Source organism: Eucyclogobius newberryi, unplaced genomic scaffold (genome assembly GCF_026437365.1).
Source record: "Eucyclogobius newberryi isolate DKJ021-1_F unplaced genomic scaffold, fEucNew1.0.hap1 SCAF_8, whole genome shotgun sequence".
Lineage (NCBI taxonomy): Eukaryota > Metazoa > Chordata > Actinopteri > Gobiiformes > Gobiidae > Eucyclogobius > Eucyclogobius newberryi.
The window spans coordinates 3,499,697-3,571,785 of NW_027316500.1; the positions used below are offsets into that span (position 1 = coordinate 3,499,697).

At 41.1% G+C, this 72,089-nt stretch overlaps 2 protein-coding genes across 5 annotated transcripts in view; both read right to left on the reverse strand.

The window, feature by feature from the left end:
* The window catches only part of LOC140351607 (LIM domain-binding protein 3-like), a 38,875-nt gene extending 20,861 nt beyond the window's left edge, over positions 1-18,014 (reverse strand). For 2 of the 3 annotated variants that reach the window (XM_072437504.1, XM_072437505.1), the window contains exons 1-3: positions 17,936-18,010; positions 15,595-15,745; positions 1,227-1,378 (exon numbers count right to left, since the gene is read on the reverse strand). In XM_072437504.1, the coding sequence (XP_072293605.1) occupies positions 1,227-1,378; positions 15,595-15,745; positions 17,936-18,009 (377 nt within the window). In that variant the 5' untranslated portion in view covers position 18,010. Of the gene's footprint in view, positions 1-1,226; positions 1,379-15,594; positions 15,746-17,935 lie in introns of all 3 variants that reach the window. The other variant, XM_072437503.1, reaches the window with a different exon arrangement.
* Positions 18,015-20,332: 2,318 nt separating this feature from the next.
* On the reverse strand, positions 20,333-54,637 carry LOC140351382 (melanopsin-A-like). Of its 2 annotated transcripts, none has more exons than XM_072437198.1 (11): positions 54,412-54,637; positions 29,987-30,123; positions 29,756-29,889; positions 29,180-29,383; positions 27,467-27,638; positions 27,180-27,356; positions 26,263-26,370; positions 23,893-24,088; positions 23,661-23,825; positions 21,195-21,254; positions 20,333-20,485 (listed from the first exon to the last, which is right to left on the reverse strand). In XM_072437198.1, the coding sequence occupies exons 1-11, from the start codon at positions 54,583-54,585 to the stop codon at positions 20,333-20,335; spliced, it is 1,680 nt and encodes a 559-aa protein (XP_072293299.1). In that variant the 5' UTR covers positions 54,586-54,637. The 2 variants fall into 2 exon arrangements, with proteins under 2 accessions (XP_072293299.1, XP_072293300.1); XM_072437199.1 differs by having other exon boundaries at positions 20,337-20,469.
* Positions 54,638-72,089: the final 17,452 nt, after the last annotated feature.

Genomic DNA, 72,089 nt, shown 5'->3' on the forward strand with positions numbered 1-72,089 from the left:
ACAAAGCTTTACACTCACATCTCTACACATCACAAAAAGCTTGTTTACTCTAGCTTCAGCCACGTCTCACAGCGACACAAACTTGGAATTACTAAGTTGTTTTGTGAATTGTTGACATCGGCCTCATGATTAAATAGTATAATTCAGGTATGATTTAGACGCACGCGCACACGCACACACACACAGGTACAGTTGGCAGTTGGCAAGAGAATTGAACCAGAATATGAAATCTTTTCTCGACAGGTCAAAATCTAAAAGAGTGTAAGTGGCTCAACTGGTAGAGATTTGTCCACTGATTATAAGACTGCTGTTTGGTGTCTTTGAGCAAGGCACTTAACCTGCCTTGCCTTGCCGTGGTAAATGTCCAACAGCGTTAGACAAGCACTATAAACATTTATTTAAGTAAGCAAGTATTTGAAATATCCACTTCAGTTTAGAATATCTATAAATGAAAGATAAAAGTAGCTGTTGAAGCAGTGGCTGTTTTTGTGTCGTTTTAGCTTCTAGCCTCAGATGTAAATATGAAGTGACAGGTCAGCGAGCTTTGCCTTTATGACATTGTGACTTTGTTTATCCCTTTGAGCGCTGTGCTGCGTTCTTCTTTTATAACACAGACTCTCTGCGCCCTGAAACTGACAGCTGACTAACAGTCTCTGTGGACGTGAGAAGGTGGTGGCTGATGGGTTTGTGAGCTCACCTCTGCAGCACGGATACCATGACGAGTCAAACAATTCATCCAACCAGAAAATTAATTTAATCTAAATCAACTACAGAACACAATAACATTTTACAGCACAGGGCAGTGCCAGTGGAGGGATTGGAATGAATAGATTTGATCAAGATCCATTACGGGTGTTTCTTATGTCACGATACGCATCTTACACGTGTCTCGAGCCGTTTCCATGCCAAATTGAAAGATGAAAAACATAATTACAACATCCTGGAGCCCACTGAGATGCAATGTAGATACACACATCAGTGTCACGCGGACGAACACGAGCATTAAATTACTCTCTCCTCTCATACATGCTTGTGCCCACGCAACGTACACGACTCTGCTATGACAACACTCTGTGTGAGAGGAGAGCACTGAGCCACACGGCAGGCATGTGTGCTCCACTTGGCCGCATAGTTTGCTTCTTTAAACATTTCTGCAGTGATAAGCCTGTGGTTCCTTATTCCTTATCAATGCCAATTGTATATTATGGGATATTGTATCTGCTCACTTGGACATGGTGAGGGCCAGGTTGTAGTTGGCCAGCTTGATCTTGTTCTGGGCCTCCAGATGTGTCATCCCGTCAGTGCCCACTCCATCGATGGCCACGATAACATCTCCCTGAATAAGATTGCCCAGCGCTGCTTTGCTCCCTGGAGTGATCTGCAAAGTCACACAAAATATAATTACTTCTTTTACAGTGTTTAAAATGCGTTTACCTAAGCATGACATACATTTAGGCTAATCCTTGACCTGTTCCAGTTAAATGAAATGGCCGGCTTTAAAATCACAGGTCAGCGCACAAGTGAATTACCATGAGTCAATACCTTTTGGGAGAAAAGCTGAAAGGATAAAAGTTTATTGTTTTCTATGAAATAATCAATCAAATGGAGACAATCAATAATGCTGTGTGATTAAAGAGCCTTTTAACCTAAAAAGCCACCTGAGAATAGACTGCCTTTAATGGAGGAAAAACCATGTATTGGCAGGTTGACAATCAGATAATTAAAGACCAAGGCCACACAAAGCGTGGTCTGTTCTGCCTGAAGGAAAGTGTGTCCAAAGTTTAGAAACAGAGATTTGATGTAATTACAAATAGTCAATGAAATAAAGTGCTTTGAAAAGTGCCTGAAGGAAAGTTCTGTTGATCTTTTGTTTTAATGATCATGTTACTATAGAAACAAACATCTCATTATATCTCTTTCAGAGCCGATGTATTGTTCAGCATCAGAAGCACAATGTAGCACCATCAGAAGCTTCACACAAAAGAACTATGTATACGAAAGTTAAACTGCATATTCGCATTAAAAAATACAAATATCATCATATAATATGTTAAAATAATCCCAATGAAATGAACACAATTCCAAATTTAGTTTGAATAAGACATAAATTAATTAAATTAACTTTAGGAAGAATGGAAACTGATAGTACAAGCCTGTTTGCTAACGACAGGGGGAGATAAAGGACACTCAACTCGGCCCATAACAATTAATTTCCTTAACTTACTTATAAACATTTTATTTACAGAGAAAACGGTAATCAGTTCAACTCTGTGTGATCCAAAAGTCTAACCTTGATCGAGGGGCCGAGTGCACAAACTCTTTAAATGCTCTCGCTGATTTGTTTGAAGTCCGCACCAGTGGTTTGACGGGCCAATCACATGGCAGCAGGGCTGGTTGAGCTCAGGAATGAAGACAGCAAGTGAAACAACCAAAAACAAAAAAAACAAAGATGGCGACCCGGAGGACGTATGTGTTGCAGCTTATTCTGTTTTACCTGAAAACAGACTTTTTTTAGTTGTTGCATTGTTGGACGAAAAAGATGTTTGTGCTTTTCTACCCACTGGATTTGGCAAGAGTTTGATTCATCAACTTTAAAGAACGCTGAAAAGCTGACGATTTCTGCTGTGAAGCTCGTGATGATAGCCACGTCCTCAATGGTAAATGCCAGATAGTCTGTATCCCAGAGTCTAAAAAGTATCTGGAAAACCTTGGAGTCATCATGGAAGAAGTACACTCGACATATAAGTGATAAGCAATCGATTTGGTTCAAGAAGAGTTACAAAAATGGGAACAGTCATTATCGGACTGTATGGTATGTACAGAGAAGGTGCGACATTAGTATTATGAGTGCTTGCTGTGATGGGTCGGTTAATTACAGTTGGCTGGCACTAAATTAAATGAATGATTTAATTTAACGTCTGGTTTATCTGGTTTTCTTTAGATGTCAGGTACAAACTCAGTATTCAGCAGAGTGGTAGACTTTTTTTTTTATAGGTATTCGTTATTAGACAGTAGTGGCTCTTTCACATTTTAGAAGGGTTTTGCGCCCTTACAAGATCTTATTACTTACTTACCATTGACACTCACTTGACACTTGACAATTTTGCCGCTCAAATAGAATGAATTGCAAACAGAACCAAGAGGACAATGCACACTTGCTGCAGAGCCTTCAGTTCACGGTGTAAACCCCAGCAGCTGTCCTCAGAACTAACACTCGCTGACTCACATCCACACACCCGCATGTCACTCTCATCACTTCTCCTGCTATTTCAGGCAGCGGGCTCAGTCCACAACCTCTGACCTTTGCACCTGGAGGACAGAGCTGCACAGGGATAAAGAGGGGGCCAACAGCAGTAATCTGTGGGGTTTGGACTGCACTGAGTGTCATACCAGGGAATTATGTCATAGAGCAAAAGTGGAGGAGTGAAAGAGGGACAACTACAACCGGGACTCGTCCACCCAGAAGGACCAGACAGGCCAAGCAGCTATTGACAATGAATAAAAGCTTCCTACTATCACTAACAACAGGAACAGGCCAAAATTGGACCTTTCCTGAATAGTTTTAGAATTCTTTTTGATCTATTGCAAAACTAGTATAAAACCGCGTAGTAATATTAAACGGTATGTACCTGATTTTTTTCATGATCAAATCTATTTTGACAGTAAACTGTGCTTTGGCCTTTAAAGCGCTTATAAACACATCACATTGTGGTGAATAATTAGGAAGAGTTTTAGGAAGAGATTTTCAAAAGACAGAATGTTCTTTAAAGGTGCAATACCTGATTTTTACTATTGTTTAGTGCCAAAAATTCTATTGCCTAACAAGAGTCTCTTTTATTGTCAATGTGATATTGAAATTGGTATAGGTAAACGAGTATTGTGTCTTGTAATTTTGCTGAATATTGTTATCGAGATACTCCAAAAATGTTGCGATATTCATTTTTGTCATCAGCATGCCCCCCTTTACTGAAAAATAATAGGAGGAAGATTCAATTCTGGGCCCCTAACACTCCTTTACCTCTCGACAACTGCCATGATATAAAGTACAAATCAGACATTAGAATTATTGTATCAAAACTTTTTTTTAAATTGGTTTTGATTTACAAATTGAATTGAATTTGATTTGATTTTGCAAGTACCACCACATATGAACAATTCTTCCTGATACAAAAATACTTTAGCAAAGATGAACAAAGCCCAAATCTTGGCTAAGCTGAAGGAATCACACTGTGGTGGCTTTTGTGTGATGAGGTAAACTGTATTGGAGTTGGAAATGAAAATGTAACGTGAGGATGGCTACATGAATAACAGAGAGTGAAACACACACATCCAAAGGTTAAACCGCCCTGTGCTCCCTCTGACTCACACCTGACATTTAGTCTGAATGGGAGTAAACGGGTGAGAATCAAACATTGCCCACTGGAGACAAGTCGCGAGATGCCACACACTGTCAAACTGTGGGGGTCTGTACATATTTGTATCTCTGGGACACCTCCAGCTGGATGCGGCTTTGGAACGGCTTTAGAGAGCGACTTCTCAGCGGGACAACGGTGCAACTGATCCAAGACGAGACACACTTAGATTACAGCTCACTCTATGGTTGGACAAGCTGATTGAGCATTGGGAGGGTTACAATCGTAAACCAAAATACATAACTATTGAACTGTGAGTAACTATTTGATAAATGTGGGGCTCTTCATTGTATTTACCGTATTTTCTGGACTATAAGTCGCATCGGAGTGTAAGTCGCACCAGCCAAAAAATGCACAATAGAGAAGAAAACATATATAAGTTGCACTGGAGTATGAAATGCGGTTGCAAGTGTGAAAATGACAAATAATATCACATATAAGTATATAAATATATGGTCCGGAAAATAGGGTATCATGTATTTTTGAATTTGATAACCCAATCTTAATTCACATTTTTAAACCAGTGAGTGATAAGAATTATGAAATCAGATAACGTTGTATTACTTCAAGCACTCATGAGTAAATTCATGTGATTTTCAAAATATAAGCAAAGGAGCAAAATAAACATAAGAAAAATATAGTCTTTGTAAATTCGTCTCCTGTGGCTCTGTTTGGACCTGGTTCAGTCCTGTGTGAGTCCTGGTTTGGGTTAGACCTGGTTCAGTCCCGTGTGAGTCCTGGTTTGGGTTAGACCTGGTTCAGTCCTGTGTGAGTCCTGGTTTGGATTAGACCTGGTTCAGTCCTGTGTAAGTCCTGGTTTGGGTTAGACCTGGTTCAGTCCCGTGTGAGTCCTGGTTTGGATTAGACCTGGTTCAGTCCTGTGTGAGTCCTGGTTTGGGTTAGACCTGGTTCAGTCCCGTGTGAGTCCTGGTTTGGATTAGACCTGGTTCAGTCCTGTGTGAGTCCTGGTTTGGGTTAGACCTGGTTCAGTCCCGTGTGAGTCCTGGTTTGGATTAGACCTGGTTCAGTCCTGTGTGAGTCCTGGTTTGGGTCAGACCTGGTTCAGTCCTGTGTGAGTCCTGGTTTGGATTAGACCTGGTTCAGTCCTGTGTGAGTCCTGGTTTGGGTTAGACCTGGTTCAGTCCCGTGTGAGTCCTGGTTTGGGTTAGACCTGGTTCAGTCCTGTGTGAGTCCTGGTTTGGGTTAGACCTGGTTCAGTCCCGTGTGAGTCCTGGTTTGGATTAGACCTGGTTCAGTCCCGTGTGAGTCCTGGTTTGGGTTAGACCTGGTTCAGTCCTGTGTGAGTCCTGGTTTGGGTCAGACCTGGTTCAGTCCTGTGTGAGTCCTGGTTTGGGTTAGACCTGGTTCAGTCCTGTGTGAGTCCTGGTTTGGGTTAGACCTGGTTCAGTCCTGTGTATTGTTTGTCTCCTTTTTGCTTCTCTTTAAATGAAATAATTGCTGACACGATCTTAACATGTCTCTTTCCCGCGCGCCGCTCCGCATATCCATGCACATGCAGGATGCGTCACTTTCGGATTCTCGTATTTAGTGGCTCTAACTACTACTGGTAGTATTTTGAAAAAATAGAAAGTGACATGGAGCTGGTTATCTTGTCTGTTGCCGTCTCCACATGTCCAGCTCTCATATAAACAGGCTGAGCAGCGTTATGGGTAAAACAAGAAAGCTTTGGATGAGCTGCTCAAAATTTAGAACAGGTCCAGTGGGTGACTGAGAGAGGCCCAAAGGGCGCCCAAGCGCCCATGGGCACCACGTTGTATGGAGTACACAAGGAAAAGTCAATTTTACAGTGCAGAGCAGATATCTGTTACTACATATTTGAAGTAAAAGTAGAAAGTACTTTTCAAGCCCTTGCTTTAAGCAAACAAAAATATATAGCTACATTTCCCAAAGATCAGCTCAAAATCCCTAGATTTTAGCTTAAACAGTTCTACAAATCTGTGAGAAACACTTAAAGCTTAAACTTTACGTCAAAACTTTTACTTGAAAAGTAGATTTTTTTAATTTACTTGAGTATTTATTTTGCTTCTGTATCTGTGCTTTTGCTCAAGCAACACAATGGAGTTCTTCTTCCACCATTGGGAGATATGAATGCACTTTTGGGTTTAATTTTATGGTCTGTTCACGTTTTGTGCAATGCTTGAACCTCAAGACATTTCCAGGCATATGTCAGCACAGTCCCGATTTATTGTGAAAATATTGTCTGTAATTGAGATATTACAAAAAAATATATTATTGAGTATTCCTTTTTGTCAATATCGCCAACCTCTAATCAACATTCATGTAAAGCTTTTTTACCTCCACAGTTGACAACAACTCCTACTAACAATTCAGCAGCACATCTTCCGACTTTGCAATCAATAAAAACGCTTAATAATTGGATGTACTACAAGAGTATCAAGTACAGGTAAGGTTGTTAAAAATGTATAGACCTTTCCAGTGTAACAAAATACATGAATTCTATTCACTGGTGCCATTTGAAAAGTTAGTGTGAGTCTTCCAAACATCACAAATTATGAAAATCCAGGGCTGTTTTTTGGTGACTGACAACCACTCATGAACCACACATGAAAAGGTGTTCTAAATCTAATGTTATTCTGGACAACAATGCACCAAAAACATAGCGGGCCACAGTTTGACAAGAACATTTTTATTTTGTTTCACCAAATCTACAGTAATAAGCACATTTTAGAAAGTGGGGATTGAAGTTAGATATTGATAGTTATTACATGTAGGAATTAGGAAAATGTAATGAATAGAACAACAAAATGTTCTAAACACATCAGTTCTGAAAGGGTAAACATAAGAAGTAAGGATAGATGACATTGTTACAATATCATCATTGTGTTTTGCAGGATTTGGCCTGGACTGAAGTCAATATTACGATTCAGAGTATTGCCAAAGGGTTCATCAGTTTGTCCAGATCATCAGAAGCTACAAAAGAGTGTGACACAAACGCCGGTGTCCTGTGTGTGAACTCAGCTGTGCCACTGTTCCCCTTTGCCCGGCGTTTGTGGCCCTCCGCCCCAGGACAGCTGACAGTGGCATTGTTGTGTTGACTGAGAGACACATCCTTTCCTTTGGGATTGTCTCACTCAAATAGATCTGACCTGGACTCTTTACAGCCAAACATCCACAGTATTCAAATGGTTTTCTCTCTCCAAAATGCATCTACCGTAGTTATTTTTACAATATATGCAGAGTATACAGGTACATACATGTATATATTTACGTATATGTACATGATATGTTCACAGAGGTCATGAGAGGTCAGCTTTGAATGTGCATTATTCAGGTTTGGGGAATTTTACGTACAATCCAGATTTCTCAGTTGGCAACAGGGCACACAAGGACAGAGCTCTTCTTGGAGGAAAGCAGTGAGAATGAGGCTTAATCAATAGCTGCAAGCCTCAGATAGCTTTAGATTAATGTGGTGTAGGTTTCACTTTATTTTCAACAAGATCACCTGTTATATCACTTTTGAGAATACCACCTGGTAATGATGTCATTAGCTGGAACCAAACATGTTAAGCTTAATCCTGTATACTTGGGTGTGTAAAAATAGTTGGCAAGTTTTTATGTCTGAGCACAACACTCCGTTTAACAGAAAGCACTTGAATCCCACATTCTCTGGAGTGCCAAAGGGTTGTCAAAATGATCAAAAATCTGATACTAGTCGATATTAAAGCTAGTATGAAAACTTGGGGGGGACAGGACAAAATATGACCTTACCTGAACAGTTTTACAATTATCTCTAGAGTGTTATCAGACACAGAACTGAGAAAGTAAAGTTTATGTGACATAAAGCGCTAGATATAAAAGCATTTTACGTTCAGGTTGACTTTTTCTCAGTATATTGTACATTGAGCTTGATTTTGCTTCTGAAATAGTCACAACTATTATTCAACTTGCCAGATCAGAGAGAGTGGACATTGTCAAGGTGAAATGGCCACCACGCCTGCATCTGCTCTGCTCGGTTAAACTCTGGACTGTGGCTCTGTAGTGAGGTCTGCACTTTGCCTGGGCTCACACTGCTGACAGGACCAGGGCTGTTTTTAGACTGAGGGTCACACACATCTGACACATGTTCTGCTGCCTCCGCTCACATACACTCACACTCTGACTACGCTGTCTACACATTAACTGCTGTCTTTGAAAAAGTTTGTCACTTCAAGCCTCATGATTTCAAACAAAAAAATACATTCATAAATAACCTGAAAATGTATTATTTGTGAACATCTTTGCGACTTTGTCAAACTAAAGCTTGATTTGACAGTGCACATGTTGAACTGCCTTGGAAGTGTACAATGTGTTGGGGCTCTGGTGTAGGATGTCACACTCAGTGGAAGTGGGTCAGTGCGCAGGGTAAAGTAGGCCACTCTGCAGCTCGGACAGGCCGCACATTGTTCAGCGCAGCACAACTTCCTGCAAGAAAAACTGCACCCGTTTGTTCAAAGTAATCCAGCCGACTCAATCAGCTGTTTTACACCAGCAGCCTCAGGCACAGAGAGAGGCAAGAGAACTCCAACAGTAGCAGGGTTTGAGCAGACAACAAGGAGTCATGCAGTGTGTGGTTTGGGGAGTCAAATCTGTACAATCAACGCCATCCTCACACCGAAACCAAAACAAGGAAACAAGTCTAATCAGAGTATGTTTAATAGAAGTTAGATGACCCATTAGGAGCTTGACCGATTATGTTAAATATGACTCAGGTCACACCTTAAAGTAGTTCAATAGACTTAACTAACAACAGATACTGTTAGTGTTAGTGCAGGGGGGCAAAGAGGTGCTAAGATGTATCAGAAGTATCTCTTTGGTTACATTTTGAGCTATTCCCCTAAAAACATGTTACTTAAAGATAATTGAATTATAATCTCTTTACAAATAATCGTTTTAAATGCAACATGCCTTTCTCAAAAATGTCAAAAACATTAGTGGGTGCTGCCCGGTGGTTGAGGGGTTAAACGGGCAGCACATATGTCAGGCTCCACGTGCAGTCGACCCAAGTGTTGTGAATCCCAGCTGGGACAATGTGCTGCATGTCCTCCCTTCTCTCATCCTACAAACTACCAAACTATCCTTCATTCAGACTAAAAAATCCTTCAAAAAAACAAAACATTGGTGGACAGAGCAAGCAACTTCAGAGCGTTTATTATCGTAACATTAGTTTTTAAGCAATTTTGCTATGAAACAAAGCGCCATCAACAGTACAGCCCAAAATAAAACTCTCCAAGGCAAAGTCATGAAATGAGAAATGAGAGAGGTTAAAGAAGCCAGTGGGGGTGTAAACAGGAGACATGGAATCCCCATCAGAAACAGGATCCAGCCGCCTCAGCAGCTCCCGAACTGCTCAGCTCAGTGTAACGGCGGCTCAGTTTCACTCAGCCAACTGTAAAAGCAACTGTACATCAGCAGTGGGTCACAGCCCAGGGAGAGCCCAGCGAACGCCTCACATGGCTCTGGAGGACAAGCTTTTACAAGAACTAAAAAGTCAACTGGAAGACTCTAAACACAATATAAGGCTTGGAGGGTGAAGGCAGTGGAGGCTAAGATACTATGCAGAACCCTCAAGTGTCCAGACTGTTCTCTGTGACATTCTGATGTGATTACAGCTCTCTCAGAGTCATACACACTGTCATTATTTTAGTACTAAATTAGATGATAATTATTTCAATGACTGATTTGTTGTTATGAATCCAATCAGTTGTTTCAGGCCAAATTTAACCTTTCCACTCTTTGATTTGTCATTAGTTTTCTCATCCAAGGTTGAGATGATCAGAGTTCATTCTGGCCTAGCATCAAAAGGTACACAGCTTCTATGATTGGTTTAGTTCAGTCTCGTTTTTCTGCACTGTGAGTAACACACTAAAAAACACTCACTGTTTTATGTCAACTTTGTTGAAGGTTTGAGCTTTAATCTAGCCAAACAATATACTTTTTTTTTTTTTACTTCTACTGTACATAGTGAATATGTGGCTATTGTGGAGGCACAGATTGAAAAAGCATAATTTTTTGTGTGTAGATATCCCACTGTTTATAGCAGAACAATGCTGGCCAGTGAGCATCAGTGCTCATAATGCTGTTTACTACAAACTGGATAAGAGTGCAGTTCACTCTTCGCTCTAAACTCTTCTGTTGAAGTTTTAAAAGGGGCTGGCTGCACAGTTTTTCAGGTAATAAAGTAAAATCTGTTTTGCCCCAGTACATAAACTGTATATTGTAAAAGCAGCTCTGAAAGTTATGAACATTAAATCAGCAATCAATTTAGTTAATCAAATTAATAGTTCTGTTTTTCACATTTTTATGACTGTTCTCATGTATGAAGAGGAGAGGAGTTCTGAAAGGACCTAAAACATTGTTGTGGAACTATGTATTCACCGGCTGTACACACGAGCACAGTATGAAGCTGGTGAAACCCCAAATCCATCCATGATTGACAGGACCGTGTGTTCCTGCTGCATCAGTCTGTCTCACTGTCGACTGAAGACCTCTAATCAAGCTGTGACCACTAGAAACAATGAACAGCAAATGAGGCCAATGGCTTTGCAGACTAAAGAGTATAATGGATGTGGCTTATTCTTCAAAATGATGGAAAAAAGCCAATGGTTGCATTTGGAACCTGGCGTTACTATGACAGACAGTGGCTTTGTACATGAGACAAAAGCAAAGTCTATACCAGACGAAGCTAAACAAGCGTGTCAATAATTGGAAATGAGAAATCATCGGCAGCAGCAATTTGTCCATAATAATGTCCACAAACACTGTCTCTATAGCAGCACCTCAATTGTTTTAGCAGCAAGTCAGGTGGACATTTGTTTTTTTGTAGTTTTAATGAATGAGTTCGATGGCTCAAAATAATGATTTGTATCAAAGATATAAAGCTTCTCAGCTCAACTCCACACATAACATACAGTATTTCCACATTGAGGTTTCTCGGAGCAGGTTTGAATCCACTTGTTCTGAAAAGATTATTCTTCAGTGAGCAAGGACAACATTTGTGTTCCACAAAATGAACTGCCAAGATCAGATTTCTGTGATTATGACTTCACACATTTGTGGTTTACATCCACATGAATCATGTTAGCTGGTCTATGAAAGCTAAAGGAACAATATTTCCATAGAAGGATGCATGTTTTTAATGCTTTTCAATCAAAACAAAATGGAAAGACATTTGGACAAAAAAAAAAGACACGCGGTGGGGCTTAATAGTAATTAATAGTACTTAAAAGCTTCAGTTGTATCATCTGGACACTCTTTTGGAAAAACAAGATGTTTCGACTCATCCAAGAGTCATTCTCAAACTGTGGAACGAGACTTAGAACTCGGATACTCGAGTACTCATCACTGATGAGTACCTGATGATATACCATATGAATGGACAGCGCAGATGCCGCCCCATGGCCTCAAAATGTTGTTGTACACTACCCGTAGATTGAACCTTAAACCTAAAAAGAGGGATTCTCTTTTTTAACAAAAAATACAATTCTAATAATAATTCTAAATATAGCCGCAAGCGGCAATGATCGGCCCTCGCTACGCCGCCGCCACGCCGCAAGAGGAGGGGGCACTAACGCGCCCCAATTGTCCTTTTATTACGCTTACTGCTGAATCTGTGACGCTGTCACATCTTCTCCCCTTTGTTTTACCATCAAAAAGCAATTTTATTTTGAATTCTTGGCAAAATGTGCGGCTTTGCCGCACAGACACCGTGACTCTTTGAATAAAAATGTGGATAACTTTTGATGGTCCACCCCTGAAGATGAGTCTCACCAAATTTCAGGTTAATAGGGCTGACGCCCTAAGAGGAGTTCGTGAAAGTATAAAGTGTAAACATGTTCTGGCGATTTCCCCATTGGAATAACATGGAAGGTTTCGGTCATCGTTACGGCAACGCCATAACAATTATGACATGGGTCTCATTGACTTTTTTGATGGGGATGCCAAAATTGAGTTGTGTGTCAAATTTCATATAATTTCGCAAAACTAAATATTTAACCTCCATATAAAATCTGTAGGGGGCGCTGTGGCTCCAAATTAATGTATTTCACTTCAAGTAGGTTTAGGGCAAAGAGTTTAACAACTGATTCTAATTTGACGCAATTCGGACTTTATCTGCGCAAACGGCAGAAATGTTAAATTTGGGAGATTTCTGAAATTCTTGCTACAGTTTGCGGCTTCGCCGCACAGAGACCGTGACAGGTATCAATGTAATTTGGATAACTTTTGATGTCCCACTCCTCAGTAGCATTTTCACCAAATTTCAGCTTTTTAGGGCCACCGCCCTGGGAGGAGTTCGTAAAAGTACGACGTTTGGAAAAACTCCGAAGTCATGTTTAGCCATTTTTGAAGCAATATGGCCGACATTTGGTTGGGCGGACGGCGTTGCCGTAATAATATTTTTTACTTCTCTTGTCACCATCTACCTCTGCGCCAAATTTCATGATTCTACGATCAGATTTTTTTTGGGTCATTTCCCATCTCTCAATGCATTTTCGGTACATTTGGGGGCACTGACGCGCCAATTTTTTTTATTTTAGAAAAAGGAAATAGCCAGAATGTAGAGAGGCACGATTTTTAGAGGTGTGCAAATTTTTGTGACTTTTCGTCAATGTTCACTGGGTGAAAAATAGGGGGGTTGGTCCCGAGAAGAAGAAGAAAGAAAGAAAGAAAGAAAGAATAATATTACGATGCGAAAACAATGTTTCCCATTTTTCAAATATCATGAACTATACATTTTCGGAAAGCGCTCGCGCTTTCCTACCTCATGGTGTGGGTCCCTGGTCACTGACGGGTACTTTCGTTAATTTTGAGTGGGCTCCGCCCACTTTGTGTTTTTGGCCCTCTATACAGTAATAATGTTCAATTTTTGCATTACATGCTTATATGCACGGAACATGCAAGAGATGGGGAACGTATTCGTGAGCTACTTACGGCAAATGAGTGCTTTATATGGGACCCAATGTAAAGTGCTCGTTTAGTGCGCACTTTTGCACGGGCTTCGCCCGTTTACGACGGTAAAGTTCCATTTTCCTACTAATAATTAGTATGGAGTGTAATTAGTGCCTGAGTGAAGGAGTGCGTTAGTGAGTGTTTGGAAGTGGGCGAGCGCTTCGCGCTCAATTTCGTGTGCACTACGTGCGCACTTTCGCAGCCGTGCTTCGCACGGCCTTACGAGATTAATAGGCCTCTCGCCAGCTTGTGGCGCTCGGGCCTAATTAAGATCATTTTATGTTTTTTGTTTTGTTTTTTGTATCAGAATCAAAATCAGATTCGATTGTAGTTTCAGTATTGTTAGTATCTGGGTATTGACTGACAACCTCACATTGAGTGTTTGGATGGTACTAACATTCAATATGGAGTATAAGGCTCGACACGCCACACCTATTTCAATATTAGGATACTAAAACAAAGAGCAAGAGTCCTATGAACTTTGTCTTTGCTTTTTTAAAAACTAGACATGTTTAATCTCCTGCTGTGTTTTTATAAACGTGTAAATGTCTTATGATGTGAGGCTGCTGTCTACTTTATCCCAGATCACCCATAAAAAAGAGATTTCGATCTCATTGTGTTTTTACTCTGGATAAATAAAGGTTATTAAATAAATAAAAATGTGCTGAACTTTCTTTGTTTCCATGTGGTCCTATACTATTTGTGAAAAACCTTGAGAAGACTTTAAAAGTGTTCCAGAACGGTCAAAGTCTGTCCAGTTTTCATTCCTTTATTTGTATTGATACTTGCTCAAATGCATCTACTTTCAGTACTAGTTAAGTATTGCTACGCATCTGATTTCTGATACTTTTGACAACACCAACTCCAACAATAAGACACAAAGGCCAAAGCAGAGACACGATTCAGGCTGGAAACAGACTGCTGAGGCTCTATTCACAGAGCGGACAGTGAAACCCACACCAGGCGCCTCTTTTAGGTGCTCTGGCTCCTGCCCCTGCTGCCGGCCATCACACCCAGCCAGAGGAGCACCTCCAGGGGCCAGAGCCAGGGGCCAGAACCAGGGGGCACAGCCAGGGGCCACAGCCAGGGGCCAGCTCAACATGCTCAATCACATGTGCCAACTCCTATAAGAAATATACAACTGTCCCACAAACGCACTGTAAAGAGACTTAAATCATAGCTTGTCAAATGTTTCAAGAATAAATGTTCACGTCTGATCCAAAATGTTATTTGATATCATGGTGAAAGAACACTGCATTTGTCTGGGGGAATCAGCACCACCTTTGAACTGAGAAGTACCTATTCATTTTGTTTGTTACTCCATATAGTTTCAAGCCCCTACAGTAAATGGTTGTAAGGCTCCATTATGCAACATCATCACCTTAAGAGCTATTACACATGGTTACTCCTCCTCATCAACTCATGCAAAGTTGTAATAATCTTAATTCTCCTGCAGTAAAAATGTCCCTGATACACGCCTGATACTCTGTACGGTAATACACCTAGGCTTCAGCAGTGTCCAGCAGCCATTTTGGTATAAATGCAAACAAATACAATCCACAGCTGGACACGTGATCCTTGCTCTCCATAATCACATCGTCAGCTTGGTCCAGCAAAGCGGCGCACTAAATCTCGTTTTAACGCTTAACACATTTTAGATGGTTTGCTATTCAACTACACACTTAACGGAAACAAACTATGCTTTTTTCAGGTACTTAGTAATGAACTACATTATTTATATATTTATTAACTCAGTAATAAAACAGATCTATTGACTTCCTGTTCAAAACTCATAAGCCCCGCCTCTTCATAGTGACATTTCACTGTAAGAAGCATTTTAGCGTGGTATTTTGGAACTCTGTCACTTGGAGTCTTCATTTTTCAAATAATCACAACTAAGTACAGGGATGTGGGCGGGGATAGGGGGTAGGTGAAAACAAGACATTTCTGAGCACTGGAGCATCATTTGCAGAACAATACAAAAATACTCAAACAAGCAGGAACCAATCAAAATACAACAATACAGGAAACTTATGATGAGGAAACGCTGTTGTAATGAGATTAAAAGTTAATTTTGCATAATGTGTCTCCTTTAATAAGAGTTTGTTGCACTGATCACCATCTCAAACAAAGCATTCTGTCAAATTATCAAAATATTGTAGATGACAGACACATTTGAACAACTTCAGACTGAGTTTTGAGTGGCTGGACTTACCCTGGAGATAGTCAGGGGCATGTTGAAGTCCTTTCCTCCCTGCAGCCTGAAGCCCCAGGGCCCGGGGCCTGGCAGTGACACTGTGTAGCAGCTCATTCTTCTACAGACCGGACCCAAGACCAACTGGTACCACAAAGCCCACACGCAGCAGCTAGAGACATGAAATACAAGATGTCAAATAAGACACAAAAACATGTCAAAGTACAGCAAGCACGGGGGTAAAAAAGTGGGGGACCTGCCTGCTTGGACGCGCCGAAGTGACAGCCTAAGAATAGAAGGAGATAGCAGTGTGGCATTGTGGGGGAAGCATTGGGGGTGGGGGTTGGGGGGGGGGGGGGGGGGGGGTGGACTTATATGGCATGAAAGCGGACACCTGGTATGTCCGGCTTGCTGTGATTCACCAGAGCTAATATAGACCCGTCAGGATTCTTCTAGAGCTCCACTAAAGGCTCGCTCCGTCCAATCAGGAAACGTCTCATTATCTTTGGTGATGATAAAAACAAAAGGTCACTGCTGAAGTGCTTTTCAGAGCTAAAGGGCAGCGCGCGACGGATTACTGGGCGCCCGATACTGTGTCGCGGTTTATTCAGCGGAGGAGATTTGTGCGTTCACGTCCCCATCAAGTTGTTCAGCAGTTATAACAGATTTATTCTATCATAGGGCTGCAACCATTAATCGAGTCATAGATGGACAACATAGAGAAATGTAGCTAATATCGTGACTGTTATGATGAAGATATGCAAAATGTGTATGTCGAGTAATTGGTTAAAGTAAGAAATGCTCCAAAAAGAGCTGACTAAAAATAAAAATGAAAAAAGTTTTAGTGCAAATGTTCAAATAAGGGGATAGATTTATTTTTAATTTCCAATTTGTCTGATGATTAAACCTCATTACATTTAAAGACATGTTTTAAAATGTTGGGATCACATAATATTGTCTGGACTATCGTTATTGGGATAGTTTTTTTAACCAAATTATTGTTATAGTTATAGATTCGACAGTGTAATTATTAAATCAAACTGTAGTATAAACAATTCCTTATTTTCAGCAATGATACATTTAATTTGTAACAATCCTGCATCTAGAAGCCCTCAGTCAAACATAATTCAACCTTTATTTAGTTAATATTGCATTTAAAAAGACACTAAAAATAATAATAAAAATACTATTTATACTCGAAAACAGAAACGCTGACTAGTTCACTATTAAAAGAATCATTAGTGTCAGCCCTATTGAGTTATAACCTTCATAGCACCAGGATAACTAGGCGTAGTTGGCCAGTCCATTTGCTCCGAACAAAAGCCGGAGAGAGTAAAGTTTAGTGTGTGCAGAAGCTGCTGACAGGCGTTAACAACAGTGGGAACATTCACAGAGCAGATGTCCAAACACTTCCACACTGTACGTACCTGGAGCGGCTCTGTGTAAACTAACAGCATTTAAACCAAGTCAAAGATGGGATTTATCACTTGGCCAGACAATAGGGCAGGGCGATATTGACAAAAATGTATATCTCAATATTTTTTGGGTTATCTCAATGACAATGTGTCTCACAGAGGCTCAGGTATTGCATAAAACATGAATGGATCAGAAAACTTACCACAAAAGTCAAGGGATATCAATATTAGGTCTTTTTATACTTTTAATTATAGGCAATATACTCATTCTAATTTAGTATATTTCCAAAACAGCTATGGATCTCCCTCTCCCACCTCCACGTCTTCTGGCCTACATGATAATGAATTATTTGGATACATTATTTTCTATTTGCCTCAGTCAAGCCAACTTGATGGAAATTCAAGTTGTGTTCAGTTGAATGGCACTTATTTACCATCAAGATAACGTTACTTTGTGGATAATGAGCTCATACAGACAAAGCTTGTTTTAGGCCTAATGTTTAGTCAAACATAGGTTTAACCAGAAATCTATTGTTTATAATTTTTCACAAAACACAAACGTTATACGACTTTAAAGGTTGTCACCTTTTCTCCAGGTGACACCCACACCGCACCTGCTGCTGCCCCGAATGAGCGCCTCCTCACGGTCACAGAACTGCCCGTGCTCCCTGAAAATGACAAACAGCCGGAGCTATGGCACCTGTCCGAGTGTCACCTGTCCGAGTGTCACCTGTCCGAGTGTCACCCATCAGTAGCTCTAAAGTGCACGAAGAGCGGTTAAAAGTAGCCTCTGCCGCACGCGGCGCCTCTCGCCCCGCACAGCGCCCTCCACCTGTCGCAGCTCGCGCTCATAAATAATGGGACATGACCCGGTAAGTACGAGGCAGAGGGCAAAAGGCGGGGACCCGGGCCTGACCTCTTTGTGCTGGTACCGTACCTGACCGTACATGGACCGGACAACACCAGCTCCGCGCTCCGGGGATGTAGCTCCTGTCCCCGGCTCGGCCTGAGCCCGCAGCATGGGTGGAGGAGGGCACCCGAGGGTGTTAGTGGGGATTTTCATTAGAAGGGATTTTATTTAAAGGGACAGCGCTCCAATAGAAGAATGTCCTCAGATGCCTCAGGGAATACTGCCGCTGTGTCCATGAGCAAGACACTGAACCTGACTCACCCCAGTGTCTGCGCACAAGTGCTGTGTGAATGGGTGACTGATTCCTTGATGTAATGCGATTTGAGTGCCTTAGCGGTAGAAAAGTGCTATATAAATGTGACATTTTTTATTTACCATTTTACTACTACTACTACAACTACTTCAACTACTACTACTACTACTACTACTACTACTACTACTACTACTACTACTACTACTGTACCTAATAAAATGTGTAAGACCCTATTCCAGGGAAAAGCTACAGTGGGTGGTGTACAAACTATGGGGCTTCCTATGAACCTTATGATCATAGATTGCATTTTTTACTGCCAATTTAAATAGGCCTAAATTAACGCGCAATAAGAACTGAATGACAGAGATACAGAACTAAGATGACTAAGATTGCTCCCGTAGGAATGATTTACTGTATTGACCCTCCGCTTCAAATGTGTTTCGATGTGTGGCCCTCTGGCATCTAAATTAGGCAAGACAGTTTATGACTGAAGACAGAAGCTAAAACAACTCAAATATCTTTATTTGTAAAAAATTAATAAATATAATAAACATTAAATACAGGAATATTAATCTTTATGTAATTCACCTGCCCCAGACCATCTTTACGTCCACAAGTCATGAAAACATACAGTGAGTACCCTGCATGTTATAACATTTCAGAATCAGTTACAATAAATTCTGACAATATATTAAAGATCTAATGACAATTAGTTCAGGTTACGAAACTAGAACTACCGGTAACTGTTTGGCTGCCAAAGTTCATGTCTCTTGTAAAATGTGTTCACGAGTGATGGGAATATTGCACCGTTGTCATATTAAGCAATTAAAAACCAAATTGAATGTTGAATGGTCCTCAATATTTATATATATCTGAAGAGGAAACCCACGGATAGGTCGGTACTAGAATACATTTGTAAATTACATTTAAAGAAGCTGTTAAACCTGACACCTGTCAGGCATTCCTAATGATTAAACTACAACATATTTCTATTAAATTTAGGCAACAAACAAAGTCAAGTCTGCAAATGTCCAAAACTGCTTTACAAACCATATCCCTTTACACTCAACACCAACAACAGCATCAAAGTCACATTCCACAAAACATCATAAGCACACACTAACATACCGGATAAAGAATGCACAGAACACACAAGGTTATTACAGAACTGGAGGTTAACAAAAGTGCTGTGGCAGGCTCTCCTTTATCAGGCTTTAAAAGCAAGTTTAAGGCAGGTTTGATTTTTTTAGTTATAAGAATTATAATAATATGACCACTAAAGAGTGCTTATTATCAATTGAAAAATGGTCCATCTGAAAGTTGCACATTTGTTCAACCCAAAAGACACTCAAAGGAGACATGTTATGCTTTTTCAGGTACTTGGTATTTACAGTTTGTTCATGGTAAACAGAAATACTGGTTTAACATGGCTTAGTAATAGAAACAGGTCAATTGACTTCCTGTAGAACTGATAAGCCCCGCCTCTTCACAGTGACATTTGACTTTAACGAGCAGCAGATTGTCATTTACATGTTTTTATTTTTGGAATGTGGCTACGAGACATTCTAGAACTCTACACTGTGTGTACACACTTGGGGTCTTACTTTTTTCAAATAATCCCAGCTATGTACAGGGTGTGGGCGGGGACAGGGGGTAGGTGAAAACAAGAATTTTGTAAGCATACAACTTTGAGTAAAGTAATGATGAGGAGGAAACACCAATGATGTTAAAAGCTTGTTTCAGTTGATTGTGCACAATATGTCTCCTTTAAACATCAAAGTAGCCTATTTGAGCCTGCAGCAGATCAAACAGTTGTCACAAAAACAAAAACTGGCCATTATAAAATCACAAAACAACACTGTGAATCAAGAAGGTTCAGAAAGTACAGAATTACCCATGAAAGTCCATTAATACACAATCAGCTATGTCCTCTTAACTTAGCTAAAATATATGTTCAGGAACCTGCCCCACACAAATAAAGACATGATAAATATTATCTTCAATACATCTAAATAAAGCTTGGTTTGGCTCCCTGGGGTCCACATGTACTTGATCTGGTCATTTTTTTTTAACACTGACTATCTTTTGTTCTGTCATTTCTGAAGAAGATTGAAATCATTCATCATGTAAAAGTCTGAGCACAGTGAAAACATAGTCCAGGATGTGTAGTTATCCCTATAGTTATGACCCTGGGCTGCTGGGGGTCCTGGAGTGAGCCGTTCTTGAGCTGGTTCCTCCAATGGGAAGAAAGGGACTGGATTCTGACGTGATGACAATACTCGGGATCCAATCAATGGTTCTCCTTGTCACGGGTACATCTGCAAAATCACCATTCTGTCAGACAAAATGTTATTCATCATATAAGACTTAAGAGCTTGAGTATGTGTCCCATCAATGATTTCATAAAGCTCAACTATTGCCAGTTTGCTCCACTGGTAAAACTGACAAACTACAGTATATGACTATGTATCTGGGACTTAAAACTACTGCCATGGACACAATAAATGGATACATTTGGGGGGGAAATTCTGGCAGCAGAGAAAAAAGCTGTAACGAAGAAATAGATGACAAAGACTGAACCAAATTAATAATAGAACTTTGTAAGATGGAATAAAATCACTGTCACAATCAATTTGACTTATTTGACAAACATTGGACTAAATGAGATAAGTATGCCAACGTATACATCCTGGACTATGTCTAGATTGTGCCGCTTGTGTTACTTTGTTTGTCTTTGTTCATCATCCATTTATTTACAATGAGAAATATGAGAATATGTGTGCATCAGGTGGGAATTAATGAATAATAATTTGTTGTGGCTGTTCTTACAAAGGTCGAACTTTATGAGAGTTTTTGTTTCGTGTTAATAAGTACTGTAATTACAAATATAAAACAGACACCAACATCTGCAGTAAACATCAGATTATAATGAAATGAAAAAACACAATCTCGTGGTTATGTTCTGACAGACGCCCCCTGGTGGCTACTATCAGAACATAAATTACACTCAGTGCTGTTTGATGATGACATTGACAACACTCACCGTGGGGATGCTGCCGCGCTCGCTGAGGCCTCCCATAGAGAAGTCAGTGTCGTATGACGTCTGTAAGAAGCACAAAGACAGTCTGATCAAGCAGCAGTGAAAGCCCTCCTGCTTCTTCACATTATCTGCCACATGAAATGCCACAGCGGAGATTCATGTGCCTGAATTAGATTCTACTCTGCTCATGAGCTGACAAGGATTGAACATCATCGTCATTAGCTTTTACCCAGAATATTAATGAACTTGGCATAAACTTGGCGTATGAGATTTAAATTTTAATGTGGTCAGATTCCCTGATTTATACATCTTGATTAAACTATATAACTATATATGCAATATTTCATCAGTTGAGATGAGGTTCACTGCTTCTTCATGATATTATTACTTTGCCCAGAGTTTTCTATAGTATGGCATTAAGTTATCTATCTCCATGGAAACAGCAGGTGGCGCAACCATGCCAGGTTACAGGTCAAATCTGTACAGTCATTCCTGCTCACATTGAGAAAGAGTGATCTTGAGCAACAAATATACCTCAAATTAAATAAAACCTAGATGAGGCATGTTTCCAGTGGTTCTGATTGGAGTGTAGTGGTACCGCCCAAAAGTGTCTCCACTGTCTTAAAGAACCTGTACACTATTTTTAGTTCAGTACAGATATGTTGGAAAAGCAGCTATTCGAGTCAAAACGAGACCACAAAGTGCGCTCTGCATCCAAATAATATAGATCATTTTATTCTCCGAAAACCAGTGAGCTCTTAGCATGCTTGTTGTTATTAGCTTTACCGTGACGGCAAAACAGGCTTCTGAAAGTTGTGAAAGTTGTGAGGATCTTCTATGACTCTGTGGTGACATCAGCCCTCCTGTCACTCATCCCTGGTGCAATATTTTCAGCTGTAAATAAGAATGTTATTATGATTATGATTATGATTATAAGAATGATTTCTAAGTTATCTGTTTGTATTAATATACGTCTGTGCCTAATCTGTGTTGCAACACTGGAATTTCCCCATTTGGGACAAATAAAGGTTATCTTATCTTACACATAAGCCCTTTACAAGTAGCACCCACGGGTAATCTCTGGGTGCTGTCACCGGCTTTTTTTTAATGCTCTTTTCATTACATACATGTCAATAAAGTCTGTAGTACTGCTGTATTTGTATTTGTACATAAGAGGGGGAGGAGCGCAGTAGCTAATGCAAAAATAAGTTGTGTTCTTCACACATGCTGATATTTTCACCACGTGTCCATGATCTAAGGCGCACCTTAAGTAAATAAGGAAATGTGAAGCAAACGCAGAACGCTTTTGAGTGAGATGATTGGATTGGAGGGGACGAACACTCATAGCAAAACAAGATGGCAAAAAGTAAATAAAAAGAAAAAAATATTTCTAACCAAACACTGACTTGATCTCGTGATAAATCTGCGTATTTCCAGTGATGGTAACTTTATATGATGAAATGACAGACTTAGTGAAACAAAACTAGCGGACATTAGCATCAGCTATCTTCCATCCAAGACAGCGAGGGGAAGATTCTAATCAGGGAGAAAAGATGGTTTCAAAGAGGAGTTAAAGTGGTGATCTTTGTTAAAAAGAAAATTCGTCCTTAAATAGTGGTGGTTTAAGATTCAACCATTTATAATGGAGTTTTGAATCCCTGGAGAGGTAGACACCCAGGGAATTCGGATGCTAATCAGTTACACAGGGAGGAGAGAGAGAGAGCCAGGTAGAATAGGAGGCTGATAGCCCATTAAAGGACTGAGTAAACAAAGAGGCTAGTTTGATAGTAAACGAGGGTTAGTTTCTGGTGAAACCAAAAACACCCTGTACCAGGAGGTCCCGCCTGGTAGGCAGGGCCTATTCAGAGTAGGATAAATATCTGAGTTCCCGGTCTTGATTTACAGATTGAGAATGATTCTCGGATGAGTGTCGAAACATTTCATTTTTCCTAAAAAAACAGGGTCCAGATGACTACAAATCAATCTTTTTTTACATCGGCTATTTACTGTTTATTGTTCAAAAATATTATATTTCTAGGGCATCTAACATCATCCAAACCCAATGCATTACTGCATTACATAAAGACATATTAAAACCCAATGTAGAGGCACAGAGAAGTGAAATAAATAGCAAAAAAGCTGACAATCAACCAGAAGTTTCGTGTCTAGTCTAACTTCAGCCACATCTCACAGCACCACAAAGCTTTGTTGTATTAAAAAAACATTTCTTATATTTGGGTGACATCAGCTGCTCACATAACAGAGCTTTGCTTTTGGACCAGGAGTCATGGAAATGCTCCTTGGCAAACTGGTCGGGGGGATCAAGGCCAGCCATTGCTATAGATGTGATTAATGCTTCATTCCAGACAAAGCTATAAAATCTCTGAGGAGACAAGCAGGTGGCATACCCTCAATCAGAACTGTGACCTGGGTCACCTTTAACAGACGTGGATTAGATTGAGATTAAACCTTTTCAAAGATGCCGGAGTCGTGGCTCTTGATGGTGGCCTTGAAGCTGGAGGTTGGTTTGAAGTCGGCGTTCTCGGCTGTGTCCCTGCTGATGTCACATGACACCTGTCGACTGGCCGGTCTGGAGCTCATGCTGGACAGGTCTGCCTCTGTGTCTGTCAAACACTGCACAACATGTGAGTCAATTACATTTCTGAAGCCCATCTGCAGCACACAAAGACATGTTTCTTACTGATTCACTGTCCGAGGCCGAGGACAGGCGGGACTTGGCCGTGCTCTGTCTCCTCAGGTGAGTGCTGTTGTCTGAGGTCTGACTGGTGACGGTGGAGCGACGAGTAGACATGAAGCTACTGCTGGCGGAGCGGAGGTCACCAGGATGGACACAGAGCAGGATGCGCATGAACGGGATGTACTTAGCGAGGGCTATCCTGGAGACACACAGGAAAACACCAGTGATAACTGCCAGACCTGAAATCCATAGTATTTTACTGGAAATTAATCAGTAGTTTTTCAGGCGTCCACTACGGCAGCCCCTCTAGAGCGTGGTCAAACCCTCTGGGGTCTGACATTTGTATAGCGGTCTACAAATATAGTCAACATTACAATATTGACATTGTCGTTTTGATGGAATGCTAAAATGAAATATTGAGGGTTTCTATAATCTATAGAACCACAACTAACCACAATTTCAGTAATTGACTAGTCATGATTCAGTTTTCAATGTGCTTTGAGATTTTTAAAATAAATGATCATCCAAATAAAGGTTGAAATATGGTGACTGGAGGCTTCTATATGGATAATATTTACAAATAACATGAATTATTAATAAAAAGCACATAGTTGATTCTCTTTAGACATTTTGATTTAATAATGCCACTGTCTTAAAAAGGCCTTCTCGTATAAATGTTTTAGAGTCTTTATAGTCCAAAGATCAAAATATGACTATGATTATCATTTATAGTCGACTAGTCACGATTAGTCAATTCATTGTTGCAGTCCTAATATAATATAACAACAAAAGTGTTAAAAGCTATTAAACCTCAACCAAAACATTTTCAGGCTGAATAATAAAAAGCTTTTATTATTCCACTTGTGTTTCTAATCTGTGATGCAACACTTCCCCATTGTGGGACAAATAAAGTTTATCTTATATTATTTTTCTCGTCATTGCTTACTAATAACAGATGCAAAGTACATTATTTTCACAAACTAAGAGTTAGAATTCATGTGTCTGCTGAGAGTTACACATCTACACAACTGATTTTTAAAGGCAAAGAGAGTTTTAAGTTCATCTGTGCCACTGTTCCAGAGATCTTCCCCTTTAACAGATGTACAACATTTCATAGTATTTGTTCTAAAGTTCTTTTCTATAAACATCTCTGTTCCTCTAAGTGTGGCCTCTAATGATTTTTAGCGTTTAGAGCTCGAAACATTTCAATGTTTGAAGGTTTATAAATTGTGAAATGGTTGGTTGATTATGAAATGCTCTTATTTCCTTTTTTTTTCCCCCCCAAAATTAATATTGTTTTAATTGTTTATTGTTACAAAAAGTTATGAAGGGAATTACTAATGAGTTATATATAATAAATAGTCTCTTTTTATTCAATATATATCCTCATTTATATATTATGGCTACTACTTTGGATGATTTGTTTCTTGTATTATTTATGTGTGATTACAAATCCAAGTTATGGCCTATAACTACTCTTAGAAACTTATTTTCAAATACTCTTTCTACTGGTGTGGTGTTAAGCATACTTTGTACTTGCTTTTGTATTTTTCGCAAATATAATTAATTTTTCAATATTTCACAACAAATTTGACGTCAAACCATAATTTAATTGTGTGCAACTCCCTCTCCGCCATTTGTAAAAGCTGATTTCGGTTTTCACCTGAACAATAAAGGATTTGATTTTATTGTCTGCAAAAAGGACATCATTAAACAAGTTTGAGGCGTCACATAAGACTAAACTCACACTTCTCATTATTCATCTGGACATACATCTGTTTTGTATGATGTTATGATATGACGATGTAGAGTAAAGCCTTCTTGAGATCAACAAAGATGCCCACACAGTATTTCTTTAATCTATTGCTGTGGATATATTTTCTATAAGTTCCATTACAGCCGTTGAAGAAGAACAGTTTTTTCTAAATCCATATGATCACTCAACAGCTCGTATTCGTCTATAAATGCAATTAATCTATGAACAAAAATATTACTTCTATTATTTTTGAGAATTGGGACAGCACTGAAATAGGTCTATAATTTAAAAATAAGTGCCTATCTGGCCTCTGGTTATATTAATTGTATTTTCATGTTAAAGGATTGGTAGTGGTTACATACACGTGCTAATGGTTGTGCGATGTGAAAGAAAAGAATGAATCAATCAGGTTTAAGTGTCCCGCATTAAGGCCCATGCAGTGAGTCTAATTCTCCCCAGCTCGCTTAACATTCAGGTTAATTGATTGCAGTTAGGTCAGAGTACTACTGCGAGTGGCTGTGCTTTACTAATTAAATTGATAAGTAGGCAGCTAGAGAGATAGAGAGGTAGAGATAGATTTACTGGTGAAAGCTAAAGGAAAAGCAGACGTCAGTTACCTGTACTTTGGGTGTGTGATGGCATAGATAATTGGGTTGTGGATGGCTGAGGCTTTGGCAATAATGGCGGGCACAGAATTCATGTACGGAGTCAACATATCTGCATACCTGCGAAAAGAGGCAAAAATATCTTATTATACACCATTATGAAACAATTTATTCTCTAACTTAAGTGTTTCCCCATTACTACTTTACTCAGAGTCGTATTTTGATTGGTTCCTGCATGTATGAGTTCATCCTGTATTGTCTTGCAACTGAGGCTCCAGTGCTCAGAAAAGTCCTGTTTTCACCTACCCCCTAGCCCCGCCCACATACCCTGTACTTAGTTGCGATTATTTGGAAAAAGTAAGACCCCGATTGACAGGTGTAGAGTTTTAAAACGTCACATAGCCACTTCTCATGAAATAAAAACACACAAATGACAATCTGCTGCTTGTTGCGGAGAAATGGCACAAGGAAGAGGCGGAGCTTATCAGTTCTGCAGTTTTGAACAGGACGTTTTCATTACTAGGTCGTTTTAGATAAATATTGCCATGTACAATGAACAAAATGTGAAATAATGATCTACTTAAGCTATAATTCAATACTGAAGAGTCTCCTTATCGATGTAGTATAAACAGAGGAAGTATAACTGTTAAACAACTGTCTTTCTTCTGATGTTTCTGGTTTTGAGGACGAGGTAATGCCACAGCTAACATAAATGTGAGTGACTGGACTCGATAGCACTTCATAAAGCCGTTACTTAAGCAGGACAAAGCCATTCTTTCAGTGAACATTTACATTTTCAAGAAACAGGATCCCAAAACCTCTACAAACTCAAAAGTCTAATAGAGCTCAGAGCCATGTCAAGGATCTCTGCATTTATTAACCTTATATTACCAGGTAAGAACAAGAAGAATATACATTGTAGATCTTACCCTGAAAACGCGGTGAGGGCGACTGCAGAATATGGCGACCAGGAGACGACGTAGAGAAGAATGACGATGAGTGCGATCTTTGCCATCTTCCACTCGTTCTGCAGCCGGCTGAAACTCTTCACCGTGTCACGTCCGCTGGTGTAACTGCGGGTGCTGCCGTTTATCTTCCCCACAGCACTGAGGAAACAAGATTATGAATGTGTCTGTGTACTCTTTTATTTCCAGATCTACAACAGTTTTCTTCAATTATGATGAGAGCGTTACTAGAAAGGATTTTGCAAACTTACTTGTTAGTGGTGCGAATCGCCCGGAAGATGAAATAATAGCAGTAAATGATTATGAAGAGAGGCAGAAAGAAGACGAAGATGAAAAGCAGCATCGTGTATGCTCGCACTGACGGGGTGAAGGTCATGTAGTCCCACGAACAGGAGGTGAGCAGGCCCTCGGGCACGTATGCACCTGGGAACACAGGGCCAAACAATAAGGAAACAGACATGCGGCAAAACGCTTCATACCTCAACAAGAAGTAGGTCTTTCCTTCCTGCTGCTGTCAGACTTTATAACAAACACTGTTAGTCCTGAACACTCGCAATACTGACCTAACCTAATACTGATGTGCAATTCCGTCATATGTGCAATTACTGTTCTGATTCATGTGCAATTACTGTGAAATTCATGTGCAATCCATGTGCCGTCGTGACACATATTCATGTGCAATTACTGTCGTGATCACATGCAATGGTATTTATTTATTTGTCTATGGGAGTTTTTGTTTATAGGAGATCTTCTACTGAAAGTGTTTTTCAGACTTCCTATAAGTGATCTGTTCTTCTGTATCTACCTCTGTATCTACCTGCGTTGCACCAATGAAATTTCCCCATGTGGGACAATAAAGGAATATCTTATCTTATCTTATCTTATCTTATCTTAAGAATGGATCAGCAATGTCACTCATTGATTTAGTTGTAAAAGCTAAAAGAACAGACGAGGATATGTAACCCCGAGTTCAGACTGCATACGGTGCAGCTCGGTGCAGTGGCCACAGGTATTCCACATAATCAGGAGAGTAATGAGAGGTGCTCAGACCGCACGCCATGCCGTACGGTGGAGGTGCTGTGCCGCACCAGATTATTTTCGTTTGTTTGAACTTTAGTCGGAGTTATCCTGTGAGTATGTGGTCTACTTCTACTGTTCTTCCTGCCTTTCCAGATTTCAGATTTGTGTAGAACTCTATTCAGAGCACTACAAATGTATTTTTATTTATTTATTTTCTTTTTTCAAGGATATTTCAAGGATATATTCTGGCCCGTAGGCTTTATTGGACAGGACAGTATAGTGTGAAATGTGGATGAGACTGGGGAAGGACATTACAGCAAACTGCTGCTCCCATGTGTGCACGTGTGCTATCCACTTGGCCACCGCGCAGCACTGAGCTCTACATTTTTCTGTTTGGCATCAGCCAGGTTAAGAATTATAGATGTTGCCGTTGTGGCACTTTTAATAGCGGTTGACAGTCAACTGAAAAGGTGCATTTACCGCCATCTACCGTAGTTGTACGTCTTCAAAGTATCTGTTTTACACGACACCGTATAAAAATAAAAAAAAGGAGAGAGAAAGAGAGAGAAAGAGAGAATTATAGATTTGCCGTGCAAAAAGAGACATTGTATTGGCCCGAGTAGAATACCAAATCCTTTGTAAAAAATGTTTTTTTCAGCATGAGAATGATTTAAGAGCTGTTTCCACAGCTTTTTGGAAGAAGACAGTCCGTTCATTGAACCTGCTGCAGATCCCTTAAGCACTCGAAATGTCTTAAAACCGCTGCCAAAAAGCAACTACTAAATCAGGAAAATCTAATAATATGAAATTACAATCACACTTTAGAAAATAAAACTGCTCAAGTAAAAGAGTTATTTACTATTTTGTTATTTATTTAGTCCTCCACCCTAAGCTTCCACATGTGGTGATTCCATGCATTCTTGTTCTGTTGCTTGAGGACTTACTCCAGCCGAAGAAGGGAGGCAGACTCCAGCCCAGAGAGTAGAGCCAGGCTGCGATTAGGATGAGCACGGCCCGTTTCCGGGACAGCACACCAATAGAGGTCAAAGGGCGCGTGATGACAAAGTACCGGTCAACTGCGATCACTGTCAGAGTGATCATGGAGCAGATTCCAAACAGAGCGCCGCAGAAAGCATACACCTCACAGGCTACAGGGGAAGACCAAGACAACTATTATAATATCATATGAATATGTATTTTCAGAGTAGTACATGTGCAGCTGAGAACGTGGATGATGTTATTATTTATGCTTTAATGATCTATCTGATGAGGACATTGCATAAATTAACATCATGTTTTCTATGGGCTGTCCCGCGGCAGGAGACACAGACGTTACATATAAACTTTCACAGGTCCTCATTATCACAGTCACTCTTGATTGAGAGTGAGATTAAAGTTGTAGAAGATTTAAGAATATATATGCAAACTAAAACTAAAAACAAATCTTCTCAAATCAAATCATTTAAAGTTGCTCCTGTATTTCCGGGTCTTTCTGAAGTGCATATCTGAGTGAGCGGTACCTTTCTCTCCAAAGATCCACCTCTTGTGCATGCTGGTGGTGAAAAAGATGGGCGTCTGGGTGACACACATGAGCAGGTCTGTTATTGCCAGGTTAATGATGAACGTATTAGCCGGTGTGCGTAGGCTGCGGCTCCTACAAACACAAACACACACACACACACACGTTACATAAGAGCAGCACATCATGCCTCTGCCTGTCCTCCCTTCTCTGTCTAGACGTAAAGACCGACCTGCTGAAGGCGTAAATGACCAGGAAATTTCCGATCATTCCCGTGATGCCGATGGCCAGGATGACGGAGCCGATGGTGTAGTGGGCGTGGTCAGGCACATCCACCGTGGGGAAAGGGCCATTGGGCACCATGGCCACCTGAGGAAAGGACAAAACACGCATGTCACAATTAGGCTGCATTAGAGCTGGGTCAGACGTAGAGACAGTTCAGAGGGACCACTTATGCCAAAGTCGCACACTAATAATGAACAAATGGCTGATGTGAATTTGAATGGTATTATTATTTCCCAATAAGCTATATTTTAGTATTTTAGCTTGACTTGGCCCAACAGTTAGAGGTCATAATCCATGTTTCCACTGGTTCACTTTGAGGCGGAACGGTACGATTAAAAAAGTATCTCCAAAGTTCATTTGAAGAGATCCAAAGTGGTCTCGCTTTGGCTCCTGGAGCACTTTGAGGTGAGATGATTGGACAAGAGAGAATGCAGACGCAGATGAGAACAAGATGGCAAAAAGCAAATAGAAACAGAAAATGATAATTTCTTGACAAACAAATATCACGATTATCATTTGTAAGTTTTGTCTTTTATTTTTAAGTTTCTTGTTTACGCTAGATTTAGCCACGACTCACGACACAAACTTGTAAATACTAAATGTGTTTTTCAGATCAATCTTCAATTTCATTGAATCTTGAGCCATTTAGTTTATGTTCTGCACTTGCACGCGCTGTGAAAGCTTGATTATGGATGCAGCAATTACACCACGTGCCAAATGTGTCTGATGCAAAAGACCGGACAATATTTCCACTAATTGAATGTTCCAATTTTGTGTGGATAAAAAAACAAGCCATCAAGCCAGAGCTGCATCCCACTTAACCACAAACATCACCAAAAAAACATTTTCAGCTGTTGATTTAGCCTCTGACCTGCGCATTAGCATCAAACACTAACAAAACACACTGAGGAGAAAGTCAATCATGCTGAACTGTAAATCCTTCATAAGATGCAGCTTAGACTAATCTTCCAGACTCAGTGCCTGTTGGACATGTCTAAATGTCCAATAGATTCATGTTTTTAATGGACCTGCTCAGAACGCTCATGTCAGGTGCCACATCTCTTCCTCGTCTCCCAGTTGCCACGTTAACAGCATAAATTACAGCCCCATCACAGGAATGTCAGACGAGATAATGAGAGGCAAACTGGGACTCTTGGAATGTGAACAAGTACTACTGCCCTTTGTTCTGGCTGTTTTCTGTTCTGCAGGCAAACTATTTTCTTTTCTGGCCAGTTTACTTGTTTTCACATGAATCAACAAAGCTGTCCAAAATATGCTTTATTGTATAATTTAATCAACTCTAAATCATGATCATCAGCTGCATTTGTCCTGAACCTGACTCCATTTTTAGACTTGTAACTCTCTGTAGATTCTGTATTTGAAGCTTTGTTTTTATAGTATTGTGCACTTTACTGCCTGTGAAGCACTTTGGTCAAGTCAGGTAAATCTGGCATGACCTGAATGTCTCCATCTTTAGTCATGTCTATGTAAAACAGCACATTAACATAACGTCCTAATTGTGGAAGCTCGTCAGACGCACATATACATCATCACAGTGACGCTATCAAAAGGTCACATTTCTTATTACAGCCTTTTACAGATCTGATTCATCTAATCAGATAAAACAATTTTAGACAAATACGTCCAACAAATAAATACATTGATTTCTATGAGACCACATAAGTTTGATCAAAATACACCTACACACACTAAATGTTACAATCGCATTGGAGGATTTGTTGAAATCTAATTCTATGCTTTGTATATCATGTATAAATCCGAAATCCTCAGGAAAATGACAAACAAAATGAAGCAAGATTTGTATGTTTTTCTGACTCAAAAGCATTATTAAACAGGACAGTTGCAATGTGAAATGAGGAAAGAGAAGGGAGAGATATTTAGCAAATGTTTCATGGCAGGAATTGATCCCACGCCGTCACAGAAATAGCAGACACACATGTGCAATGCCCTTGACCACTGCACCACCAGTGAGCAAGAAGCAAGACATTTCAACATGGCTAAATCCATTTTTCAGATCTAAGTCCCAAATATCAAACATGTTCTTTTGGCATTTCTCTTTGCACATAAAATGCCTTATTTATTAAAGTATTGCATGACAAAAACTGTGAATACATTTTGATCTTGGCCTTAAAGGGCTTTGACTTTCATTGGTTGTTAATCCACACAGACTCTCTGTGAAAACCTGAGACTGATGATGTTGCAGTTTTAGAATGGTGTGGGAGGAGCTAACATTCAGAAGAATGTTCTCTTATGGTTCAAAATGGATCAATTGTGTCTAATGAGTCAGATAATTGAATAGTTTAGATTGGAGGCTTGAATACAGCTGACACAGGCCTCACACTGACACCGACACTCACACTGACACTCACACTGACACTCACACTGACACTCACACTGACACCGACACTCACACTGACACTCACACTGACACTCACACTGACACTCACACTGACACCGACACTCACACTGACACTCACACTGACACTCACACTGACACTCACACTGACACCGACACTCACACTGACACTCACACTGACACTCACACTGACACTCACACCGACACTCACACTGACACTCACACTGACACTCCCACTGACACTCCCACTGACACTCACACTGACACTCACACCGACACTCACACTGATACCGACACTCACACTGACACTCACACTGACACTCACACTGACACTCACACCGACACTCACACCGACACTCACACTGACACTCACACTGACACTCACACTGACACTCACACCGACACTCACACTGACACTCACACTGACACTCACACCGACACCGACACTCACACTGACACTCACACTGACACTCACACTGACACTCACACTGACACTCACACTGAAACTCACACTGACACCGACACTCACACTGACACTCACACTGACACTCACACTGACACCGACACTCACACTGACACTCACACTGACACTCACACTGACACTCACACCGACACTCACACTGACACTCACACTGACACTCCCACTGACACTCACACTGACACTCACACTGACACTCACACTGACACTCACACTGACACTCACACTGACACTCACACTGACACTCACACCGACACTCACACTGACACTCACACTGACACTCCCACTGACACTCACACTGACACTCACACTGACACTCACACCGACACTCACACTGACACCGACACTCACACTGACACTCACACTGACACTCACACTGACACTCACACTGACACTCACACCGACACTCACACCGACACTCACACTGACACTCACACTGACACTCACACTGACACTCACACCGACACTCACACTGACACTCACACTGACACTCACACCGACACTCACACTGACACTCACACTGACACTCACACTGACACCGACACTCACACTGACACTGACACTCACACTGACACTCACACCGACACTCACACTGACACCGACACTCACACTGACACTCACACTGACACTCACACCGACACCGACACTCACACTGACACTCACACTGACACCGACACTCACACTGACACTGACACTCACACTGACACTCACACTCACACTCACACCCACACCGACACTCACACTGACACTCACACTCACACTGACACTCACACCGACACTCACACCGACACTCACACTGACACTCACACTGACACTCACACTGACACTCACACTGACACGGGCCTCACACTGACACGGGCCTCACACTGACACTCACACTGACACTCACACTCACACTCACACCGACACTCACACCGACACTCACACTGACACTCACACTGACACTCACACTGAAACTCACACTGACACTCACACCGACACTCACACTGACCTCACACTGACACTCACACTGAAACTCACACTGACACTCACACTGACACTCACCCTGACACTCACACCGACACTCACACTGACACTCACACTGACACTCAGACTGAAACTCACACCGACACTCACACCGACACTCACACTGACACTCACACCGACACTCACACTGACACTCACATTGACACTCATACCGACACTCACACTGACACTCACACTGACACTCACACTGACACTCACACCGACACTCACACTGACACTCACACTGACACTCACACTGACACTCACACAGACACTCACACCGACACTCCCACCGACACTCACACTGACACTCACACTGACACTCACACTGAAACTCACACTGACACTCACACCGACACTCACACTGACCTCACACTGACACTCACACTGAAACTCACACTGACACTCACACTGACACTCACCCTGACACTCACACCGACACTCACACTGACACTCACACTGACACTCAGACTGAAACTCACACCGACACTCACACCGACACTCACACTGACACTCACACCGACACTCACACTGACACTCACACTGACACTCACATTGACACTCATACCGACACTCACACTGACACTCACACTGACACTCACACTGACACTCACACCGACACTCACACCGACACTCACACTGACACTCACACTGACACTCACACTGACACTCACACAGACACTCACACCGACACTCCCACCGACACTCCCACCGACACTCACACCGACACTCACACCGACACTCACACTGACACTCACACTGACACTCACACTGACACTCACACAGACACTCACACCGACACTCCCACCGACACTCACACCGACACTCACACTGACACTCACACTGACACTCACACTGACACTCACACAGACACTCACACCGACACTCCCACCGACACTCACACCGACACTCACACCGACACTCACACCGACACTCACACTGACACTCACACCGACACTCACACCGACACTCACACTGACACTCACACTGACACTCACACTGACACTCACACAGACACTCACACCGACACTCCCACCGACACTCACACCGACACTCACACCAACACTCACACCGACACTCACACTGACACTCACACCGACACTCACACTGACACTCACACTGATACTCACACTGAAACTCACACTGACACGGGCCTCACACTGACACTCACACTGAAACTCACACTGACACTCACACTCACACTGACACTCACACTGACACTCACACTGACACTCACACTGAAACTCACTTTGACACTCACACTGACACTCACACTCACACCGACACTCACACTGACACTCACACTCACACTGACACTCACACTGACACTCACACTGACCTCACACTGACACTCACACTGAAACTCACACTGACACTCACACTGACACTCACCCTGACACTCACACCGACACTCACACTGACACTCACACTGACACTCAGACTGAAACTCACACCGACACTCACACCGACACTCACACTGACACTCACACCGACACTCACACTGACACTCACACTGACACTCACATTGACACTCATACCGACACTCACACTGACACTCACACTGACACTCACACTGACACTCCCACCGACACTCACACCGACACTCACACTGACACTCACACTGACACTCACACTGACACTCACACAGACACTCACACCGACACTCACACCGACACTCACACCGACACTCACACCAACACTCACACCGACACTCACACTGACACTCACACCGACACTCACACCGACACTCACACTGACACTCACACTGACACTCACACTGACACTCACACAGACACTCACACCGACACTCCCACCGACACTCACACCGACACTCACACCAACACTCACACCGACACTCACACTGACACTCACACCGACACTCACACTGACACTCACACTGATACTCACACTGAAACTCACACTGACACGGGCCTCACACTGACACTCACACTGAAACTCACACTGACACTCACACTCACACTGACACTCACACTGACACTCACACTGACACTCACACTGAAACTCACTCTGACACTCACACTGACACTCACACTCACACCGACACTCACACTGACACTCACACTCACACTGACACTCACACTGACACTCACACTGACACTCACACTGAAACTCACACTGACACTCACTCTGACACTCACACTGACACTCACACCGACACTCACACTGAAACTCACACTGACACTCACACTGAAACTCACACTGACACTCACACTGACACTGGCCTCACACTGACACTCACACTGAAACTCACACTGACACTCACACTGACACGGGCCTCACACTGACACTGACACTCACACTGAAACTCACACTGACACTCACACTCACACTGAGACTCACACTGAAACTCACACTGACACTCACACTGACACTCACACTGAAACTCACACTGACACTCACACCGACACTCACACTGACACTCACACCGACACTCACACTGACACTCACACTGACACTCACACTGACACTCACACTGACACTGACAATCAGATCAAATGTTGCACACAAGTTCTTTTCAAAACGCTCCGTCCCAGCTCCACCGGGATCTCAGTGTGTGACAGTGACAGATGCTCAGTAACAGTCGCTCAGTGACAGACGTTCAGTGACAGACGTTCAGTGACAGACGTTCAGTGACAGACGTTCAGTGACAGACGCTCAGTAACAGACGTTCAGTGACAGACGTTCAGTGACAGACGTTCAGTGACAGACGCTCGGTGACAGTCGCTCAGTGACAGACGTTCAGTGACATACGTTCAGTGACAGACGTTCAGTGACAGACGTTCAGTGACAGACGCTCGGTGACAGACGCTCAGTGACAGACGTTTAGTGACAGACGTTCAGTGACAGAAGTTCAGTGACAGACGTTCAGAGACAGACGTTCAGTGACAGACGCTCAGTGACAGACGTTCAGTGACAGACGCTCGGTGACAGACGCTCAGTGACAGACGTTCAGTGACAGACGCTCAGTGACAGATGTTCAGTGACAGACGCTCAGTGACAGATGCTCAGTAACTGATGCTCAGTGACTGACGTTCAGTGACAGACGTTCAGTGACAGACGCTTGTTGACACATGTTTGGTGACAGACGTTTGGTGACAGACGCTCGGTGACAGACGTTCGGTGACAGACGCTCAGTGACAGATGCTCAGTAACAGATGCTTAGTGACTGACGTTCAGTGACAGACGTTCAGTGACAGACGCTTGGTGACAGATGTTCGATGACAGACGCTCAGTGAGAGAAGCTCGGTGACAGATGCTCAGTGACTGACGTTCAGTGACAGATGTTCAGTGACAGACGCTCGGTGACAGAAGCTCGGTGACAGACGCTCAGTGGGACAGCGGGTGTGCATGTTCAAGGACGGGACACACAGTAGGAGGATACAGACACATGGCTCCAAGCTGCCACTGATTCTGTGCGCACACATCCAGAATCACAGCTGGACCCAGACATCGTCAATGTGGGATTATCATAAATTGGTTTCGAAATTGCATAACCAAATTTGTAACACATAATGTAAAGGCATCTATTCGGTTGAATCGGTCAATACCATTATATTATAATGATATTACAATAATACATCAAATATGTCACATTTTGTGTTAAATTATTCTTATTGCAGCATTGATTGGTATATCATAATTTTTGGTAAATAGTGTAGGATATGCAGATGACCTCTCCCTGTTGCCATGGTGACAGGAATGCGGGCTACAGTGTTATCAGCTAACAGTCCGTGGGGAGTTTTATGGTTCTCTGCAGGAGCAGAAAATGTTAGCAAACGAACGGAGACGCTTTGAACGCTAGAAATAACTTTTCTATCGGACGACTTATTTTTGGATTGTCTCTCCAAGATAAAAGCTAAAACGCTAAAGGACTATGCGGTTTTAGGAAAAATCATTTGATACATAACGTTATTGTTCTGCATGTTCATTCAACTGTTTTATAAACATGTCTTGTGGATAATTTTACCTTTGTAACTATTGTGGCCTAATGTTAATGCTAAACATTACTCCAGATCTCTTGTCTTATCAAGCTCTGACTCAGCAGTGCGTGCTGATTGGTTGAAACCTCAGGTGCCAAATCTCAACCCCCGCGTGGGTAAGTGAGAGGCAGACAAAGGAAAGAGGAGTTTTGAGCCACTTTTGCAGTTCCATTCAAGCTCCATTTGAGTTCCATCTGAGGTAGGTCCATGAGGCCTTGGGAGAGGGCCTCTGGCCAAGCTAGGCTAAGCTAAGCTAAGCTATGGGACAAAGACTTTTCCAAGAGACAGGCCCGCAGAAGCTAACTTTCCCTCCCAGAACTAAGAATTCTGTGCCCGTTTTTGAACGTGATTGATACTGCATCATGCAAACTCAAGCAAAGGACCTTTTTGCAACTTTTCAAGTCCACAACAGCCTTTGCAGACCAGCCTCATCGGTGGATCAGCACGATGGCCTTTTCATCAGGGGAATGCCTCAGAGCCAAGGAGAACGCAGATCACAGAGCCTGATCCAGTCCTTCTTTGGCCTGACACCGTCAGAGCCGAGCTCCAGAGCTCCATGCTTCCATATTCCACTATTACAGCTAAAAAATGTCTTAAAGTTGCCCAGACTCAAAACGAATCAGAAACTTTTAAGCTTGTCACATTTAACACCTACGTTTCGATTAAACTACCCAAATCAGACCTCACTAAAGCTTCATTATTCATATATTTCTGTCCCATCAGCAACAAGTCCCGGCTCAGGCTCTCGGATGTGTCATCGTATTAAGCGTGGACGAGCTTGCCCTGTCATAAAGCATTCAGTCGCCACCACTGCCTCTGACCTCTGTGTCGTCATTACAAAGCCCATGACTCATCTCTCTGCCATAAACCCATCCGTCCGTTCAATCTGCAACACTGTTATAACCCCATCGACTTTGTTTCTCAGCTACTTTAAAACAGCGTACGAGCAAATGAAGCAGCGTTAAAGCGTTGACCGCATAAGCTGCTGCGGAAGAACACAAACGGACCGCCCAGCCCAGCACCATTATTTCAAAGGTAGAATGTATATATCTCTGAAAGAATTCTAAGCAGCGCTGACAGGATGTGTAAATGAGTGGACAGATGGTCTGGACACCTGTTGGATGGACTAATGATGGTGCACACGCTTCGAATGGATCCCATCTGCATGTTTTAGACTGAACACATCCAGTTGTGTTTGTAAGACATGGCTACGTATTAAAAAATCACTTGCAGACGCGAAATAAGACCTAAAATATCAAATGATCAGGGCTGTAGTTACACTGACACGTATTTATAAGTAAATGATGACGCCCAATTTTCTTCAGCTTACTCACAGCCTTCTCTTTTCTGCTCATGTTCACATAAATCCTTCTAATCTTAAAAAAGAAAATTAGTCCACTGATACAAATTAAACTAAAAACAACTAAAACACCAAACACAGCCCTTCAAATGTCAATGTCAAAAGCCTGACAAGTGTACTTCCATTGTGTCCCATCAAGCCTTAAAGATTACATAGTTTTATTATGTTTGCTCGCAATCCACATATTGATTTCAATCTATTTGTTTATGAATTGTATAGATTGTGGTTCCAAATTACGGTGAAAGTAAAAAAGCACAACATTACTTCAAGCCTTGTACCTTGTGCTCATCAGTAAATGTGGCCAAACTCATGTCAAGGGATGTCAAAATCAAAAGGTTACATTTCTTATTACAGCCTGTAACAGATCTGATTCATCTAATCAGATAAACAATTTTACCCGATTACGGAAACATACAGTGCCAAACTGAAGATCATGTAGATATTTAGGACATGTTCACATTTAGTGCTCATTAAATACGCTCATTTCACCGACCAATTCATGACAACAAATTAGCAGTCTATGTTGTTAAATGACTGTATTTCGAATCAACGTTTAATCATTAGAAATGTGAACTGAGCCATAGCTACAAACAAATACTTGTCTCAAAAAGATAGATTTTAAGTCCATTTGTTTAAACTAGGCACTGCTGTTGCTTCGCTTCTCCTCTGCACATGCTCAGTTAGGGCAAAACCTGCAAAGCTCCTTGATTTCCACACAGGTTTATTCAGTGTGGTTTGAGCACAGATCCATGGGTTTGAGGCTGTGTGGTCCTCAGAGCACATGTGCAGAGCTCTAAAAGAAGCTGCTGTCCGCTCTGGGTCTAAAAGCTCATGTTAGAGAGTGGAGCATGAACGGGCCTCTGAACACGGCCACAGAATGAGCCGCTGTGTTAAAAGCAGACCCATGCTTCCTGCGCAGTAACACCCAGCGGCCTGTAGTGGCCAGTAAAAGACACCGTTAGTTCATCCAAGCTTCAGCAGCAGAAGTGCGGGGAAAACAGGCTTATTGGGATATATTTTAGAACAATTCATATTTAGTTGTGACACATGGTAATCATAGATTTTATTTGTCAATCACTGATTGCCTTGATTGCCCTGACCGCATGCCACTGTTTCGTACTGCAATTTTATTTTCAGTGATACACGTAGGATTCGGCATCTGCTGCTTGCTGTTGCTCTCCAATGGTACTCCATACATACGTATGGAGACGTACCGTAAAAGGGCCAGTGCAAAACAGCGTGGCCATTTTCAGCCCGGAAGTAAGAAGACAGATATAAATGAGCCTCCTATTTCTTTTTAAATATTGAATGAAGCAGTGACTTTGACTGAATACAAAGAGGAACACTGCAAATTGGAAAGAAACTTTGTAAAAGGGTGAAGGTTGAACGTCCTCAAGGCGAGTAACTTTGTTTGATTTAAATTCTGAAACTTTATAAACCACTCAATTATCAAAACACTTTAGCAAAGTGTTTTACTGGAAACATTATGGACATTAGTTAGCACATAACCGTGCCTTTATACAATTAACATTAGAACTTTCCTAAAACCCTATTGAAAAAATGTATGAGAAAATTTTCAACTAATTTTGGAACCACAGCAAACTTTGAAGTGGGCTGTTGAGCTGCATTTCCCAATTGTCTTTAGTTTGGTGTTGGCGCTGCAGAGTGCCCCCGGAGGGCTGTGGGGCTGAAGTGTACTGCACCCACACCTCTGATTCAAGTGGACCAGGGTGCGCTTGTTTGGTGCAGTCACATCTCATCAATCAAAGCGTACTGATCCTCCAGCTAAAGTTGTCCTGAGGAAACCTTGCTCAAGATCTGCAGATGGGCCCTCGGGTGCTTAGGCTGCACTGTGGCCCCACTGCTCCTGACATTTTACCCAGTGGCATTGAAGGATGGGTCAGAGGACACCTGTCCTTAACTTAGCCAGAAACGCACCAGAGTTTGGACAAATGGTTTGTACATTCTACATTTGTGTCCCATTACAACTGTACCAAGCCATGAGCATAGAATTATAAATCAAAGTGTTGGAATAAAAAAAGGCAACCATGGGTCTCCGCTGCCAACTGCCCTTGTCAGTCTGAATTATATAACACACTGTGTACCTTCTGTACAAGAAGCTGGCCCAGATTTACTCATTCCATAATTATAGCCATAGATGTTATTAAGCTCTACACAGCTTACAAGAGCACATTTGAGCACTCATTGAACAATTTTTTCACAGTAAACCCTTGATTGTGCCCTTCTGATTATTAGAGTGAGTAAAGTGATATTATTAAGAAACAAGCCTGCTGTTTGAACCTCAAGTCATTATATACCAGTAGGCTATTCCTTTTTTGTGTCAAACATCTAAAAACATGCAAATGGAAAGTTAAATGATCCATATATAAGAATAATATATTCAATAATATACCAATGTAAAGCTGCCCAAAAGGATTCTGAAGCCACTATGGCTGGGAATTAAACAAACTGAGATCTAATCATTTTTAGATCAGCCAAACTTCTGCCGGCAAAAGCATCGTGTGTGAGTTGAATGGAAGAGGTTTATTTTAAAAGTCTGCTTTGTGAAAATTAAAATAAATAAATAGTCTAGATTTTGGCATGTTGCACAGGCTTAAAAGCCACTACAAATGTTGTATGAGGGATGCTATACTGCAGAGCTCTGCTACGTGGGTAACTGACGTCGGCCAAACATATGTTACTATATTTATGTTATCTAAGTAAATAAAACCTAAATTATAACTGTATAAATTATACTTTTCAATCATAAAGCCGATCACAGCAATTCACAAAAACACGTTTGTGTAGCTGTGAGACGTGGCTAAAGCTAGCGTAAATAAGAAACTACTTCCGGTTTATTCTTAGCTTTTCCTAAATTTACAGTGTTTCACCTCTGCACTGCATTTTAATGCATTTGGTTTAAGTAATATTAGATGCATTATGCACTAGAAATATAATATTTTTGGTCTTGACACGAGTCCTGTGCATCGATAAACAGGAAACCGCTGATGCTAATGTGTGCTAGCTTTGGGACTCCCTAAAAGTTCGGAATTTAACCCGGGGACAGTACCAAGCATGGATCTATTCAAATATCTGGCAAGGATACTGCTAAATTAAACCTACTGTGAGTTGTCACTAGGCGCCAGTCCAGTGAAAAATCCTCTGTTGCCCAGAAAGCATTTTCCCATAAAGCACAATATAAAAACAGGGGCCTACAGCTTTCACAATGGTCAGAGCAATTGTTGCCTATTTTAAGGTTGTTAGCTTTTCTAGGGTTCAAAAAACTCTTTGGCTCACTCTGCTTCGCGCTGCTCCACTCTAGCAGCTCTTGCTCTGATTGGTCAGAGCAGTTATGTGTTACGCGAGCCGTGTCACTTGACGCTACTTCTGGGCCACACAGCTACTGGATATAGCTAGACACTAAATGCATGTGGCGACATGCACCAGTGAGCACAGCCTATTGACTTGAATAGACCGCCATCTTGCTCCCTGGCAGCTTGGTACCAAGCCCCGGCCATCAAACTTGGTCACTGTTTTGAGCTAAATGGTGTCACCAATTTAGCCTGTAGTGGCTAGCTACGGCTAGTAGTTTCCAGGCCCTGACTCAGTACTAAATTTGCATTTTCTGAAAGTGTATGAAGTGTGTAAGTCCACAGGGGCGAAGGGGAGGTAAAAATGAGAATTGAGAATAGAGCAGGTGACAGCAAAAAAAAGGATTTTCAAGGGGGAAAAAGTTTATGATCTGAAAATAAGCAAATATCGCCACAAAATCCGACCTAGGTGGGTGGCATGTCAACCGAATACAAGAACCGTACTTTTCAGACAATAAGCTGCTACTTTTTTCCCACACTTTGAACCTTGCGGTTAATTTATAGATTTTTATTGGCTAACGACCACTCTACCACTATTGCAGGAAGCGCAAGCATTTGACAGACTGTAGAAGAAGACGTCAGTGGTCACTGTATTATAAGCTTCAAAATGCCGTGTGTTTTATTACATTCAGAATCATTCACAGAGATATGAGTCTAATGAAGAAGTGACTCTAGACGCGGCAAAACGCAGACAGACGTGGAGTGCGGACATGCGATATACGGCGTTCTGCAGTTTAGAACCTGCCGCATTGTAATTAAACTTTCTTGGTCAGACATGACCTCTGCATCACTAACATGGACCATATTTTTGTGTAAACAGCTCATGTTACAACGTAACACTCACTCACGTAACACAGCACAAGTTCAGGAGGAGATGAACCAGATGTGAAGACGCAGAACGCACTCACATAGTAATAAGTAGTAGTAATAGTAAATTAGTAGTAAGTAGTAGTAATCAAGGACAGAGGGGACAGCTGTGATATGTTTTCTGTTTGTTAAGTTTCAAAATGCTGTGTGTTTTATTACAATACAACTCAAATTCACTAAGAAATAAGTCTAATTAGACTCGCTGCGCAGCGGACCACAGGTGCGCCGTGAGACGCCCGGTTCAAAAGACAACCGGCGTGTGTAAATATCTCATGTTGCAAAGTGAGCACCTGCAGCTTATTGACAAGTGGTATATGTACGATTTATTGTTTCTTTATAAATTTCCTTGGAGCGACTTTTATTCAGGAGCGCTGTATAGCCCAAAAAGTATGGTAACTTGTTTTTACATTGCACTTGAATGTTGCAGCACCAATGGACTGGCCACTAGTCCAACTCACAACAGGTTTAATCTAGATATTTTAATAGATCCATTTGGCATTTTTGCCAAATGTTTATTTTTGCCAATATATTATTTCACACTCAGGGTAAAATCAGAGTTAGGATTAGGGATAGGTTAATAAATGATTCATTAAGTTCAAATCAGAACTTTGGGTGATGGACTGCTAGTGACCACCTTGGATGAAATTCCGAACTAGCTTTGTTTTGCTAAGTTATCAGTGGAAAATCACAAGATCAATTCAGCTTTTGGTGAGAAAATATTATTTTAGATTTATGTCTGCTTTTTGCCATCTTCTTCACTTGAGTCTGTGTTCTCTCTTATTGAATATTCTTGCATACTGTTCCAGGAGTAAAAGTGAGCCAGACCACTATGGAAGCTACTATCAATCTGAGAAGCTACCCTGTCAAAAGCCTCTGTCTCTGACTTTGAGGACTGTGCTGAGCGTGGACCTCTCACCATCCTCCAATCCTTGGTCCATCTGTAAATCCTGCATGTCAGTGGAAAAAGGCTGTTCCCTGTTTAGCTCACACATACGGCCCATGCACAGCTTTACTGGCTCAGTGGACACAATCAAAGCACCAGAGAAAAAGACCAATCCCACCTCGCTTAGTAAATCAATGGATCAAGAAAAACACTAATCCATCCAAGAGACAATTGAAGTTAAAATAGTGCTGTTGCCAGCCATTATATGCAAAGTGGTGACGTTTTACATAATTATAGTCATTAGAACTGCAGCTAAGGTACAAATATTAGACTGAAAAACACACACATAAAGCTGGTGTTTCACATAAGACATGCAGAGTCAATGATGTGTGGTCAGATTAGACTGTGTCAAGCTGTGGAGCAAATCTGTGGGGATACCACAAAGCAGAGGAAAGGATTTAAAGTTTAAAAAAGACCCATTGTAAATAAAACAGTCTTGTGGACCTGATCAGAAGCTCATCTCGGCCGAGGTGAGAAGGAGCTGTGGACCTGATCAGAAGCTCCTCTCGGCCGAGGTGAGAAGGAGCTGTGGACCTGATCAGAAGCTCATCTCGGCCGAGGTGAGAAGGAGCTGTGGACCTGATCAGAAGCTCCTCTGGGCCGAGGTGAGAAGGAGCTGTGGACCTGATCAGAAGCTCCTCTGGGCCGAGGTGAGAAGGAGCTGTGGACCTGATCAGAAGCTCCTCTGGGCCGAGGTGAGAAGGAGCTGTGGACCTGATCAGAAGCTCATCTCGGCCGAGGTGAGAAGGAGCTGTGGACCTGATCAGAAGCTCCTCTGGGCCGAGGTGAGAAGGAGCTGTGGACCTGATCAGAAGCTCCTCTGGGCCGAGGTGAGAAGGAGCTGTGGACCTGATCAGAAGCTCCTCTGGGCCGAGGTGAGAAGGAGCTGTGGACCTGATCAGAAGCTCCTCTGAGCCGAGGTGAGAAGGAGCTGTGGACCTGATCAGAAGCTCCTCTGGGCCGAGGTGAGAAGGAGCTGTGGACCTGATCAGAAGCTCCTCTGGGCCGAGGTGAGAAGGAGCTGTGGACCTGATCAGAAGCTCCTCTGGGCCGAGGTGAGAAGGAGCTGTGGACCTGATCAGAAGCTCCTCTGGGCCGAGGTGAGAAGGAGCTGTGGACCTGATCAGAAGCTCCTCTGGGCCGAGGTGAGAAGGAGCTGTGGACCTGATCAGAAGCTCCTCTCGACCGAGAAGCTGATCTGTGCAGAAGATGCTGCTGTAGCATGTTCAGACCAGGCCAATTTTTTGATAAGAAACATGCAATACTTTACTAGAATGTGTTCCATATATTCTATTTATTGGTTGGATGTATGAAGTTATTAGAGCATAATGGAATGGAATTAATAAGTGCTTTGTTGATAAACATGAAATTTCATACATGTTCTTATCCAGAGTAAAAACATTAACCATTAGGTACAGTTTTAAGACCCTTTTTTCAAAAATGTATCGGGATACGTATCGTAATGAGGGAATCGTATCGAAATATACATGTATCGGGATACGTATCGTATCGTGACCCCTGTATCGGGATACGTATCGTATACTATACGATACGTATCCCGATACAGGGGTCAGGATTCGATGCTGTACCCCTGTATCGGGATACAGCATCGACTGTCACTGCCTCCGAGATCGGTTGGTAGATCGCGACCGACACAATGGGCGCCCCTGTCCCACTATCTCGCATGACATTTCTAGGCTAATAAGTGATAAAAACACTAAGACTTGTTTATTTATCAAAATATGGGATGCAGTTGGGTTTTAGGGATGGTTTATTGTCCCCACATGTGAAATTGGATGATGGGCCATTTTGATTTATCATGTTATGTATGTACGTCTCAGTTAAAGGTGTGAGATGTATAGAAAAATGTACACTGTAAAATTGCAATTGTTGTTTTGGAGATATGACAAAATTGCAATATTGTGTATATTCTATTGTTTTATTGTAATTAAAATAATTAAAAATGACTAAAAATGTAGTGTAATCCCACAAGGGTAATGAGGTCATACCAATTTGTCAATGCCTAATCCCGTCAGATCTCGGACACTAATCAGGGACACTTCACTTCACCTACCAAAAAAATAAATACAAATAAACACAAAGTAGAACAATAAAAGAGCATTTCATTTGAGATGTCTAGACTAACCAAACACTAAGTGGGAGCCAATGTGGATATGAACTAGGTTTCAAAGAACAAGATTTGACCTCTACTACCTAAAAAAACAATGCATTGAGAAAATATCATCTAAATTTTGTTATTGATAGAAAATAAATATTGAGACATTCATTTTAGTCAATATCGCCGAGCCCTAGCCTCCTTTTAAATATATCTTGGGAAGTCGTTTGTATTGACACATGACACAAAACTATATGGAAGTAAAATAGGCTCAACACAAAGCGACCAACAACATTCATTGCACCAAATTTAAAGTCAAACACATTAGAAGCGATGAACTCTTCAGGATCTCTACCAGTACTACTTTAGTTTGTCGTTAAGTTGAGGGAGACTTTTAATTTTCACATTGTCGAGCAAATTCTATTAGAAATGAATGGGGAAGGATGTGTGTCCAACCCATAAGACCTTGAAGATGAATCCAAGCCCACGTGTACCATGTGATCAGTTCTGACCAATCAGCGCATAGCAACTAGCGCAGAGCTATCACAGGTGGAGAGCGAGAACACATAGTTGACTTTTGATGCTTTGAAGATTGAAATACTTTAAAAAGTTCACAAAGTAAAAATAGAGAAGAATCCTTTCAAAATCTGAAGGTTGTAGATTCCTATCAGCCGAACACAAGCGTTCCTTGTTTTCTACATACCTGACTGAAAGACATAATAAGCAACAGATGAAATGAAGTCTGGTCATGCAAATACAAGAAAGAAATGTGGTTGCAATATTAATCAAGGTAAGGTTACATGCTGCACGTACGTAATATACCTTGTGAGGTCCTAATCTAAACTGCTCCACACAATGTCTTCTACTCCACTCAGCATGGCTCACCCTGGACATCTTCCCACGGCATTGTGCTGCATCACATGACCGCACTGTGCTAGTGTTCTTCATGGTCTCTTACACCACAGGCCGAACAGAGCCGCCGAACAGAGCCCGGGTCGCAGCTTGTTGCACATACGGATCAATCGCTTCACCACCACTGGTTTGAATCAAAGGCCTCTCACCAACACCTCTGACAGCTTCACAAGAGTGAGGGCGCACTTTGTCTTATCCTTTCTGGATCACTACTAAATTGCTAAACACCAAATAGTTGCAAAAGATGAAAGCTCAACAAGGTGTCAAAAGCAAATGGAATCATCTGGCCTTGCAGGCAGGGGCGAAACTCTCAGTTTGGTATAAGGGGGGTCCAAAAATGTATGGAAATGATCACGCTTTAACGCTTTAAATGGCCTTGTAAAAAATACAACATTGTTAACATGATTAATATTAGAATACTAATGTAAGTATTTCCCCTTAAAACAGTCAAAATGTATTCAAAAATCTGTTTATTTACAAATTAAGTGCAATCAGGTTACACAAAATAAACAGAATACAATATGAAAATATTCAACAATGAATTGGTGTAACAAATTACAATTATCACATACAATTATCTAAGTGGCTGTAACAGAGCACAAAACAATAATATGACTTAAAACAACTGATCAGCCTGAGTCTACACAAAGGAGCCAAATATCTTTTTCCTATTGTTACTAGACCCAACAAACTCCTGGCATACACGATTAATATCCAACTTATCCAACCTTTCTTTGTGCACATTACAAACTATCATGTTGTTGCACGTAGCCATGTTTTAACCTTCTCAGTGACTGAAACTCCTTCAGTTTCACATGAAGTTACAGCACAACCATCAAAATCCTCACAAGCATCTCGACCTGACTGAAGACGCTCACCATTTTACAATTATTCACGATTATCAGCAAAAAGGGAGAGACTCTCTCTGTCTCTCTCTCTCTCTGTCTCTCTTTGTCTCTCTCTGTCTCTCTCTGTCTCTCTTTTATCTCTCTCTCTCTCTGTCTCTCTCTCTCTCTCTCTCTGTCTCTCTCTCTCTCTGTCTCTCTCTCTCTCTCTCTCTCTCTCTGTCTATCTCTCTCCATCTTGCCACTTTTTGCTCGCGCTGAGCGGCTGCTTTTTCAGATGCCAATGACATTTTAATGACAAGGGTTGTCCACATCTTCTTCAGCTTAAACTATCAGGAATTAAACTGTATCTTTCATCTTCATGTCACATTTTCCAATTTTTCTGTTTTCACAAATAGCACAACCCATTCATCACCAGAAGGCAGTTGCTATTGACAGCATAGACAGGCTGCTGGATGAACTGGCTAAGAAAGCCTGAGCCTCTTGTTGCTGTTTTTGATTATGGAAACATGTGGAATGTGAGTGAGGCTTCACATCTGGAGCAGGTACACCATATGAGTGGATTATGGCTTCACAGAAATCTGGGCAGGTCTTAACACTAGGACCCAAAACATAGGTCTACAGTGATCCTGATTACCAGGTGACCTTGTGAGCTCGACCTGGAGCTGAACTCATGTCCACATGTCACTGTCTGGAGAAGAGGCATCAGATCGTGACGAAGCCAAAGGGTCTTTAGAGACACTCAAGTCCTCAGAGGGATTATTTGTAGATTATCAGTTTGAGGAGAAGGTAAATCTGGACCTGTTCCCACGTCGACTGTGCCCACATGGGTTCCACTGAGGCCACATGAAAGCGTATCAAAAAATTAATTTGACAGTATATTGGTGGGGAGAAGGTCTGCATGTTGAAATGGATTGTTCAGTACATTGCAATAGCATTTTTGCCTTAGAACCATTTTAGATTACACCACTTAGTATCAGGACAGGATTGCATGTGTTAGTAAAAGAAACTAAATATACTGTAGATCTGAAGATGCTCCAGGAGTCAGCACTCACACACTGCGGTGTTAGATAATAACAGTTATTGGGGATGTTAAAATGAAAAAATGGTCACATCTTTATAGCGTTTTTCTACCGTCAAGGCACTTTGGTGCTTTACATCAAGGAACCAGTCACCATTCACACACACAATCACACACCAGATGTTCGCAGACACTGGGGGCGAGTCGGGTTAAGTGTCATGCCCAAGGACACAAAGAGCACTCTACAACTGAGCTACTGCCGTTCCAAGGAACGTGTTTACTTAAAGTGTTTTAGCTGATGCATGTTGAAGGGTGTTTGTCACGCTTACAACAAAGATGGCAGTTTTTACCATAAAGGTTTTGTTTATGACATTTGATCCTGATGAGTATTTTTTAAATGAGTTCTGCTACTTATTGTGATGGAATCTGTATGTTCTTGCCTGATTATCAATGGCATTTGGGTCATAACTCAAATTGACAAAAGCTTAACCTGTAGATTCAAGAACTGTTCAAATTTGATTCATTGCACATACATTTTGAAACAATCTGATGTCTCCTCCTTTTCTGGTTTTCATTTATTTAGGTCTCCTCCTCCTTTTGAAACATTTATGCAATGAAACATGTCACTCAGCAGCAGATACGGTTCGAAAATATATGAACTCCAGACTTTATGACACAGTTTACCTCTAGTTCACATTCCATCCCTACAGAAAGTTAGTTGTTTGTGTCAGAAAAAGCTTACTATGTTCTTTTAACTATTTCAGGTTGATTTTAGGGAAATGCAGTGTGATGAACTGGGGATTATACGTAAATGAACTACATATGCTATCAAAGACATCACAGTTATTGGAATTAACATATCTCAAATGTTAGCACGGTCTGCCAAAGTGCTCCTGAACAGGCGCCAGGGGAAACACAAACTTTGAGCAGAGCATTAGTGAAAAGCTGCAGAATCCACCCGGCGTCAGGAGCGGTGACACCGGGCCGAGGGGAGGAGGGTTTTAAAGATCCGACTGAGGTTCACACGCACAGGATTATTCCCACCACCAAGTGCATGCAATTATCACACATCTACCTGAATCTGCAAGAGCTCTGCAGAGTATCAGCACTTTTAAACCACTGGAAACAGAACACCAGGGAGGTCTAATGTCAAGCTTACGAAGAAAGGCGCGCTGACTTGGCAAATGAAAACACCATTAACAAAAGCCAAGAAATCTTCCATTTGGATGAACACTAGAGGACAATGCTAAACTTGGGATGACAAAGATTTAAATTGACTGGAAAGATCTGAAATTAGGATTTATTTATCTTTATCACCGTGAGAAGTCAGCCAATAGTACACAGGAGAAAGAGTAACACACAGATTCTTGAGGCGCAGATACAAGACCAGATACATGAGAAATTCAAACAAAGCTTCTCACTCCCAGGTTACAGATGTCAAAAAAGGTTTTATATGATACCATTTTGATCTTATTGCATCTGTCATTCTTTTAACCACTAGGTCAATAGTAACAGTTTTAAACAGTTTTGACTCGTCAGCACCCTGCAATTAGTCAAGTCTGCTCAAATGTTGTTTTCCATAATGAGTTTACCAACCGATTCCCGACAGGTTTTAGGCCAGAGGTTCTGAAACCTTTCACACCAAATGAAATAACAGATCATATTATGGTTTTCCAAATGCCTAAAGAGAGAAATCAGGCTTGAAGGTAAACCAGGTCTAAAATGAGATGATAATAAAAGCGTAAAATGAGACAACATATACAAGAAAAATCATGCAAACAAAACTGCATTTAATCAGACAAGGTTTCAATCGCATAAGGATCTTCCTCAGGTCAATTTAAAATGAGACTAAAAATAGTGCTACAGAAACCTTAGAAGAGCTACGAGGGCTTGATGAACTTTCAATCCTTGATTGAGTCTTTGGTCTTGATCATGGGCTGGAGTTCAGAAGAGAAGTTTGTTCATGGGGATGTGTGCCATACCCACAGCGACTCAATTATGATATCTGGCGTATCTGAGGTACAGCAAGTATTCAATGATGATTTGAACCATAATCCAACTTTTGTCAACAGGTGGGTTGTGGTTGTTGCCACAAATCAACATTAATTTTCCATCCATGTTGGGCACCTACCTGCAGTGGGCCCCATACCACCAGAGACAGCTCAATATGCTCACATCGGCACCAAAACATCTTGCACGTCCAAAATGTGCAAATAGAGAACAATCTTTTGACATTCTTATTTTCTAGTGCCATCAATCTGCCCAACTAGGATATATTCCAAGATACTTCTTAGAATCTAGTGCAGACCTGGGCAAACTACGGCCCGCGGGCCACATACGGCCCAATCGTCTTTATAATCCGGCCCGCCAAACATAATAAATAAAAATATTTTTTTCAGGTCAGACCTGCGCATTTGTGGCCCTCGGCCTGTTTCAATCTGGCCCCTAGAAAGATTTTTGTTTCTATTTTTTAATTGTCTGTAATAACATCTGTCTGCACTTGTGTCCTTAATAATTAAATGAATTAAATAATAGATTCAATCGCATATATATATATATATATATATATATATATATATATATATATATATATATATATAATAAATAATCAATATTGTTGTTATTATTATCATTATTATTAAAAAAAAATTGCAGGCTGGCCCTCCGCTACTTGCCTGGATTCAAATATGGCCCTCGGAGGAAAATAATTGCCCACCCCTGATCTAGAGTATAGGCCTATTTATGATAATAATTTGGTGAAACCACTGCTTTGAGGTGGCACGTCATCAGCATTATTGTTGTGGCCTTTGTTGAATCAAGATAGAAAGTATCCTATTTCTGAACATGGAAATAGGATACTTTAATAGATACATTTAGAACAAACTGTTGAATATTATAACCAAAAGAGTCAGGTTTGTGGAGATTATTTTGGTAAATTTGCAATAAAAACATAAAACAAAAAAACAAAAAGCATTATTTTATTTTAGTTTATTTTTTACTAAACATTACAAAAAAAATGAATAAAAAGGAAATATATAAATATAAATAATATCTATTTATATTTATATTTATAAATCTTGTCTGGCTCGTGGACACAACCTCATCCTGTGCAACCTTTTTGAACCTTGAACTTTGAACCTGTCAGTGGCATAATCTGTAAATCAGATACAGTCAGTAAAGCAAAAGGTGGCACATATCTTCTGACCCATGCTGTGCTGAATGGAGGTCAGCAGGAGACACATGAATTTAAAGCAGAGATCATGACTTTGTACTCAGGGCGGGCTATGACAACTCACTCGGATTTATGATGCCTGCTTTTAGTCGTCTGCAGCGGGGTATAAAATGTTCTTTGAAGATACAGGAGAAGTAATTAAATTGCTTTTATTGAGAGGTTTATAGAGATTACGGGTTGATTCCTCAGCCAGAGGATGATAAATATTGGATCATAAGAAAAGGTGACACTCTTCTTGCCTTGCATATAACAGGATATTATTGCCTAATGTTGGTCAGTAAAATGTTATTGAAATAATTCATATTGAAGTTGGTGTAATCCCTCATTTGTCCAGGAGTGTTCCATTGTAGAAAAAAATTCTGTTGTATCAGCTCTGTTTTTAGAAAAACAAAGAGTTTTGACACTCATCCAAGAGTCATTCTCAATCTGCGACTCGAGTCTGTGAACTCCAGTTCGGTTTAATCAGTAAGTAAAACTAAGTAAAAACAGAATCCTTCTTTAAACCGAAATGGCGGTTTAAGATTCAATGTTCCGGTCGTATATAATAGTGTTTTGAAACCCTGAAACGGGAGACGCCCGGGGCTTTCCGACTAATCAGGTCCTCAGTGAGGAGCCAAAGTCAGTTTAAAATAGGATGTAAATAGCCCATTACAGGGCTGTTAGGATAGGGCTGAAGAGGGTAGTCTCAAGTGAAACCAAAAACTCCCTTTATCAGCAGGTCCCGCCCGGTGGGCAGGGCTTACACAATGTAGGATATAAAACCTGCGTTCTCAGACTGGATTTGGAGATTGAGAATGACTCTTGGATGAGAGTAATTACTGAACTGTATTTTTAGCTACCACGACCATGTGTCTCCTCTGTCATCAAGCTGTTTAGGCATCTACTTTGGTCCATGTCATTCCCCAAATGCAACCCAAACAATCGGTGGAAATCTGGCCCGAGGACTAAGCAGAGTTGGCATTCGAACACACACATCCATGTTTAATCGATCTGCATTAGTGGATTCCTGAAAAAGTCAATATGGCGTTCCAGCAGCACCAAAAGCATGCAGCCACATATATGGGATCAATGGTGGACACATCCCAGGGTGGGAAATGTGCTCAGTGATGTTAATGCACCTGTACTCAGCACTGGAGGAGCGAATGATTGTGACAAAAAACTTGCCCAATTTTGGACGTCCCAAAGGTAAACTTAATGGTAAATACGAGCCATACCAACAACGAATATGCACATTTCAAAATGCATACTTTGAATTTTCCATACACTATTGGCATGTGTGTCATGTAATACCATGTTGCAGGAGCGAGTTCTTTTATTGACGCTTTCATCAGCTCTGGAGCTGGCTGTAGCCTTTGTGACCCAGAGTCAATACAAATGTATGCCAGTGATATATACTGTACTCCATCAATATTGGAGCACATGCCAAGTGCAGCTTAATGTCTACTCTACACCATATCACCCAGGCAAAATGTTTGTTTTTTAAAGACTTTTATGATGCATTATTTCAGTTCAGGTGTTATTTGAGTTGTAATGATTTTAAGAAGATTTGGCCATATCTCAAATGTGTTTATAAATGTTGACAAGCTGCCTCTTCTCCAAATTCTTTAATTAAAAAAAAATGATTCAAACGATTGTGTGTTTTTGTTTTTTTCAAACGACAAAAAATGTGCCAAATGTCTATGGTGCTGACTGCTTAATATTAAAGCACCGGCCAGACTTTACAATTTACATAAGCGACAGAAAATATATAAAGTATAAACTGCGCGTTAAAATAAAGCACTCATTTCGACCACATAATGTGTGTTCATTACTAATAATAATTATTAGTAATGAAAGTAACTGACCGTCGGGGCCAAGCCGGGCAGCTCCACCGCGCGGCGAGCCTCCGCCTCGGAGCCGTTGACGCTGCTCCACGCGGCCAGAGCCAGAGAGCAGTTCGGGGGCTCGTGGTCGGCGCACGCGAGGACGCTGAGGTGGCGAGCGGGAGGCAGTGGTGCACTTATGTCCCCCTCGTCCATCCTCGTGCTGCTACTGCTCCTCCTGCTGCTCCTCCTTCTCCTGCTCCTGCTCCTGCTTGTGTGTTGCCTCTGCCGCTGTGCTCGCTCCTCTGGCTCCGCCGCGGACACAGCCCGAGTGAAGAGGAGAGCTGTGGAGGGCGAGTAACAGGTGAAGAGAGGCAGACAGCGGCAGGTGGTTAAACGATGACATAAATGAAGTAGGCTTTTCTTGACGTGGTTTACCTTGAACGGGCTGTTTTCTTATCCATATTAACTATTCTTATATGTAAAATGACACAAAGGGCTTAATATCATGAGGGATGAAGATGCTGCCAGCGCATATAATCACACAGGGGAAGTTTTGCTCCATTTAGGCTACATTATGTACTTATTTTCTTAGCGGAGCTTAACATTAGACCTTGTCCAGGAGCCTACAGAAGTCCCCTTTCATATGAAGCGGGAAATGATTATATTCAGCCCATGCAACTGACGCAATCTAACTGAACTAAGTTTGGCATTTGTTCTTAGTGTTCTAATTTTTTCGCCTTAACTTAAGCAAATATTTATTTTTGACAATACAGCCTATTATTTCGTTAGGCGAAATTAATTATTTGAAATTTAGCATTTTACATTGTTCCTCCACACCATTAATACGACTTGGAAAATGAATATTATGTTGGTATAAACATCAGAATGCTTGATTTTTGCCAAATTTACAGATTTCCAAAAATGGTCTAAGGGCTGCATTTGGCCCCTGGGCCGTATTTTAGACATGAATGACTTAGGCTAATAAGTATAGTCAAATGAGGCCGTGTGTGAGGAAAGTCTATACTTTTCTTGGAAATTGAAAATATCGAACACAGCTGTGAAGAAATGTAAACAGGCTGCCGCTTCATGTTTTCTTGGAGAGAAGTCGATCAGTCCAGCAGCGCTCGGTTTTATTGGAGTTCTGCGAGAAATCTTGCACCACAAAATGGCTATATTTGCACCAAAACACTGGAATAATAGTAAGTAAGTAGGCTTTGTATTTTCCAGTGACTCAGGGCCAGAAAACATCACAAGGCATCACAGTTGCTGAGTGGCTAAAACCTGAGCTTGGTGCTTCCTTTAATACCTTATTCTTTGATAACATTAGTTATCAAAGAATAGCTTTTTCATCCATTCTCTTCTGCCATGTCTGGTGTGCTGTTTTTTATATTGAAAAAGCTGGTCCGCAAGCTTTTTCAATATAAATAAATAAGAAAAGTCTTTCGAGTGTTTTTTTTTTCTTTCTTTCACCAGTCATCACCAGCAGCATTGAATAATTTGTCAAATACAGATGAATATTTAAACCTTAAGGACTGTGTGGCAGTGAGTTTTCTCACAAAGGAAATAGACTAAGAAAATGTAGCTTCAAACTTCGAGGTTCAAGGAAGTAGTGATTCAATTTCCTACATTATTTGACTGATTTGTTTTTCTCATTGAGTACTTTAAGGGTTTGGGCTTTCAATATGAAGTCATTTGGATGTCTTAAATTTTTTTATCATCACTATTTGCCCAATACCAACAGAAATCCATCATCAAGCCTTTATCACGCATTATGCACATATCAATAGAGAATCCTCACAGACAATAAATAGATTTACCAGAGCTCATGTCCTGAAAGTAAATCCTTGAAAAAATAATGGTAGATAGGCTTTCAGCAGAAATAATATATTGAAGGTTACTGTCTTCTGTCATTAACAATAAGAAAATTGAATAAAAGAAAATCTTTTACTATTGCTAACCTATGCACAGACATGGCAAACTCACAACATGACGAGTACTTACTGTTCTGTTCTTTCTTTCAGGCTCCAGAAGGTAAGGTCTTGTTATTTTCTTTTGTGTTAAAGATTGTAATGATTTTTCATTTATTACTGTCATAGATCTGATGCACAAATATATAAAACGAAAATGGACTTTTTAGCTATTTAAGATTGACTTGAGTGTGGTATCTTTGCAGAAGGTGTTTACCGCAGACAAGTAGCAGCCTTTATAAGGTAGCACTGCGATGCACGTGGTTCTTATGGGGATATATGGGTCTTTAGGTCATGTAAAGCCATCACTCATCACTGATTTGGGTGCATTCATTCACAGCAGAATTTGTAGAGGCACTCTGCTTTGATTATCATGCCCACACGCTTGGCTCATCACTATAATGCAGGAAGATTAACTCTAACTCCCCTACACATGTGCAGGCAGAAATGTCCAAAGTGTTTTTTTCTTCAAATAACAAAACACTTAAAGGGGACATATAAAGAAAATCAACTTTAATGAGCTTTGACCTTGTTACAACAGTGTTTCCTCATCATTAGTATTTTGGTTCATTCCTGTCCTGTAACTAAGTCTTGAGTCACAGCGCAGTCCCAGCTACTCTCAGCTCTGAGTTTTTTTCTACATTTGATCAACCAAATCACAAAAATTAGAGATGAATTAAATTACTCCCTCTATTAGCCCCCTGAACAAGCCAAGCTGTAAAACAAGTGTCCCATATAAATTAATCAGTAACACTAGAAAGGTTTAAGCGGAGATAACTTCAGCCATTATGTTCCTAAAGGGTCAACTTCACTAAACCAGTTGTGTGAGGTTTAATTAATTATAATAGTTTTTTTAGAAGTCAGAAGTTTTGGGACCAATCGATGTTCATGTCAAAAAAGCAACTCAGAATGACCAAAGTGGAGAGGAAAGTAAAGAAGTCCTCTAGCTCACCAGCAGGCGCAGAGGGAGGATGATAAAACCCTATAACTGTCATTTCCCAAGGATTATTTTTGCCCAAACCCACCTCTAGAGCTATGTATTGAAAACTTTTTGACTTAGAGACTTAGGGAATTTACAGTTGCAGAAAAACAAGATTTTATGAATATTGCTCCTCCACCTCCTTTACTGGGTCTAATGGAATAATTGTCCACTGAATTGTCAGCATCTGAGATCTTGGAGGTTAATCATGTTTCAGAAAATACAAATATATCAGAATTTGCTTGTTTTGCCCACACTCTAATGAAGTCTGTTTTTGATTGAAGACTTCACACATTCATGTGAATAAGACCTTTTTTAGATTTAAATGTTGATATATTTAAGTCAGTGTTTAGAACATTATCTTATTGAGTATTCGATATGGGCAGGCATTTAGTAGGTTTAATGTTGATTAAATATGATTTGTAGTTTTTTCGGTCTGTTTTGACTCCATTCATTCCATTTATTATTCACAACACAATTGTCACTTGAATCCTTTCCATTTGCATAGGTGCAATAGAGGGTTGGGCAGGTTGAGGCCCTGACACTAATGTTCTCCTTGTAATCCTGACTGGGATCTGAAGAAGTCCATGAGTATTTGAAGTTACCATATCTGATTGTCACACATTGACTGCTGCAGATGCAAGAGAGAGGTCGATGTTAAAAGAGAGAAGACGAGATCCATACATATGGACGTTTTTGCCGAGGCTATAGCTATATTTTTTCCTCTTAAAACAGAGGATGGGCAGGGGAAGATTCCCTAGTATGATTTTCCTCCAAATAAGTCTTAATGTAGTTTTTTCCTTAAACAAAGTTTCACTAAGCAGACTTCTCCAAGTCTACAGTATCGTATAATTGTCATATTGTGCCTACAACTGCCTCCTGTGATTTTAGATCTGTCTTTACTGAACATAAAGAAATCGTCTATTCTGGAGAAGATTGTATGTGGATTAGAAAAAAAAGTGTACTGGTGTGCAAAGGGGTTCATCTCCCTCCAGATTTCAATTAGACCTATATTCTTCATTAATTTACAGAATAGTATTTATTTATTGTTCCCCCAGTGCCTCAAGAGTTTGACACTTTTAATGTAGGTTGAATGCAAACATTCCAATCGCCGCCACAGTTTAGGGTTCCCCTAGAGTGGTTTGCAATCAGGTCCATAATAAATAATAACAGTATAGAAGGTGACATCACTCCCCGGTGGAGCATACACATTCAATAGTGTAAAACCTTTCCATCAATAGTTCCTTTAACCAGTAAATATCTGCCCTCCTTGTTTATACATTCAAAACTTTGTTCAAAAGCTGTTTGGTTTTAAATCAATATTGCAACTCCCCTAATGTGGTTAGTTTTTGATGTTCAGCGTTGTTCAAATGTGTCTCTTATATATATCTCTTCTTTCTTTTCTAATTTTTGTTAGAGATGTTTATCGTCTGATTGGGTTCAATATGCCGTTAATGTTAAAGGATGCTACTTGTAATTCTTCTAATGCCATTGTGTTGATTTTCCCATTGATAATTTTCAAATGTTTTCGCTGGTCGAATACAACATATGAACACAAGAACTACAGAAACAGGAAACAGATAAAAAGATAACGAAAAACAAACAAGTTCATGCTGACAACATCCACCAAAACCCAAAACCCAGAACCTGATCATAAATAATCAAAAAGTGGAGGGAAGTCTATTCCTAATGAAGAGCCCCTAAAAGCTCCTCGGCCGCTCCTGACTCCACTCCTCATGAAGAACTAGACTCACTACTTCCCCTGTCCATCACGCCCGCCAGCCGCCCTTTACAAGTATTTTTCTATTTTCCCACATATTTAATCTCCCACATAAAGCAACAAGGATGGATACAACAAGACACATAGTTTAAGTGCTAAAGCAGACAACATGGGCATAAAGTCTGCGATCAAAAACAAGCAAGTCACATCATTATCAACGGTCTCTTCAAATCAACAGAAATGTATCACCATGTGATCACAATCCAAACTCACTTACCTCACGCTGGCGGCTCCATCTCTTGTCACTGTTCAGTTCTCTGTGTCTTGGATCCTCCTGAGATGGACCTCTGCTTCTCTCAGAGTTCTGAGCATGTGCTTTTTAACTTCAAAAGTCACCAGAAGAGTCGCTGGGAAAGAAGACCCATGTCTCAGCTTTCTCTTCCTAAGCTCATCACAGATGTGGTGGAATTTGTGTCACTGTTGACGAACCTCGTATGGAATATGTGGGAAGGTCCGTATTGGAGGTCACCTTTAACTTTTGCAGCCTTTGTGACACATTCCTTCACATGATCGTTGAGAAGCCTCATTATCAGGCCTCATAGTTTATCAGTTGTTGGTCTTGGTTTGCCCAGGCGATGTGCTCTTTCTGTTGTGATGGAGGGGACTTCAACTCCAGAGCTTACAAGGAGCTCTGGAGTTGACCTTATGAGCAGGTGATTTCCTCCCCCTGCTTTCAGCTCTCTCATGTCGCTTTCAAATAGGTTGAGTTGAACCGCGCCAGCTGTGGGGCGAGAGCACCATGACCAGAAGTCCTCCAGAGCACCTTCTTCCACATGTTTACTGTCCCCCCCACATGGCTCCTGCTGCAGGCTGTTTTTATCACTGACTTCTTCTAGCCACTCTTCCATGAAAGGCCAGATTTGTGTAGGGCACGACTAATTCCCTCACCTGAGCTGTGATCTCTGCAGCCCCTCCAGAGTTACCATGGGCCTCTTGGCTGCATCTCTGATCAGAGCTCTCCTTGTTATACTTTTGCAAGACACTGGATATTAATATTCTATACAATATACAAATGTTCCACAATATGACAACAAATCCCAAACTCCATGGAGAATGTTCAGAAGTAGGGTTTTACCTTTGTGTATCAATGGAATTATGCAGGAGACTTTCCACCTCCAGAAAGTTACATATTGTGCCTTTAAGACAAAAAACAAAACAACATTGTAATTATAAAGTGTAATAGTTATAGTTAGAAATACATTAAACTAATTTTATGTATAAATACATTATACACAAAATTATTATACATTAATTTCTGTATTTTTACCATCTTGTAAAATTTTGGGTCATGATATTGTATATTTTGCATTTACTTGTTACAAACGAAATTAATGTTATTTTCTTTCCTTACGTCATCCACAGTGAGGTGATGTGGGCTGCTTTAGTCGTGCTTTGGGCTCTTCTTGACCAGGACTTCTGCTCCAGTGGTGAGTGATTTACAGCAGCATGATGCATTGGTCACTGACCCCCAGGTGAACAGGAAGTCAATCAAGGAATTTGATTGATTCTTTTTCCCCGTGTCTGGTGGGTTTGTTCCATGTGCTCTGGATTCCCTCATTCCTCCAGCCAGGTACTCCTCACTGAGATCCAGGCTCAGGACCTGGAGGAGGGTCACTGACTGCTCCAGACAATTTGTGGCACTAATGCACAGATCTCTAGTTGTGTGAGTGCATTTTAAAGATTCTTTGTTTTTGGGTGTGGGTTGAATGGGTTTGAAACAGCAGAAATGTTGGGGAAATATTTTGTCTTTTATTATGAGCAACAAAGATAAAACAAATGGGGAGTAGGGCAGTATTGACAAAAACATTTATTTTTAATTTATGCAATACAGTATATATATTATCCCAACAATATTATCAATCCAACAGAAATATGTCAAAATATGTCTATAAACTTGTTAGTTTAGGCTTAATTATCAGGCAAATGTGAGATGTCTGTAAAAAGAATCACAAAAGAGCAAAAATATCAACTTATACCTTTATCGGAAAGTTTACACAATGTTTTATTTTTGATAATTTTGCTATGAATAAGATACTCCACATTCAAATTGTGCATAATATGTACAATTTGAATAATAACGTGAATGTTCACGTTATTATCGAAAGATCGATATACGTATTGCCCACCTCTAGTAGGGAGAACACCTTAGAAGAAAAAGCTATATTTTTGCAAATGCAAATTCTGTGCAAAACACAGACATTAAGACTGTGTGTTTTCCGGTGCTGGGTCAGCCACCTGTTTGAATTTTTTTTTCAAAGAGGTGGCTGACCCTGCACCGGAAAACACACAGTACTCCTTAAAGTAATGTGTTTATGAACAATGTGTTCTTTGGCATTTTCATATTTGCTCTTCTCTTTGGAATAAATACAAACCACAAAACCAATATCTCTGTTCAAATCTAATCACAAATGACTTCTTGACTGAAGGAATAATGCGGTGGTGGTGAAAAAATAGCGAGTGCACTCTCATGGAGTATGAGGGTGAACAAGGCCACTATAGTGTCTATAGTGTCACATACTTCTGTCTGAAGAGGCTGAAAATAAGGATCAGGCTCTTTGATTGAAGTTATAGAGGCACTTTCTCGTGAAAGTAAACAACTAGAAATGAACGTCCGTATAGAATGAGTGCAATGGAGCCTTAACCACAGTGTTTTTAAGACATCTTTGCACACTTTGTGGAGGGAGGACTAAGTTAATCACATAGCATATTTTGGTTATGGAAGTATAGAAATTGTGCGTATGGATCCATACAGTGCCCAACTCTCCATTTATGTTGCAGTTTTTGATAAATATAATAATAATATAAAACAGCAACAAAATAAAAGGAGGAAAAAGTAACTGCATTTATGGCACAGGTCCAGTGCCAGCTAAAAAAGTAATTTAGCAATTGAGCAGTTGCTATAAAATGTCGTAGATATAATTGCTAATAAATGACAATCACATATAGCCAGACCTTTGGGAAACATAGGTAAACAACATCTCATTTACATAGAGCATTTGATTTTCAGACGAGGAGTTGTGTTGCTCAAGTTATTTTCTCTCAAGTGCTCAAAGAAGCATATTGAAGCTCTAGTTTTTACTTTCACTTTAATGCAACAGACTAAAACAAAAGCACATGCTCTAGGGCCTGTAGTGTGAGTAGTCCAGTGAGTCCACATCCATAGCATCAAGTAGCTAACTAACCCTAATCACAGCAAAAACTTATTTCAACAGATGGACTACATTTAAATAGGTGGTTTTGTTTTTTAAAGGGGGCTTTCTCTTTAAAGTATGTACATTACCTACCATATGAATTCTGCTGGACTACTTTATGTTACAATAAATATGATCCTTAAATAAGATCAGCTGGCAAAATACGTATGTTGATAGAAAAAACATTGTTACAAACTACACAATGTTTAGTGAAATAGCAGAATGTGGGGCCTTTAAGTATTGATTATCTACATCACTGATTTTGGGTCACAAATGTTAATCCTGTTGCGTATCCTTCATGCACTCAGGCATTATAGGTCAGACGATGAACCTATGTGAAAGAATGTAGGACTTTTAGCCTTGATCGTTCTGCAGCCTGCGCTTCGTTCGCTAACATTCATTTACTAAAAGAGCTGTCTGCCCTGCACACGGTCAGGCTTAATGTTCCAGGTCAGAGTGATGAGGCACTGCAATGCTCTATAGACAGCTGTTTCATAACACGCAGCATTCTGATAAAGTAGGTCTATGACAGCAGCACGTCCTTCAGAGGGCAGGCCACGGTCAGGCATTGTGCCATTTGTAAATAATATAAATTGTTATTTACTGCCGTAACAAAAGATAAAGTAGATTATAAGATAAGATAAGATAGCCTTTATTTGTCCACACAATGGCAAACATATGAGGAAGTATTGTATGATTTAAAAAAAAGATAATTTGAAATAAATTTAAAGTTTCAGTTGTGTTAATGAAACAATCCGTTTGCTCATTGGGACATGATTAGGGCCAAAATCAGTTTGAATCATCTGAGCAGACACATCACAGCAGAAGGTATCCACATTTCTTAAAACCTGAATGAACCTAATTGTGCTACATAGAGATAGAAAGGCACCTCCATAAAAAAAACACCTCCAGAAACATTCTCCATGGAAAAAGATAAGTTACTGTGGAATATTATGCTAACATAGCAGCATAGTTCCATGGAAACAAGCGCAGGAGCAGGCTCCTCCCCCAGGCCAGGATGCAAGCCCTATTTTTTACTAAAATGTTACACTCATTAAATGGTCACATTTATATAGCGCTTTTTCTACTGTCAAGGCACTCAAAGCGCTTTACATCAAGGGCTTTCAACTGATCATAGCCTGCAACGGATAATATAAACGCTATTAAACCTTCACAAATTTGTTTCATTAAAAAAGTATTAAAAAATCTCCACGTTGTAACAATATAAAATGAATAGAGCCGCTAAATAAGAATATTGTGCAGTGTCTTATAATAATAATAATAATAATAATAATAATAAATATAGCCGCAAGCGGCAATGATCGGCCCTCGCAACGCCGCCGCCACGCCGCAAGAGGAGGGGGCGCTAACGCGCCCCAATTGTCCTTTTAGTACGCCTACTGCTCAATCTGTGACGCTGTCACATCTTCTCCCCTTTGTTTTACCATCAAAAAGCAATTTTATTTTGAATTCTTGGCAAAATGTGCGGCTTTGCCGCACAGACACTGTGACTCTTTGAATAAAAATGTGGATAACTTTTGATGGTCCACACCTGAAGATGAGTCTCACCAAATTTCAGGTTAATATGTCTAACGCCCTGGGAGGAGTTTGTGAAAGTAAAAAGTGTAAACACGTTCTGGCGATTTCCCCATCGGAATAACATGGGAGGTTTTGGTCATCGCTATGGCAACGCCATAACAATTATGACATGGGTCTCATTGACTTTTTTGATGGGGCCAAAATTGAGTTGTGTGTCAAATTTCATATAATTTCGCATAACTAAACCTTTAACCTCCATATAAAATCTGTAGGGGGCGCTGTGGCGCCAAATTAATTTATTTCACTTCAAGTAGGTTTAGGGCAAAGAGTTTAACAACTGATTCTAATTTGACGCAATTCGGACTTTTATCTGCGCAAACGGCAGAAATGTTAAATTTGGGAAATTTCTGAAATTCTAGCTAAAGTTTGCGGCTTCGCCGCACAGAGACCGTGACAGGGTCAATGTAATTTGAATAACTTTTGATGTCCCACTCCTCAGTACCATTTTCACCAAATTTCAGCTTTTTAAGGCCAACGCCCTGGGAGGAGTTCGTAAAAGTACGACGTTTGGAAAAACTCCCGAGTCATGCTTAGCCATTTTTGAAGCAATATGGCCGACATTTGGTTGGGCGGACGGCGTTGCCGTAATAATATTTTTTACTTCTCTTGTCACCACCTACCTCTGCGACAAATTTCATGATTCTACGATCAGATTTTTTTTGGGTCATTTCCTATCTCTCAATGCATTTTTGGTACATTTGGGGGCGCTGACGCGCCAATTTTTTTTTATTTTAGAAAAGGGAAATAGCCAGAATGTAGAGAGGCACGATTTGAGAGGTACGAGAGGTGTGCAAATTTTTGTGACTTTTCGTCAATGTTCACTGGGTGAAAAATAGGGGGGTTGGTCCCGAGAAGAAAGAAAGAAAGAAGAAAGAATTAAAGCCGCAAGCGGCATCCAACGGCCCTCGCGGGCCGCCGGCCTTCCGACTCTGCTCTCTGCATTTTACAGAGATGGCGCTAACGCAATTGTCTAAGAACTAAGACAGCGACACATTGGACATGTACAATGCTGTGCTTAACCAGTGCAAATAAACACAAATGTCGGTCAAATGTGCAGCTCCAGCGCACAGAGACCATGACACTTGGAATAAAAATATGGATAATTTTGATGCCCCGCTTGTGTAGATTATTTTCCCAAAATATGAGCTTGATTGAGCTATTGCCCACAGAGGAGTTCATTAAAGTGTGAAGCATAAATGTGAACATTTCAAGGATTTGGCGTTTTTCCCATTTGTGACATACATTTGCGGCTCTACCGCACAGAGACCCTAGTACTTAAAATCAAAATATGGATAACTTTTGATGACCCGCTTGTGTAGATGATTCTCCCCAAATATGAACTTGATCGGGTAATCGCCCTAGGAGGAGTTTGTTAAAGTGTGAAGTGTAAAAATGTGGTCATTTTAGAGATTTTGCGGTTTCCCCATAGGGATAACATGGGATGTTTCTGTCATCGCTACGGCTACGCTTTACCAAATATGACTTTGGCTCCCATACTTTTCATTTGGGGATGGCAAATGAGAATTGTGTGCAAAATGTCATGTCATTTGGAAGAACTCTTGTTTATAGGCCACTCTGAAGGCCAAATAGTCCAAATTCTGCGAAAAGTTTGCGGCTCAGCTGCACAGAGACCGTAAATGTTATCCATAAAACTTGAATAACTTTAGATGCCCCACTTGTCTAGAGGAGGTACACCGATTTTGAGATCGGTGGGCCAAACGCACTAGGAGGAGTTTGTTAAAGTGTGAAGCGTAAATGTGAACATTTCAAGGATTTGGCGTTTTTCCCATTTGTGACAGTATATTTGCAGCTCCACGGCACAGAGACCGTAGCACTTAAAATCAAAATATGGATAACTTTTGATGCCCCGCTTGTGTAGATGATATTTACCAAAGTAAAGCTTGATCGGGCTATTGCCCACGGAGGAGTTCGTTAAAGTGTGAAGCGTAAAAATGTGGTCATTTTAGAGATTTCGCTGTTTTCCCATTTCTGACACATATTTGCGGGTCCGCCACACAGAGACCGTAGCACTTAGAATCAAAATATGGATAACTTTTGATGCCCCGCTTGTGTAGATGATTTTCCCCAAATATGAGTTTGATCGGACAATCGCCCTAGGAGGAGTTTGTTAAAGTGTGAAGCGTAAAAATGTGGTGATTTGAGCGATGTTGCGATTTTCCCATAAGGATAACATGGGATGTTTCTGTCATCGCTACGGTTACGCCGTACAAAATATGACTTTGGCTCTCATACTTGTATGATCAGGATGGCAAATTAGAATTTTGTGCAAAATATCATGTCATTTGGAAAAACTCTATTGTTTATAGGCCACTCTGAAGGCCAAATAGTCAGAATTCTGGGAAACGTTTGCGGCTCCGTCGCACAGAGACCGTAAAAGTTATCCTTAAAATTTGGCTAACTTTAGATGCACCACTTGTCTAGAGGACGTACACCAATTTTGAGGTTGGTGGGCAAAACGCACTAGGAGGAGTTCGTTAAAGTGTAAAACATAAAAATGTGGTAATTTGAGAGATTTTGCGGTTTTCCCATAGGGATAACATGGGAGGTTTCTGTCATCGCTACGACTACGCTGTTAAAATTTAGGCATTTTTGTGATTGGCTTTTGTGATCGGGACGGCAAAATAGAATTTTGGGTAAAGTTTAGACAATTTTGGTAAAACAAATTTTTGACCTTCAATGTTAATTTAAAGGTCACTCTGTAGGGGGCGCTATCGCGGCCATTTCAATTTTGTCAGCCTAAACTGGTCCAAACTAGAAAGTTTAACAACTGATTCAAATTTGGTCCAAATCGGACTCGTTTTGATCAAATGGGAGCAATTTTTAGATTAGCAATATCCCAAAATAAGTGGTCCAACTTTGTGGCTGCGCCGTACGTAGACCGTAAAAGGTATCCCAAAAAATTTGGATAACTTTAGATGCCCCACTTGTCCAGAGGACGTACGCCGATTTTGAAGTCAGTGGGCAAAACGCCCTAGGAGGAGTTTGTCAAAGTTTGACGTGAACAAAATTCAGCGTGTTTTCATTTTCAAAGGAAGATGGCGGGCATAGGGTAAGTCTGGGGGCATGGCCACAATCATATTTTTTTGTTGTCCTAACAAGAGGAATGCGTGTTCCGAATTTCGTAGCTCTACGACAAAGTTGACCTCGGGGCGTCTCCCATAGGCGCAATGTATTTTGACTTTTGTCGGTGGCGCTGTCGCGCAAATTAGAGCTCAAAGCGCAGAAGAAGAACAAGAAAAATTAAAGCCGCAAGCGGCATCCAACGGCCCTCGCGGGCCGCCGGCCTTCCGACTCTGCTCTCTGCATTTTACAGAGATGGCGCTAACGCGCCCTCATTGTCTAAGAACTAAGACAGTGACACATTGGACATGTACAATGCTGTGCTTAACCAGTGCAAATGAACACAAATATCGGTCGAATGTGCGGCTCCAGCGCACAGAGACCGTGACACTTGGAATAAAAATATGGATAACTTTTGATGCCCCGCTTGTGTAGATGATTTTCCCCAAATATGAGCTTGATCGAGCTATTGCCCACAGAGGAGTTTGTTAAAGTGTGAAGCGTAAATGTGAACTTTTAAAGGATTTGGCGTTTTTCCCATTTGTGACATATATTTGCGGCTCTACCGCACAGAGACCCTAGTACTTAAAATCAAAATATGGATAACTTTTGATGCCCCGCTTGTGTAGATGATTCTCCCCAAATATCAACTTGATCGGGCTTTCGCCCTAGGAGGAGTTTGTTAAAGTGTGAAGTGTAAAAATGTGGTCATTTTAGAGATTTTACGGTTTCCCCATAGGGATAACATGGGATGTTTCTGTCATCGCTACGCTGTACAAAATATGACTTTGGCTCCCATACTGTTATTTTGGGGATGGCAAATGAGAATTGTGTGCAAAATGTCATGTCATTTGGAAAAACTCTATTGTTTATAGGCCACTCTGAAGGCCAAATAGTCAGAATTCTGGGAAACGTTTGCGGCTCCGTCGCACAGAAACCGTAAAAGTTATCCTTAAAATTTGGATAACTTTAGATGCCCCACTTGTCTAGAGGACGTACACCGATTTAGAAGTCGGTGGGCAAAACGCACTAGGAGGAGTTTGTTAAAGTGTAAAACATAAAAATGTGGTAATTTGAGAGATTTTGCTGTTTTCCCATTTGTGACATATATTTGCGGGTCAGCCACACAGAGACCGTAGCACTTAGAACAAAAATATGGATAACTTTTGATGCCCCGCTTGTGTAGATGATTTTCCCCAAATATGAGTTTGATCAGACAATCGCCCTAGGAGGAGTTCGTTAAAGTGTGAAGCGTAAAAATGTGGTCATTTTAGAGATTTCGCTGTTTTCCCATTTGTGACATATATTTGCGGGTCCGCCACACAGAGACCGTAGTACTTAGAATCAAAATATGGATAACTTTTGATGCCCCGCTTGTGTAGATGATTTTCCCCAAATATGAACTTGATCGGACAATCGCCCTAGGAGGAGTTTGTTAAAGTGTGAAGCGTAAAAATGTGGTGATTTGAGCAATTTTGCGATTTTCCCATAAGGATTACATGGGATGTTTCTGTCATCGCTACGGTTACGCCATACAAAATATGACTTTGGCTCTCATACTTGTATGATCAAGATGGCAAATTAGAATTTTGTGCAAAATATCATGTCATTTGGAAAAACTCTATTGTTTATAGGCCACTCTGAAAGCCAAATAGTCAGAATTCTGGGAAACGTTTGCGGCTCCGTCGCACAGAGACCGTAAAAGTTATCCTTAAAATTTGGATAACTTTAGATGCACCACTTGTCTAGAGGACGTACACCGATTTTGAGGTTGGTGGGCAAAACGCACTAGGAGGAGTTCGTTAAAGTGTGAAACAGAAAAATGTGGATATTCGAGAGATTTAGCGGTTTTCCCATAGGGATAACATGGGAGGTTTCTGTCATCGCTACGACTACGCCGTAAAAATTAAGGCATAAGTTTGATTGGCCTTTTGCTCGGGACCCCAAAATAGAATTTTTGGCAAAGTTTTGAACATTTGTGTAAAACCAGTTTTTGTCCATCAATGTTCATTCAAAGGCCACTCTGTAGGGGGCGCTATCGCGCCCATTTCAATTTTGTCATCCTAAACTGGTCCAAAATTGAAAGTTTAACAACTGATTCAAATTTGGTCCTAATCGGACTCGTTTTGATCAAATGGGAGCAATTTTTAGATTAGCAATATCTCAAAATAAGTTGTCCAACTTTGCGGCTGCGCCGCACACAGACCGTAAAAGGTATCTCAAAAATTTGGATAACTTTAGATGCCCCACTTGTCCAGAGGACGTACGCCGATTTTGAAGTCGGTGGGCAAAACGCCCTAGGAGGAGTTCGTCAAAGTTTGACGTGAACAAAATGGCTAACACAGCGTGTTTTCATTTTCAAAGGAAGATGGCGGCCATAGGGTAAGTCTGGGGGCGTGGCCACAATGATTTTTTGTCCCGAATTTCGTAGCTTTACGACAAAGTTGACCTCGGGGCGTCTCCCCTAGGCGCAATGTATTTTGACTTTTGTCGGTGGCGTTGTCGCGCCATTTTTTTAGGAAAAAAAAAATGGCCCAGAAAAAACAAAATTTTTCGCCGATTCTGAATTTTGGGCAAAGTTTGGTGAGTTTTTGAGCATGTTCAGGGGGTCAAATTAGAGCTCAAAGCGCAGAAGAAGAACAATAAAAAATTAAAGCCGCAAGCGGCATCCAACGGCCCTCGCGGGCCGCCGGCCTTCCGACTCTGCGCTTTCGACTTGATAAAGATGGGCCCCTTATTGTGTTGAATTAAAAAAGAACTTGACAGACGGCGACACATTGGACATGGCCAATCCAGTGCAAATGAACACAAGTGTCAGTCAAATTTGCTGCGCCGCCGCACAGAGACCGTAGCACTTAGAATATAAATATGGATAACTTTTGATGCCCCGCTTGTGTAGATGATATTTCCCAAAGTAAAGCTGATTGGGCTATTGCCCACGGAGGAGTTTGTTAAAGTGTGAAGCGTAAATGTGAACATTTCAAAGATTTGGCGTTTCCCCATTTGTGACAGTATATTTGCAGCTCCACGGCACAGAGACCGTACCACTTAAAATCAAAATATGGATAACTTTTGATGCCCCACTTGTGTAGATAATTTCCCCCAAATATGAACTTGATCGGGCAATCGCCCTAGGAGGAGTTCGTTAAAGTGTGAAACGTAAAAATGTGGTGATTTGAGCGATTCTGCGATTTTCCCATAAGGATAACATGGGACAGTTGCAATAGGCCCTCCGCCCTGCTGGGGCTCGGGCCTAAAAATAATAATATTTTTAGCAAAAACAATATAGCCGTTTCCACTATAACAACAAATTATACATCGTTTGAAAGCTCTAAGCCTTCCCGATGCCGCCATGGGGTGGAATCATCATTACGAGCGCTTACGCGCTTGTCACTCCCTTTCCCGTCGGGGTGCCCCACCCACTCCCCATAGACTTCCATTTGATTTGAGCAGATACAAGCATGGCCCATGCCTGCGGCATGGATTCTCGCGTACGGGACGATGCCAGGAGTGATTTTGGAGGAATGCAGCGCTTCGCGCTGCTGTTGTCAACAATGAGTGAATGGGCGTAGCAGGAGTAAGTATGCATGATCCATGCCTTCGGCATGGGCTAGTTTACTGTTCTTGCCAGGGGTGACGGGGTACCAAACATGCGGGCGCAGCCCGCATGTTTGGTCAGACAGTTGCAACGCTGCCTTCGGCAGCATTGCGGGAGCAATAGGCCCTCCGCCCTGCTGGGGCTCGGGCCTAAATATAGCCGCAAGCGGCAATGATCGGCCCTCGCTACGCCGCCGCCACGCCGCAAGAGGAGGGGGTGCTAACGCGCGCCAATTGTCCTTTTATTACGCCTACTGCTGAATCTGTGACGCTGTCACATCTTCTCCCCTTTGTTTTACCATCAAAAAGCTATTTTATTTTGAATTCTTGGCTAAATGTGCGGCTTTGCCGCACAGACACCGTGACTCTTTGAATAAAAATGTGGATAACTTTTGATGGTCCACCCCTGAAGATGAGTCTCACCAAATTTCAGGTTAATAGGGCTGACGCCCTAAGAGGAGTTTGTGAAAGTCTAAAGTGTAAACATGTTCTGGCGATTTCCCCATTGGAATAACATGGAAGGTTTCGGTCATCGTTACGGCAACGCCATAACAATTATGACATGGGTCTCATTGACTTTTTTGATGGGGATTCTAAAATTGAGTTGTGTGTCAAATTTCATATAATTTCGCAAAACTAAACATTTAACCTCCATATAAAATCTGTAGGGGGCGCTGTGGCTCCAAATTAATTTATTTTACTTCAAGTAGGTTTAGGGCAAAGAGTTTAACAACTGATTCTAATTTGACGCAATTCGGACTTTATCTGCGCAAACGGCAGAAATGTAAAATTTGGGAGATTTCTGAAATTCTTGCTACAGTTTGCGGCTTCGCCGCACAGAGACCGTGACAGATATCAATGTAATTTGGATAACTTTTGATGTCCCACTCCTCAGTAGCATTTTCACCAAATTCCAGCATTTTAGGGCCAACGCCCTGGGAGGAGTTCGTAAAAGTTTGGAAAAACTCCGAAGTCATGTTTAGCCATTTTTGAAGCAATATGGCCGACATTTGGTTGGGCGGACGGCGTTGCCGTAATAATATTTTTTACTTCTCTTGTCACCACCTACCTCTGCGCCAAATTTCATGATTCTACGATCAGATTTTTTTTGGGTCATTTCCCATCTCTCAATGCATTTTTGGTACATTTGGGGGCGCTGACGCGCCAATTTTTTTAATTTTAGAAAAAGGAAATAGCCAGAATGTAGAGAGGCACGATTTTTAGAGGTGTGCTAATTTTTGTGACTTTTCGTCAATGTTCACTGGGTGAAAAATAGGGGGGTTGGTCCCGAGAAGAAAGAAAGAAAGAAAGAAAGAAAGAAAGAAGAAAGAAAGAATAATATTACGATGCGAAAACAATGTTTCCCATTTTTCAAATATCATAAACTATACATTTTCGGAAAGCGCTCGCGCTTTCCTACCTCATGGTGTGGGTCCCTGGTCACTGACGGGTACTTTCGTTAATTTTGAGTGGGCTCCGCCCACTTTGTGTTTTTGGCCCTCTATACAGTAATAATGTTCAAT

Coding starts and splice junctions, on each gene's coding strand:
- LOC140351382 (XM_072437198.1), bottom strand. CDS start 54,585: ATGGACGAGGGGGACATAAGTGCACCACTGCCTCCCGCTCGCCACCTC. Junction 29,384..29,755: donor GTGGATCTTTGGAGAGAAAG/GTACCGCTCACT, acceptor CTTCCCCTGTAG/CCTGTGAGGTGTATGCTTTC. Junction 26,371..27,179: donor GCCCTCACCGCGTTTTCAGG/GTAAGATCTACA, acceptor CTCTTTTCGCAG/GTATGCAGATATGTTGACTC.